The sequence below is a fragment of the Gigantopelta aegis genome, chromosome 4 (genome assembly GCF_016097555.1).
Source record: "Gigantopelta aegis isolate Gae_Host chromosome 4, Gae_host_genome, whole genome shotgun sequence".
Classification (NCBI taxonomy): Eukaryota; Metazoa; Mollusca; class Gastropoda; order Neomphalida; family Peltospiridae; genus Gigantopelta; species Gigantopelta aegis.
In genome coordinates this window covers 94277851-94346556 of record NC_054702.1, presented here as the reverse complement: position 1 = coordinate 94346556, position 68706 = coordinate 94277851, and the positions used below count along the sequence as shown (strand labels likewise).

The following is a 68706-nucleotide window of genomic DNA, read 5'->3' as shown; positions in this document are numbered from 1 at the left end:
AAAGGGTGCGCAGTTTTTGTGAAGGAAATTAGGCACAATTTTGAACGGTCCGCCAAAAAGGAGAATATGGAGCTACGTATAGTTTTGGAAGATTAGTATGCCTTATGTGGACCTTGGTGTTCACATGTCTCCCTAGATTTCCTATAGGAGCGCTTAAAAGGGCCATAAAGAATTACGTGTACATTGTCCTGGACTCAGATATATAGACTGTGCATCGGAAGGCTAGTATTATGCCGCTAGTCGATTTTGTTTTTGGTCGAAAAACAGGCCTCTTTTATGACCATTAACAGACATATACGAAGAATTATATACTTGCAGAAGATAGGAAAAATGGTTAAATTACGTGCTCGAAAGAAAACGCCAGTGTCAGTTTTAATAGTTTATTCCACACTAAAAGTGAAAATTGAGTTCAGATCTCCCGCCATCGATAGAAACGTGTACATTATTATTTTTTTGAGTTGTCGTGATGTAAACATCCTACATTATTGAAATTCAACAACGTTATAGATCATTGTTGCCATGTTGTAAGATAATATAATGTTTGATCACCCATAATAAAGTTCTTTCCGTAATTTTAATTTTTTTTTTTTTTTTTTGTGGAGTATAATACGTTATTATTATGTCTGCTACTAAATTATTTTGTTTACAAACTAATTTCCACAATAGGTACTGAAGAAATGATAATTGTTTATTCAACATTAGTAAGGTTTTCTACTTATATAAACGTGAATATGAATTGAATATGAACAATACAATAGCAAATTTTAATAAATCAATGTGCTCTAGTGATGTCGTTAAACAAAATAAACTTTGAATTTAAACATTAATACGAAACTGAATATGAAAGATAAATACAATATGCCCAATACAAATTATTAGCGATATTTTTTGTTAAGTTTACCTTTCTGGGTATTCTGATGACTAATTAGTAATAATAAATAGGTTTAATGGTTATAAGTATTTTTATGTAAAACTAAAGTTAACAGAAAATGTACAATATAAATGTTTTAGGTCTAGTGTTAGTGTTTGCCAAACGGAGTTACTTCCCTTAATACAAAAATTCAAGTTAGCAGGTTGAAAGTGAAATGTTTTTGTTTGTTTTTGTTTTTGTTTTTGTTTGTGTGTGTGTGTTTCTTAAAAAAATAAATTAAATTGTTATTATTTGAAAGGTGGCTCATCACTACAGATAAATACAGATGATATTATTTTAAATCCTGAAAGTGTGTAATCCCTACTGTGTGCCCAGGACATTCCATTCCAATATTTATTTACATGCTCATATACCACGAAGGTTTCAAGCATGTCTGTCCTGGGCATAATCTCTGGCCTTTGCCAGTGACTAAGTCCAGGACAGAAAAGGGTGGGGGATAAGTTTGAGGTGGGCAGATTTTGGAATAAGAATTTAGTAGTGTCCAGCGACTGCGCGGACCGACTAGTAGACACCGAAAATGGGCCGTGTTCTGACAGGCTAAATTTCGATTCCTTCGGGTCTAACTAGAAAAGCTAAAGTCTACGGAGAATACCTGCTCCTAACATCATGTCCGGACTAAGAATTTAAACCCAAAAATAAGTTAGACTGCTCGGCCGAAAAGGTTTTAAGGTGATTTGAGCAATTGAACGGGCGCCAAAGTAAATTGCGTTGGACTATTTATAAAAAAATAAACATACGAATTTTGAACTCGATCGAAAAGTATTTAAAGTCCATCTAAGCCCAAAAAGGAGGTTACCTGTCCTAGTTAAGGTTGGCGCAGCAGGACTCATGGTGAGTTGATGGGCTGATCAGGTGAGAAGTTGGGGAGTCCTTCCATCAGATACTCGGTGTTACGTTCAAGGGCTCCTGTGTAGATGTCCCGCAATACCAGCTTTAAGATTCGATGAATGGTCGCGTTGGGCATCTCAGGCTGCAGGAGTCCTTGTCTGTACAGCCCGTCCTGCTGCGCTGTCACATAAAGTTGTTTCGAGCGAGGGGACCCCCGGATCTGGTACATCCCTTGTCCAGACGGGAGTTGGCCCCATTGCTTGTTTGACCACGGACCCTTAAGTTGGTGAGGGTCGGTGAAGTCCCCGATGACCGCTTCTTTATACTTCGCTGGGAGCTTGTCACAGACGAGAGTCCAGGCGGTTTGGTCGGACTTCTTCGGTGAGGTGACCGAAGACATCTTCCTCCTTTTGGACTCTCTCTGGATCTCCGCTCCAACAACAGCAACCGGAGGTGGTGGTGGACTGTCCGGTGGGTCGAGAACGACCACGTGTCCCGTGTCCATCAGTGTGGTTCCCTCAACAGGAGGAGCCTCCACTGTCAGTTGAGCTAACAGCTTTGGCCCCCCCTGGATGGTTCCTGGCGAGTGCTTCGGTCGAGTGGGTGTATCCGGTAAAGCAGAATGAACCGCCCCCGGTGGTTGAGCCACCGGGTTTGGATCACCCTGCACCGTTCCGCATCTCGTCCTCCTCTTCGGAACAGGTGGAGCCGCCCCTGGCGGTTGAGCCGCCAAGTTAGGCTCACCCTGTGTAGACTTAGGGCGCCTCCTCCTTCTTCTACTAGTTGCGCGTTTCTTATTCTCGTTTCCGTAGTACAACGTCACGGTCGCCGAGTCCCCGTTGTGCTCAATTCGGTACTTGGACAAAGGCCCAAGCGAACAAAGCACAGCCCCTAGGGTGGGGGGGGGGGGGGAGAGAAATCGCCACGTTCTCCGAACACAACCTCATCGTTCGAGATCAACTGGAGAAAAAAACCCAGGACATGGGTTGTTTTTTAACGACGCACTCAACATATTTTATTTACGGTTATATGGCGCCAGACATATGGTTAAGGACCACACAGATATTGAGAGAGGAAACCCGCTGTCGCCACTACATGGGCTACTCTTTAAGATTAGCAGCAAGGGATATTTTATATGCACCATCCCATAGACAGAATAATACATACCACTGCCTTTGTTACACCAGTTGTGGAGCGCAGACTGGAACAAGAAATAGCCCAATTGGCCCCTGACTGGGATCGATCCTATATCGATCGCGCATCAGGCGAGCGCTGTATCACTGAGCTACGTCCCGCCCTAAGTATGTAATACAGAGGTATAGGTGAAGATGTGCTACACCTTCCTACTGAACAATGGACTAAGAGTGGTAACCAAGAAGCGAACCAAGAACCTATCAACCTCATAGCCACTGATTTAACCTCAAAACATTAAGGCCCGATTTCTCGTTGCCGGTTTAAACCTCATTTGCGGTTTAAACTCGGTTCAAACTCGGCTCATTTAAACGTCTCATTTCTCGTTGCAAATCAAATTTGAATCTTGAATCAAAATCTTCTTAAACCATGTTCAAAGTAAACCTCCAAATCGGGCGTTTAAGGTCTTGATCCATGGAAATATGTCCGACTTAGATATCGACGATCTTGAAATATTGCAATAAAATCGCCATATCGTGAGACGTACCGCGTGTTGTTAATGTACAGTCTGGCCCATTTTACGCATACAGTGAATATGAATTCCTGCAACGATTCCATTTATCAAATTATGTTCCGCAATAAATTATAACTTATAAACAGTGGCCATAACATTACAATCATGCAGCAAATACTATTGACATTGAGGTTTCTTGCAACACGTTCATTTCAAATAGTCCGTACAGTTTGACTATTGCAGCATCACATACATGTAGATAATACGTATAATTTCCATCTGGTGATCAGGTAGATCGTACCAAACAAGATATTTTCACATATAGTGAATTCACAGGGGTTGTAGCTGCAATACAATACACACGCACCATTTTCATTCGGTGTGACATCATCATCAAAGTTATTGGGTAGAGGATATATACATTTTTCCATCAGGCCTTTAATTGTTTGGGATGGCGGGACGCAGCCCTTTGGAAAAACGTCCTCGTGGTGTTCGGTCGTTCTAGGATAGATCCCCATCGGTGAGCCATTTGGACTATTTATTGTTCTAGCCAGTGCACCACAACTGGTATATCAAAGGCCGTGGTACGGGCTATCGTGTCTGTGGGGTGGTGCATAAAAAATATAACTACATGTGTACTGATGGAAAAATGTAGCGGGTTTCCTCTCTAAGACTACATGTTAAAATTACCAAATATTCGACTTCCAATATATTACCAGTATTTTTACAGACTCACTTTCATGTCTCTAAGCTATACAAAATATGAAGCTGGAACATTCCTTAATTGAGATGTTGATACGAAGGTGCGTTTTTAAAAATTTATTACACTGATCTTAAACATAATATTAACCAACATATTTTTTCAACTTGGCAAGATGATTGGAACGTTGCGGTTGCAAACACGCTTAATTCTGTCAACCCAGTCCTGAGAGTGGCTGTCCTCCTGTAGACGGTGGAGAAAGAATGAAATAATCTTGTGACACATTCACTGACCATTTTTTGGTCGAGTGTAATCATGTTTAACAGATGCGAAAAGATGTATTTGGGAGACACAGTGTGATGGAATCATTTCGATTTAACTCACAACTTATTTTGAAATTTTTTACATATTGACTTTTATTTAAAATTTCATATATTTATGTCATATTCATATACACCACATTTTAACATATTTGTGATATTTATACTCTGCATAGCTCTTTACACTGTTTTAAATTTTATATTGTTGTTGATCATCAATTCATACTTTTTTTATTACAATTGTTTGACACCCAATAGCCGATGTTTTTTGTGCCGTATCATTCATCCATTCCAAAAGCTCTAGTGATCTAGTGGTGTCGTGAAACAAAACGCACTTTAACTTTCATTGTTTAGTTGTTCGGTTGTGGGTGTTGTTTGTGAGCGTTATATTTATTGATTATTGACGACCAGACATTTTCTTAATTCTTTTTGCTTCTGTCATCTGTTTTCTGTTTATCCTCGACTATATCCCGATGTTCATTAATTAAAGCAATCAGTATTTCCCGTTCATAAGAACTGTAATTGTTACAATGTTTTGCCATAACCTGATAGAAAGAAAAAACAATAAAGGGGTACATGAAATGTACGCAACATGGATAATGAATTCGCACGTGAAATGGGATCTTTAATGATCGGTGGTTTATATTGAACTAGGTTTGAGTGATCGTGAGCGTGGGTTTAAACCTTGCATATTTGAGCGGTCGACGAGAAATCGGCCCTAAGTCATATATACAGTATTTAAACCATGGAACTTTGTGATAAAACTATCAAGGGGGGTAATACAAGTGTAAAAATATACCTATCACGAATAGAGTTGCTGAACTTTTCCAGTATTTCATCAAAGTCATGTTGTTGTTGGTATGGAGTGGGGGGTTGTGGGTGTTTTTTTAAACAAATTTTAAAGTGTGAGACATTTTGAGAACTTTTTTTCCAGTTACACATGCATATATAATTTTGTATCACTCCTATAACGTTTAAAATAATAAAACCAAAACAAACAATTAAAAAAATTATAATAAAAACCAAAAGGAAGCCAAAACAAATTTTTTTAAATACATAATGAGGGGGAAAATCTGCAATGAAATTAAAAGAAAAAACCGCACCCATATGAACAAACACTCACCAAAGAATTACAATAGGCCTATAACGTAGTCCACTCCATTTGTACAAAGAAGATATAACCAAATCTTATTAAAAATCCTCCATATCTGTTCTTGTTGCATTAAAATGTATCTAGTTAGTGCACCACGACTGGTATATCAAAGGCCGTGGTATGTACTATCCTGTCTGTGGAATGGTACATATAAAAGATCTATTGCTACTAATGGGAAAAATGTAGTGGGTTTTATCTCTAAGACTATATGTCAAAATGACCAAATGTTTGACACCGAATAGCCGATGTTTAATAAATCAATGTGCTCTAGTGGTGTCTTAAAAACACCAATCCCTCCTACACACACACACACACACACGCGCGCGCGCGCGCGCACGCACGCACACACACTAAAATATAATATATGTATGTACAGTAGTGTTTGTACAATGTGCCCCTATTAGCAATAGCTTGTACGTGTAATAGGTTCCTATCATCTGTAGCCCAGTTAGTATAATGCTGGACTTTCATGCTATTTTTCGTTCCAACCAGTGCACTACGATGGTGTATCAAAGGCCGTAGTATGTGCTATCCTGTCTGTGGGATGGTGTATATAAAAGAGTCATTGCTATAAATGGAAAAATGTAGCGGGTTTCCTCTCTAAGACTGTATGTCAAAATTACCAATTTTTTACATCCAATAGCCGATCATTAATAAATCAATCTGCTCTAGCGGTGTCGTTAAACAAAAAACTAACTTTTGTTGTTGTTTTTGTACAGTACTTGCATATAATAATAATAATACTAATAATAGTAAAACTATTTGACCTGTTTTTTTGTTTGGTCATCTTTTATTAGGTTTTTTTTCTCTTTTTTTTCTCTTTTTTCAAAGGGAACCTTGATAGAGTGTGATTAGTTCATACCTTGACATGAATGACAACAGACGCTGAGTGACAAAGGTGACAGTAATGAAGTACATAGCCTGAAAACATTGTTGTTATTCTGTAAACACTGTGTTTCGATATACCAGAACACAAGTTTTTTTATTACCTGTTTATAGCCTTCCAGTGTTTGCTGTCTACATGGTACACTATCTATGAGAGATTAAAAGAACATTTTTAAACAAGAAATCTTACTAACAAAGAACAATAGAACGATATATTTTCATATACTTGCAAGTTCACGTAATTTACTTTTTGTTTTGTCTGTTAAACAATATTTTAAAATTACACCTCACCCAATATTTAATAGTTTTTTCAGTGCACCAGAGAAAGAGAGAGAGAAACAGAGACAGAGAGACAGGCACAGACAGAGAGGCAGAGAGAGAGAGAGAGAGAGGGGGGGGGGCAGAGAGAGACACACAGAGGCAGAGAGAGACACACAGAGGCAGACAGAGAGGCAGAGGCAGAGAGAGACACACACAGGCAGATAGATAAATAGAGAGAGACAGAGACAGAGAGACAGACACAGAGGCAGAGAGAGAGGGAGAGAGAGAGGCAGATGCAGAGAGAGACACACAGAGGCAGACAGAGAGAAAGAGAGAGAGAGAGAGAGAGAGAGAGAGAGAGAGAGAGAGAGAGACACACACACACACAGGCAGATAGATAGATAGAGAGCGAGAGAGGCACAGGCACAGAGAGAGAGGCAGAGGCAGAGAGAGACACATAGAGGCAGAGAGAGACACACAGGCAGATAGAGAGAGAGACACACACACAGAGAGACAGGCACAGAGGCAGAGAGAGACACACAGGCAGACAGAGAGAGAGAGAGAGAGAGAGAGAGAGAGAGAGAGAGAGAGAGAGAGAGAGGCAGAGTGAGACAGAGAGAGACACACACACAGAGAGAGAGAGAGAGAGAGAGAGAGAGAGAGAGGCGAGAGAGAGAGAGAGAGAGAGAGAGAGAGAGAGAGAGAGAGAGAAATAAATCTTGCGTTAATTTTTTGGATTTTTCTAGCGTGATTTAGCGTTATATTTCTAGCGTGATTTATATATAAATATATATATATATAAATTCAACATAGCTGCCAAAGTAAGAAAATTATAATCTGGAGAAGTGTTTGGTAAAACGTAGTGGGGACTTTAGTTTTAACCTTTTTGACAAAAATGTATAACTGTAAGATCGCTTAATCAGATTCTGCTTCCCGTCTATTCTTAGTGGATAGACAGGTAACCTGCTTCATTTCTGTCAAAACATATCGAGATCACAGAATTATGTTATTGATTTATGATTTAAAAGATTGAATGTGTTATGAAATAATGAATGAATGAATGAATGTTTAACGACACCCCAGCACGAGAAAATACATCGGCTATTGGGTGTCAAACTATGGTAATGCAAATAAATAAAGTGATGATCAACATCAATATAAAAATTCAAGATTTAAACAAAAACAGTGTAAAGAACTGTGCAAAGACACAAATATCACATATAGATACTGAATTTTACTCAAAACTTCAATTTTGTGCTATATTGGCCATTCTCAAAGAAAATGTTACACCCCTGCAGCACGGTGAGGTTACAGCACGCGCAGGGGCGTGTTATGAAATAAGCCTAAACTTGATGAGCGTTTCGATATTTTTTGTCAGTGATAGCAACGCGCAGGCGTTTTGTTAACATATGTCAGTCGTGAATATTATTATCATTACCCAAATTCAACACTCTTATAGTTTCCCAGAGAACAAGACATCTACTACCTGACATCATGCAGGTACATGTGTTGCTGTCACATTTCGTTCACCGGGTCAGCATCTTAGGCGTTAACCGAATAGCACCACAAAATAACACGCAGGGTTACAATAAATTACTTCAGTGCTTTTTTTTGGACCAAAAGAGTTTTGTCCGAGCTTTTTTTTATCTCTTTTGATTTCGGCGATGTAAGGAAGCGTAGAATGGACGACTGGCTATCTACAGTACAACAATAGCACTGACCTAGAAAACAGAAACTAGAAAGTTTATAGAAATGTATTCGGAAAAGAGAAGAGTCGACACAAAGTCATTTATTTATTACCCACGACACGGACAGTTGGACATCTCTGAACATTGTGTGTTAAACCATGACTATGGGACGAATGAATGAGTGAACGAATGACTTATTGAATTAGTCAAGCAAAAACAGCAACCGTGTGCGTGCGTGTATGTGTGACACAATCAATCTATCTTCATAAGTCTAATACTCTATCTTTCCTTTCATTTTACAAACATTTAGTTTGTGCTCCACTGATGACGCACGCAAGTTGTGTCCCCTCAGGTAGGAAGAAAAACAAGGTGTTATTCAAGAATCTTCAATCGTATTGACCACTCCCAATTGCATTTCTGTTTTAATAGGTGATCGTGCTTACATCGACTTAGAAACACTTCCTCCCTGGTATCTAGTATCTGGTTAATTGGTTGTGTTTGGTGTGAAAGAAATCATTGCTGTCTTTGCCTGTCCGTAGTACAACAGCATAATGTAACAAATTAAAACATTAATAGATGAATTATTGTAATATTAAAATAGAACAAGAAAAATATATATTACCTTCAAGCCATATTTGTCTCTATTAGTATTTACTTCAAAACACTTAGAACAGACACAGATTTGGATTTTTTTTTTGGTTTTATTTTGGTAAATTTTAAAATTGAAAGCTTGCAATGAACTTGACATAATTACGATTTAGTATTCGCTGCGCGAAGAAAAACAAATACTGACTTTGTTTGGAATTATATTTATTATTTTGTGATCTAGCAGTTCTCTGGGGTCAAGTTAAATTCAAAGCCATTAACACGAAACTTCTTATTTCGGGCAGGAACTGGTCTACTTTAGAATGTAACACCACTAACGATAAGTCATATCTTTAATAGAAATCTTACGACGCACCTGTTATTGGTCTGCTAGAAATACTCCATACTATATAGGTCAGTATGACACGATTTCGTCTTACAGGTAGACCGATTTCTTCTAAATTGTCACTTGCAACATTTATTTATTTATTTATTTTATTTATTTATTTATTTTGTTGTTTATCAGTTGTTTTTATAATGAGATTTAAGATGTTTGTTCGACTTATTTCCTAAAGCCACACAAAACAGAAGGCAATAACAACTGTTTTAAAATTAAACGTCGTGTCATGGCAGCCTGGTTTACACCACACACACATACACGCACGCACGTCAGTAAATTGACATTATGTGTCAACGTAACTTGGTTTTAGTGAACCCATTAGAACATGCCAGCACGGTTGGTAGAGTCCCACGTACACAATACATGCAGTTCCTATGAACATTATGTGTCAACGTAAGTTGGTTTTAGCGAACCCATTAGAACATGCCAGCACGGTTGGTAGAGTTCCATGTACACAATACATGCAGTTCCTATGAACATTATGTGTCAACGTAAGTTGGTTTTAGTGAACCCATTAGAACATGCCAGCACGGTTGGTAGAGTTCCATGTACAAAATACATGCAGTTCCTATGAACATTATGTGTCAACGTAACTTGGTTTTAGTGAACCGATTAGAACATGCCAGCACGGTTGGTAGAGTCCCATGTACACAATACATACAGTTCCTATGAACATTATGTGTCAACGTAAGTTGGTTTTAGTGAACCCATTAGAACATGTCAGCACGGTTGGTAGAGTCCATGTACACAATACACGCAGTTCCTATGAACATTATGTGTCAACGTAAGTTGGTTTTAGTGAACCCATTAGAACATGTCAGCACGGTTGGTAGAGTTCCATGTACACAATACATGCAGTTCCTATGAACATTATGTGTCAACGTAAGTTGGTTTTAGTGAACCCATTAGAACCTGTCAGCACGGTTGGTAGAGTTCCATGTACACAATACATGCAGTTCCTATGAACATTATGTGTCAACGTAAGTTGGTTTTAGTGAACCCATTAGAACATGTCAGCACGGTTGGTAGAGTCCCACGTACACAATACATGCAGTTACTATGAACATTTGACGTGTTAGGTTGTAGATTCTCGTGGAGCTCAAAAGCCAGATCTGTCTAATGCAGACATAGAGTTATGAATACGGTGATGGCTTTTCCAAGCATTTGGTGTTTATGAAGCTTGATTAACGCATCGCATGTTATAACAGTACTGAAACAATTGTTGCACTCCATATATTAAGTCCCAAACGCCAACGATACAGTGCGATAAATGATTATTATAATGCAATAACTTAAAGCGGAAAAGATGTAGACTGGAATGTGCAAAATGAATGTCTAGTACATGTCGGTTAAGTGCTCGCGTGAAGTGCTTGCGTCGTAGGATCGAATGCCGTCTGTGGATCCATTCAACTGAATGAATGAATGCATGTTTAACGACCCCCCCCCCCCCCCCCCAGCACGAAACATACATCGGCTATTGGGTGTCAAACTATGGTAAATCAAACAAATAAAGTGATGCTCAAAATCAATAGAAAAATTCAAGATTTAAATAAAAACACAGTGTAAAGAATTGTGCAAAAATACAAATATCACAGATAGATACTGACTTTCACTCAAAACTTCATTTCTGTGATGTATTGGCCATTCGCAAAGAGAATGTTACACCCCTGCAGGTTACAGCACGCGCAGGGGCCATTCAACTGATTGTTTCTCTCATTCCAATCAGCGCACCACAACTGGTAAAAAGCCGTGTCATTTGCTTTCCTGTCGGCGGGAAATTCACATAAAAGATCCCTTTCTGCATTAGGAAAAATGTAACGGGTTTCCGCTGATGACTACATGTCAGAATTACCAAATGTTTGACATGCAATAGGCGACGATTACTAAATCAATGTTCCTAGTGGTTTCGTCAAACAAACAAACGTTATTTTTTATGTCTAACATATGTTAATATATTGAAAACATGTTTTAATATACGTTATTGGACGAACTCCTGAAACTGTTCAGACAATAGTGATATCCTGTTGTTTGTGGTTAGATGTCTGATGTATTAAAACTGTCCTTTAAGGATGGACCAAGATGCAATCTATACACACATGTTTTTGCTTTAATACACATTCTTGTCATATATTATAACATACAACTGGAACAGTTTAAAGGGACATTTCCGAGTTTGCTGCATTGTAAGATGTTTCCGACTAATAAAATATTTCTACGATTAAACTTACATATTAAATATATTTTCTTGTTTAGAATATCAGTGTCTGTATATTCAATGTGTTTCTGGTCGTTTTAATATTTGTAAGAAGCTCAAACTGGATTTTGCCTTCAAATAATTTCGTACGTACGAAAACATTATATTTGTTAAAATAAAATGAAATTTAACCTAGTACAAAGACCGATCAAAATCACGTTTAATATAAAGCCACTAATATTTTATGCAGAAAAATATACTTGATATGTAATTACAATCGTTAAGAAGTCTTTGTTAGTCGATAACATCTTAAAAATTGCAACTGAGGAATGTCCCTGGCAAAAATGCATGTAGCACTTTTGTTACTGATTATCGGTCCAGCATCGGTAAGTTATCAAATGCGCCTCTGGCTATAAAATTAAATAACATTGGTGTTATAATTGGAAAAATTTAGCTTTATTATTAACCAATATTTCACATTATATGTACGATTAGAAGAGAAAATGAAAGTCTCTTAAATATTGTTAGCTGAATGATGACGATCATGATGATTATAGAAATAATGATGATGATTATATGATGATTATGACAATGAAGATGATGATGATGATGTTGATGATGATGATGATGATCAGACCTTCGTTTTTGACGGGCGCGAGCGCTATCACGCCCGTGAACACCCGTCAACTCAATCTGATGGGCGCGAAATAACGCGCCCCTAAATTGAACAAATCACGCTTGTGTTGTTTGTTTTTTAACTCCGCCATTTTAATTGTTTATTGAATCCAATCCACAACGCCACAAATCTTTCTTTCCATTCTGTTCACAATTAACTTCCTAGAATACTTTTTACATATTGAAACACGATTGGTTAGTTATCTTTACACTGAGCCAATCAGCTAGGAGTTCACTTCTTATTAAGATCTCGTCGGTTTTGTTTGTTTAATTTCATACAATGCAGGTAATGATCGCGAAATGTATTTATACTGTCGTCGTTTTGATCACGTACAGGAAAAATAATAGGTGCGTTGTCCAATATATATAATGTTTAATGTATATGTTTATACATGTTGATATCATAGTAAACGCGTACACAAACAAAAACGTAATTTAGTAAAGCAGGTTTTGTTTTCGTTAATAACATAGCGATGTACTCGTAGACATTTCTACTTTCTGTTTCACGATACTGCCACGTGATTTAAAGCAAAGGACATTGCCCTTGGTAGAAAAGTTTGTTTTATTTAACGACGCCGCTAGAGCACATTGATTTTTTATCTTATCATCGGCTATTGGACGTCAAACATATGGTCATTCTGACACTGTTTTTAGAGGAAACCCGCTGTCGCCACATAGGCTACTCTTTTTACGACAGGCAGCAAGGGATCTTTTATTTGCGCTTCCCACAGGCAGGATAGCACAAACCATGGCCTTTGTTGAACCAGTTATGGATCACTGGTCGGTGCAAGTGGTTTACACCTACCCATTGAGCCTTGCGGAGCACTCACTCAGGGTTTGGAGTCGGTATCTCGATTAAAAATCCCATGCCTCGACTGGGATCCGAACCCAGTACCTACCAGCCTGTAGACCGATGGCCTGCCACGACGCCACAGAGGCCGGTTTGCCCTTGGTAGAGTCAGATTTCTAGTACATGTGATCGGTTGACGGGACCCTGAAACAAACATACACCGATTTAATTTCAAGTCAGTAGTTCGAATTTACCGATTGTAAAGCATGTATATTTTAAAATTAAATTTACATTAGGGTGGTTATGTTTGGGATTTTTTTGTTTGTTTTTGTTTTTGTTTTTTTATGGGTTGCTATGATTCGAGTTAGTAGTATAATAAATGACATGTTAACTACAGTACACCGATAATTAAAGTTAATCCTGTTTGTAAAAATATATATTTATAAAAATTGTAGTAAGATATATTTGGGTAGAAAACAATAGATGTTGACATTATCTCTGTTATGACATTATTATTATTATCATTTTTAAGTAGAGAATTTGAAGGTACATGACGTATATTATGATATCATGATAAATGTGATAACCCTGTGCCATGTGGTTGTTACACTTTTAATTTCTTTTTAGTTTAAATGATTTACAAATAGGCCTACTGACATTATTTTTGTGAGTGTTTTATTAGATATTTTACAGTTAGAATTCTTAATAACAATATCATAGTTGTTACAATGCCAATTCACATTCAGTTCACAGGTTTGTGTCCATGGAAAAATCATATCATTCTGCGATGAAGATTAAAATTATTGTACTTGTTTTAAATAAAACAGAATAAACACAAACAAATCAGTTTCAATTCTTTATTCATAAATAGTCAACAGATTATCATGATTCAGAATTTTAATGCAACATAATATGTATATAATATATAAAAGATCGATAAATGTTGTGTTCATGGTGGGGGTTTTTCTTGAGAACAACTATCATATTAGTTAAATTAAGATATTTATTTTGAAAACACAAAACATTAACTCATATGATATTTAACTTAGAAATCATTACTCCTAAAACTTAATCATGTTGATTGGTGCAATTCCTCTCGGTCTCTTACCTCTTATTCTGATTATTTTGAGGAGTGCGATTTTCCTCTCCTCTGCATTTTGAGGAGTGTCATTTCTACTCCCCTCGTAAGCATTTTGAGGAGTGCAATTTTTAGCACTCCTGGGTTTTTCAAAAACGAAGGTCTGGATGATGATGATGATGATGATGATATAATGTATGTACGTGTTTACCTCAATGTTCTGCCCAGGACAAATATTAATGGTATGTGACAAGATTGCACCTCTACATGGACTACACCTAACGAGAAGAAGCAAGAGATATCAAAGATACCAACAGGATAGACATTCGTGAAAAGGAACGAGGTCAAGAACATTAATATATAGGGTTTTTTTTTTAATAACTGGAAACGTTCTGTCTTGTCACGTGTTGAACTGATTCATACGTGTGCGGGTTTTTTTTATACAGGTTCTTGGGCTTTTCTGGAACTTCTGGAGAGGACCTTTCTGTAAATCCCAGAGCGACTGTTCGAGGGATCAGTGCTGTGTGAAGACAATTTCCTGGTTGAGATATGGACTCTATCAGAAAAGAAAGAAGGTATCAGCAAGTATGGCATCCTTTTACATCATTTTGTTAGGGAAAGATTGTTTTTGTTTTGGGTTTTTTTGGATGTCGCAGGCTATGTTCACGTTTCGCTAACAAATGACAATTTTATTGTTTTGACAGGGATTCATAAGTGTATGCCATCGCAACTGTGAAAATATCCACTTTGGTCTGTCTTGTGAAAATACAAATGGTTTTCTCGTTGAGATTTGTCAAAGTAGTCGTAGACGTTGCAGTCCTCCTAAAGGCTGTTTGGGTAGTACTTATCGTCATGGAGAGTGACTGCCATATGGCAGTTATTCATGGGTTTCACAGTAACGACCTTGTCAAAACTGAGTCTTGAGAAGAAATATAAGCTTGAATATGCAATGACTGAAACTTTGCAGTTACCTGGACCCTTATTCACGAAACATATGCGTTGTGTGGACACTGCGTGTGATTTGCGTCCGCACTAGGTAAGCGAAGCGTTGGTATTCACTAAACAAGACGCAAACCCACCTCTCATTGCGTGCCCGTTATCGTGTGCGTCACGGGGATTCTCTCTTTCGCAGCTTGTAAGATTGTGTTCATAATGTGGGGAAATGGGACTTGTAATGTAAATATGAATCATTATTTATGTTTTGGACCATTTCCAATACTTCTTCACAGGCGTTAACTATTTCATACTATTGTATGATTTAATGAAGTGCGTTTAGATCATGAGTACATTCAGTATCCAAAACATTTTGAAACACATTTACTTCTCAAACATAGGGCCTACTTAGGAACTCGGAAAAAGCAACATCTGTGATAATTGTTTATATTATTTTAAGTAGACTGTCCTGACTTTGCACCCATTGTAAGATGTTCCCGACTTATAAAGTAACATTTGCAATTAAAATAATATATTAAATATATTCTGTCGTGTGCTGTTTAAAGCTTTCTTTATTATTATTATTATTATTATTATTATTATTATTATTATTATTATTATTATTATTGTTATTATTAATTTTACTTCATAATTATATACGTTTTCGCACATTGGAAAGTAAAATCTAATTTGGGTTACTACAGATAGTATGACAACAAACATTGATATTCTTAGTTGCAATAATGCCGGTTACAACCAAACATATGTATTAAGGTCATTGTAAAGCTACCAACATATAGTGATTTTTAGTTGAGAGGTTGAAAATAAAAGTACATTTGCAAGAATGTTTACCCTAAATACGGGGTATCCTAGATACAACCTATACACAGATACACCATATAAAAGACATATGAAAAAAATAAATTAAATGACTTCATAAACAAGAAAAATTAAAACTAAATTAGTATAAATATGCCCTCATATAGAACACAAATAAATTTGCATATATAAGTATTAGTAAGTCATCAACTGAAGCCTATTTCCTACATAAAACTACACATTTAGTCACAATGTGCTATAAATATAAACCACCATGCTGTTATATATGGCCGCCATCTTGCCTAGGATCTGTGGGTCACTGGGTAACCAAATAAAAAAGCCAACAACACACGATCGGCAATTGCTAGGCTACATTCTGCAATGAAATGTATGTCATGATTGTATTGGCAATAAATACCACAACTGCGATGAAGGAACTAACTGTACGATTACAAATAATTCATTGATGAAGTAGGCTAAAAACTTTGTTTACTTCGATGTTCATCGATGTGACCTTCACCGTATAGTTGTATTCTTACTCCACTTACATAACTGTTGTAAATAGACATCATTTACTGATTAATTCCAATAACCCAATTAAAATACGCTAATAAAAATATAAATATGTACTTTAAACATTACTTTTACTATTTAAACACACACAGTGACCATATGGATGGCTAGATTTAACAAGACCTATATGTTTGCACTACAACTTCCGGTTCCGGTGTTCCTCGGCTGTTTTGGTTAACTATTCATAGAGGGTTTCTTGTAAGTATAAAATAAAGTAGTAAACTGCATTAAAAAATAAAAATTATATTAATATGTATTCTAACAAATGTGCCAAAGATGATGTCCCATTTTGGCGTGCGATCAATAGGCCGATTCTCCTTAATAGTATGTCCAAATAACGAGTTGACATATGCTTAAAATCACGTGTGTTGTCGATGTTCGTTGTCAGGCATGGTTTTTAGATGAGGTTTATAAAGTTAATAACAATTGTTATTTTAATACAACAGTTGAAATGTATAATAGATTTTCACACCTTCACGGATACTAGTACCCATTCAGTCTAAAAACTCCACAATGTATCAGATAAGAAACTGACTGTGGAACGCATTTAATTGCATCTGGCTAAGCTTAACTACGGTAGATTAATCTACTGATTAATACTCTTAATATATTAATACTCCGCAGGGAGTAGTTATTAAATGAATTGAGAAGACAAACTTGTGAGAGAATGACTTCTAAACGGTTAAATTAGTGCTGTTCAGTTACATTTCATTATTTCTAAAGAAGGCGACATGAGGAAAGGTGATTTAATTTTTTTTATGAAAACCTATAGAGCACATATCCATCAATTAGCTACAGACGGTGGTAATAAAAAAAAATATATAATAATAATAAAAATAAATAAATAAAATACAGATTGTAAAAGTTGCACCTGTATTAAGATAACTTATTTTTGCGTATTTTATTTTTTGGATTAAAAATTGAAGTCTCCCTGCTGTTAAAAACTTCGCCCTCTCTAAAGCTTGAGAGAGAAGTGACTTCGCTCTATGATTTTGACCTCGCGTGAGTCCTGGTTTATTATGGTGTTTAAAAAAAGGTTTTACTAACACCTAGTCTAAAAAAAAGTATGTGTTTTAATATCTTACACCATACACTGGTGGTGAAAGTAGTCCCTTAAATAAAATGGCTGATTTTTAACAAAGGGTACCATGTTTTAAATTGGTATTACTAATTTATGGATGGTATTTTAAAGATTTCATTGCTCAGCTGTTGTTGTTGGATCTACAGAGGACACTTGGATCACACTCAATCTTGTGTTTATTGTTCATGGTTACTGCCACCTCCGTATCTTACATTTGCTGGTAATTTTTGTCAATTTAATTCATTTTAATGCAAGTTGTTTTTAACACTTTACAATGACCTTAAGTTTTGCTTTAAAACATAAGAGTAGATACGTTCAGCTATATGCCTATAAAACAATTACAACCAAATAATTCCATTTACTAGTAGGAAAATTTTTGTGTGTTTTTGTTGTGTTGTTGTTGGGTTTTTTTTTTGACTAGTGGGATATTGAGTGTGTCGTAAGTGTCAAAGCAACAAAGACGGCTACCATGCTATTCAGCCACAAATTATTTGGCAAACCCCTCTTGGCATCCAGTACAAGACTCAAACATTATTATTCTTGAGTTAATTATGCAAAGATTATATGCGTGGGATCGATTAATTTATTGTTATTTAATACAAATAAATATGAAAATAACGAAATATTGTAGTTTCGACTTTGACATAGGACCTTAAAGCTACTACATTGTACACGTCAAAAATGCATTTAATATAAAACAATTTTTAATAATACTAAGCATCTAAGCAAGACACTGGAAGTGTATTTATTTCAAGGTTAAAGGCGCAGACTCTAGCTGCAGCTTGCGAAAGTTGACACTAAGTTTAGTTAATCTAAAAATCTGCAATAAATATTTGAATTTGGTTATAACAGTGAGAAGCTAAAGTCTGTGATTTTTAAACAGGGAAATACCGTCTAAAATAACTAGAGTTTGTCTCAATAACCATTACTTCTCAGACGAACGTTCGTTTTTAGAATTATGAAAAATGCATTTTGGGGTATTGCAATAACGCCTGATGACCAGAACCAAAAAGAAAGAAAAAGAAATGTTTTATTTAACGACGCACTCAACACATTGCATTTACGGTTATATGGCGTCAGACATATGGTTAAAGACCATATTGAGAGAGGAAACCCGCTGTCGCCACTTCATGGGCTACTCTTTTCGATTAGCGGCAAGGGATCTTTTATATTCACCATCCCATAGAATGGGTAGTACATACCACAGCCTTTGATATACCAGTCGTGGTGCACTGGCTGGAACGAGAAATAGCCCAATGGGCCCACAGACGGGGATCAATTCCAGACCGACCGCGCATCGAGCGAGCGCTGTACGTCCAGCCCCAACCAGAACCACTTCAGGTGTATGGCAATTAACATTCTAAATAATAGCATGCAAGTATTCCTAATTTAAATGATCAAAATCGGCTTTAATAGTAAAACATACGGCTAGTGTTTAAAAAGGGGTCTGCCACTTTAGAAATTATATATCGCTGTAATTAAAAATTATTTAAATATGATGAATAATGTTTTTCAAGTCCATTCCCACTGACGCATTTAAAAATATTTTCCCATTAATGTCCAGTGAGTACATCAATATCAATACCAATGTCAAATAAAGGTTACTCTTTGTTTATAATTGTGACGGAACATGCTCTTAAATTTGTTTTCGCCTGTGGCGATTTTAATTGTGTTAGAGGGCCGTGTGCAGTTTAATTGCACCTAACCAAGATGGGCAACTTGTTACGTAATACCTCCGCGCGACCGTACACATCCAGCCAGGTGCGGAGGCCATGTGGCGAGTAGTTACGTAATACCTCTGCGAGTGCGGTTTTTACAACCGTGATTGGCGACGATGGCGTCAGTAAGTCTGATGATCAGAGAGAAATAATACCGCTTGGGCGCGGTGGAAATATCAGATGATAGGGGGAGGTACTCCAGTCGATTTCTGATTTTATAATAAATAGCTAGTTTTTAGAGATATGGGGGAGAACGAAAAAGGAAGCTTCCCGGGAACGTAGTCCGTTAGGACTTGGTAAATATCATTTCTGCTCTGTTGTATAACCTTGATGTGATTGATGTGACTGTTAATATTTTAATACTGTATTATACCAATATTCTTTAGACAGTGTCTTCGGTCATCTGACGACGAAGCAAATCGTAGACTTTTGTTCTAACATTATACGAGTATTTGGTAATATAAAGCTTAGCCAGTCATCCTAGAAGACCTAGGTAAACTGTAGGTTATTGTCTTTATTGTGATAGGTACCAGTATTAATTCTGTGTTACAAGGTTACTGAATGAGTAGTTAAGGGTTAATTAAAAATTAACCAGTTAGGAATAGAGTGGTAATTCCTTTATTAATTAAGTTCTGGCAGCGTTTCTCAATTATCACACGTTACTGAACGAGTAGTAAGGGTTAATTAAAAATTAACCAGTTAGGAATAGAGTGGTAATTCCTTTATTAATTAACTTCTCCTAGAAGCGTTTCTCAATTATCACACGTGTGGGTGTTGTGTCACGGTGAAGTGATTCGCATATTGTGTAACCTAGACACCTAGAGATTAACTAATTAAGTGATCAGTTCTAGGTTGTTATTATTGTTGTTATTAATTAACTACTACGGCTGTACATTTGTCAGCGTAGGTTAATACAGATTCCAAAGTGTATTGTGTTTTGTTGTGTTTCTAGTGAACTAAACGTGCTATATTACATATACTTTATACAAGATCGTATCTCTGATCATACCTAGAGACGAGCCATACTAGGGTTTAACAGCCTGTTACAGAGAGATCTAATAGATATACAGATAGGAGAGATATTTTGATAATCGTGTTTTATTCAGTTACTGGAATTATAGAATCCCCGTGACAATAATAAACCCACGACCAAGTCAGTAAGAGGCTTCTAAAAAGGTTTTTTGTCTGTTTTGTTAGAAATGGGCATGCATGTTTAATGATGCTTACACGGTAAAGTGTACGATTACTGTAAGTACCCAAAGGACTTTGACGTCATTTTAAGGGTCATATAATGTCAATTGTGGCAAAATTATGGGTGTTTTTACTTTTGTTTTCCTCGTATTTAGAAGTGCGCAAACATTCCAGTGCTTAACACATGAATAAGATGCATTTATTTGTGTTTTGTATGGGACATATTATTGTATAGCATGTCAGCGATGTCTAACGCGGATTTTAATGTGGATGTTATACAATACTTCCACAAGGTACAAATACATTGTACAATACACGTTTTATAACAGGATTTCTAGTCTACACATACTAAATATTACTATTTCTTTTACTAGTCATCTGAAAGTTTTCAATATACTTTACAAAATTTCGATTTAGTATTGGCTGTGTGGAACAAATACTAATTTGCTTGAAATTATATTTATTAGTATTTGACCTAGCTGTTCTCTAGTCACGTTAAATTCAAAACATTCACGGGAAGCTTCTATTTCTGGCGGAATCTGATCTACTTTAAAATACCACGAACGATAAGCCACATATTTAACGATAATCTTACGATGCATATCTTTAACCGTAATCTTACGACGCACCTACTATTGTTGTGTTCGACATTCTCCATACTAGGTCAACATTTTGTCTTACAAGTATACTGGTTTTGTCTTCACTTTGACTTGTATCATTCATTCATGTATTTATTTATTTATTTATTTATTTATTTATATTCATTAATTCATTAAATATTTTTATCAATTTTTATGTGCAGATTGATGTTGCCTGTCAATTTACTGCCTAAAATCGTCCCCCGAATAGAATGCACTAACACATGTTGTAAACGTCGTGTCATGGTAGCCTGGTGTACACCGCGCGCGTACACACACACGTACACACACGTGCGCGCGCACGCACGCACACAAACACACACGTGCGTCATTCTTCACAATTGTTTTGCTCTATATATTAAGTCACAAACGCCAGCGATACAGTGAGATAAATGATTATTATAATGCCATAACTTAAAGCGGAAAAGATGTAGACTGGAATGTGCAAAATGAAAGTCTTAACACATGCTAATTTATTGCAAACATGACTTAATTTACGTCACTGGACGACCTCTGTTCAGACGGTAGTAATATCCTGTTGTTTGTGGTCAGATTTCTGATTTATTAAAACTGTTTTGAAGGTTTAATGGGATGGGCGAAGATGCTATATATACACACATGTTATTGTTTTAATTCACATTCTTGTTGTGTATTATAACATACAGTTGGGACAGTTTAATAAACATGGCAAAAATACATGTAACACTTTTGCTACTGATTATCGGTCCAGCATCGGTAAGTTATAAAATGCGCCTCTGGCTATAAAATTAAATTGCATTGGTGTTATAAATGGAAGAATTTAGCCTTATTACCAAACGATATTTTACGTTGTATGTACATTTAGTTGAATGTGTTTTGATCTTTGTTATACTTAAAAAACAAAATGTGACAGTATCTTACATATTGCTAGTTGGATGTTGACTTTTCTTTTTTATTTATTGTCCCCAGTAACAAAAGCAATGTCAAGGTTGGGGGCCTCGAATCATTACTGTACAATTGTATGCTGCATACAATTTTTACACCGCCAACCGCACCAAAAATAAATAAATAAATTAATTAATTAAAAAGAAAAAAGAAAGAAAAAAGAGAAACAAGATCATTCTGGGGATCAGAGAGAAGAGAAAGAATAACAAGTGAAGAAAGAAGAGAAGAAGGCAAAGGACGTGTTTGTATTCTCTCACTTTGCAGTGTGATCATAACTAAAACATCCATTTCTAAAATACCTTTACATGATATAAGAATTCTTTTCTTCTTTTTTTTCTATTTAAAAAGATTCAATCATGGTTTCAATTTTTCGGTGAATTCTTTATAATCACATTTGTTTAGCTGGATGATGATGATGATCGTGATGGTATGATGATTACTGTTATTATTATTATATGATGATGATGACGACAATGATTTGGATGAAAATCATATGACGACGATGATGGTTATATGATGATGATATGATGATGATTATTATTATTGTTATTATTATATGATGGTGATGAAGATGATGATGGTTATATGATGATGGATAGTGATGATGATGATGATGATGGTGATGATGGTGATGATATAATATATGTACGTGTTTACCTGCATGTCCTGCCCAGGACAAAGGTTAATGGCATGTGACAAGATTTTCACTCTACTTCCACATGGGCTGTAATTACCGAGAAGAAGCAAGAGATATCAAAGATGTAAATGAACACAGGATAGAAATATTCATAAAAAGGAACGAGATCAATGACATATGGGTGGTTTGTTTTTAAATATCTGGAAGCGTTTTCTTGTCATGTGTTGAACGGTTTCATACCAGTTCCTTTTTGCAGGTTCTTGGCTTTTTCTGGAACTCCTGGAAAGGAAATATCTGTAGATCTCAGAGCGACTGTTCGAGGGATCAGTGCTGTGTGAGCAGACTTTCATGGTTGAAATATGGAATCTGTCAGAAAAGAAAGAGGGTAGAAGCAAGTATGACATCTTTTTTACATTTTATTTTTAGGGAAATAGTTATTTTTATTACCTTTTGATATAGTAGGATATGCTCACGTTTTACTAACAAATGGCATCATCACTGTTTTGACAGGGATTCATAAGTGTATGCCATCACAAGTGTCAACATATCACTTTGATCTGTCATGTGAAATAAGGAGTTTTTTCTGCTTGAGATTTGTCAAAGTAGTCGTATACGTGGCAGTCCTCCTAAAGGCTGTTTGGGTAGTACTTATCGTCATGGAGAGTGACTGCCCTCCTATATACAAACCATATGACAGTTATTCATGGGTTTAAGTCACGACCTTGTCATAACTGAGTCTTGAAAAGAAATACATGAGCTTGAATATCCTAATGATAAATTCATTACTAAAAGGTTTTGGTTACATAGTCCATTATGAAAAAAATACAAAGACATTTAATGTATTAAAACTGTACTGGAAACTTATTATCATCAATTATGTTCTTCTAATGTTAATTATCTTAACACTTGCAAAAGATGTGCTATGCAATATATAGAAAAAACAGAGGGTAACCTTTCTTAACGAATTAACGGGCATCATAGCAGCATTCATTTATATCACTGCAAATCTACTACATTAATATCCACTTTAATACCAATTGTCATTCTATATCAAACTTGTCTTTACTCCAATTGAACAGATATTTAGCAATGATAAACATCACTGCCTAGCAAGGAAAATAGTTTGGATACACGACAAAGTTTTATTTAATGTAAATGTATCTTCATCACTTAAAAACATTTAAAATATACAATATAGTACATAGAAATTAATTTGTATTTTTGTACATTGAAACATTCTTTGATATACAGTGTTAGAGAAATACATTTATGCATATTAATTGTTATTTTTTCTAGTTCAAATGTGACTTTGTTCTTTAACATTTCAATATGTTTAGTTTTGTGGTCTAATGTCTGTTCTCACGGCAATTGTTCTATACATTAACATGCTAATTTTCTACTACAGATCCTGAAAAAAAGGAGAAAAAATTATATATATATATATATATATATATATATATATATATATATATATATATATATATATATGTGTGTGTGTGTGGGGGGGTGTATGTATGTGTGTGTGTAGTGTGTGTGTGTGTGTATACACACAAATACACACACATACACACACACATATATATATATATATATATATATATATATATATATATATATATATATATATATATATATATATATATATATATATATATATATATATGTTATAGGATAAATATATATAACTTTTTTTAAAAAGCTGAAATATATCTACCTGACCATTCGTTAGATGGCCATTTTCAAATAATTATAATTGAACAACCCCTGATACTTGGTTCAAAAGACGAAACAGACCTCTTGAAACTTGAATGAGAAGACTACTGGATTCGTGCATTACAGACAAAACAGCTATTTGGAATCAATGTTGAATCTGGTAAAGCTGTAGAAAGAGATAAAATAATTTTTCCAATAATTTACAGTCGACGTAGCGTTGATTTTGGTAAACTTATGAAGGAGGAGTTTTTAAATCTGCAAACTGTTGTGAAAAGCGCTATTACAGCACGTCCGGTTATTGCATACAGAAAAAATCCAAGTCTCCACGCGACTACCCGCCGCCTAAGCCTGCGTCTAAGCCTCTAAACCAGTCCATTTTTCAGCGGTTGGTTTGTTTGTTATCCCTTTTCCTAACAATCTTCTAAAAACAAATGCATCGTGTTCGGCTGATAAACAAAACATAGTACTAGCCAAATAAATTTAAAACAAGACTGACCGAAAAACAGTTATATTTTGTATATCACAACGGTCAATTTAAAATCAATTTTTTTTTTTTTTAAACTTCCTGAGCCAGTGCGCTCATTCATTCTTTTATATATATATATATATATATATATATATAGATAGATAGATAGATAGATAGATAGATAGATAGATAGATAGATATTTATTTATTGATCTCTTCCATGGAATACTGTAACATGTAATGTCAATGTAAAGGCTTGTCGTGCCAGTGTAAGGCCTCGTTTGTGCAATAAATCGATAGCTTACTTGAATTTGATGCATGAATCAAACTCTAAACCTTTCTAATTGCAAAAGAAACATTTCAGTATATACAATGTTATTGCGCATATTACACTTTGCTATTATCGCTGAAACATATTCATGCACAAAACATAACAATAATGGGAGAAGAATGCCCCTTAAAACAGTTCCAATTCGTGTTTTGTTTTGTTTTGTTTTGTCTTTAGTTTAGTTTAGTTTTTGTCTGTTTCTTCGTTCTCTTTTTTGTCTTGTCTTTTCGTGTTTTTTCTTGTTAGTTGTTTGTCTTGTCCTGTCTTATTTTATTTAGTTTTTGGTTATTTTAAATTAAAAATTAATAACTGATAATAAATCATAACTTCATAGGTTGCCACAACCCACGAAAAACGGGTTTCCACCACGTGTGGTGTCCTGGACCTGCTGGTATAATTCATCCTGACCTCTGTCCGTGTGGGTGTGGAGACTTCTGTGCCATGGGTCCTAATCCAAAACGTGATTCACATGGAGGATATATTGGTAAACGTTTCACATGTTTTTCAAATTGAGGGATGCGACAATTTCACAACAGCATTTATAATGTGATCATTTTATTAAGATTGTTTTATATTAAATGCATTAAATAAAATTAAGCGAAGTCCATTACAGTAACACGGAATGATGTCAATATCATATTCGAGGTCGTCGCAAGCCTGCGGCTATTATAGAAACTCCAGTGACATCAGAAGTGTGCTATAACAGTTTTCAATGCCCAGTATTTAGAGTTAAAGTGGGAAAATACGATATTTATATGACCGTTTATTGTACACTATGTGGGTAATAAATTGGTTTATACCCCTCGCTATCGCTCGAGGAATAATACATTCCCATAAATTCTGTATGGCATTGCCGCTCCTGCAATAATCTATATTCATTACCCACAATAAACGGTTACATAAATGTATTTTTCACTCTATCGTTATGGCATGTGCTATAATAATACATTAAAAACTGTTATAACACATGTCTGACGTCACTACAGTTACTAGTAGATGCAAGATTGCGACGGTCGCGGCTATGATATTGCCATTAGTTGGCGTCACTGCAACCACTGTTTCTATTAGCCGGTGACCAATTAAAGCAGTCAAAAAGGTATACTAGTAGATTATGACGATTGACGCATGTGACGTCACATCCATAGATACATTACAAAATCGCTCATTTGTGTTCTAGGTCATTGTACAATGTAGCTGATATAACAGATATAATAGCTTTACCCTGTTTACCTATTTAACATTTTGTTTGGCAGTCGGAAGGAAAAAAAATCATTTACGTACTAAATTATAGCAGGGAAAAGTCCATATTAAGCTCTTACGTGAATTACGGTGACCAGAAATGCATTTAAAATAAAAGAATACTAAATATCTAAAGAAGACATTAAAGTATAATTATTGCAAGGTTAAATATTATATAAGGCTGTTTTGGGAGACCATGTGTGACAATGCTATACCTCAGGACTTGTTAGTATCAACTAAATTTATATTGTTATATTTATTTTCAGGAACCTGTGCGTTTGGATAAAGACAGAGCAAGGATGCTTGCTGTTTAACGAGAAATCGTCATGCTTGTAAATACATTTTGTAATAGAATGTTTCTTCTGTTTTATCTTTTGTTCGCAGACCAGTATAAGCTAGCCATGACCTTGTTTTGATCTCTGTATATTAGTGTGAGACCTAGTAGTACGCTTGTTCCAAATCAAATTATCTCCTATTGAACTAGTATTCCTGGATCTACATTATATGTTAAAGGGACATTCCTGAGTTTGCTCCATTGTAAGATGTTTCCCACTAATAAAATATTTCTACGAATAAACTTACATATTAAATATATTTTCTTGTTTAGAATATCAGTGTCTGTATATCCAATGTGTTTCTGGTCGTCTTAATATTTCTAAGAAGCCCAAACTGGATTTTATCTTCAAATAATTTCGTACGTACGAAAAAACTATATTTTGGGAAATAAAGGGAAATTTAACCTAGTACAAATATTAGAACGATCAAAAAACGTTTAATATACAGCCACTAATATTTTATGCAGAAAAATATATTTGATATGTAATTACAATCGTTAAAAAGTCTCTCTTAGTCGATAACATCTTTAAAATGGCAGCAAACTCAGGAATGTCCCTTTGAAACGATAAGTAAGTCACCTCTTTTCTATGTAATTTCCATGCAAGGAAATTACTATAGCACTGTTCAATTGTTTAGACCCTAAGTTTTTGGCAAATGTTACGTTTAATTCCTTTTCAATACTTATTTTCTTTACATACGTGTTAAAACAAACCCAAACCCCGACGTATGTAATATACAATTAATCATCTAAAATGCACGAAAAAAGGTTGACTTATTTCCATTTTACAAAATTCTCTGTATGTTTTGATAACATTATTGGGGATAAAAGACTGTAAAGTAACTATACGATAGGTTGATACATTATGACTGTCATGTTGTATGTCCATGAATAATAATATATAATATTTATTATTTACTAACGCACGGGCAAGTGTTCAGGTAAAGGCCACGTTCCCTTTTAGTGAGGGGGGTTGGCCCTCTGCCCAACCCCACACCCGTAGGTGTATTTTATATGGTTTTATATTGACTGTCCTTGTTTTGTAATACATGTTTATATTTGTTCAATTGATAGGTTGTTTGATAGTGACTGATAATGAATGTCATGGGAATAAATTGTTTTTAGTGTTAAAGAGTTAATAAATGCATTAAACATTATATACTTGATGGGTAGAGAGAAGCAACTTAATCACTCAACGAACTCATTTCGTCATCTTCGTGAACGGAGACTATCACAGGTGGTATTTTATTTCTTATAAAAATATTTTACTTTCTGAAATCTTCTTCTATCTTTATTACATGTCAGCGAAGTTTTAGGTGTGACAGAATTCAAACCAAATGGTTATTTTACAATCATTTTGACGAGCAATGTCCCCTTTTACTTGACTCCAAATCAGTTCTATTGGATTCAGTTCCGAATGTCTTGGCAGCAGTCTTAGGTATAAGTGTCCATGGCGTTCGGCAATATCATCAGTAACAAACTGCGTTGCACATTTGTTACTTTTCACAAGATCATAAAGAACTGGTTTTGTCATGTTATTCTCGTTTCTTGGTTCGTAGCCACGACTGTATGTCGTCCTTCTTGGCGTTAAATGTAGGACAGCGTGTTATATCAGTTATTGTGTTATGATAGCTTGTATTATCCATGACGATGAAAGAAGGCTATGGTAAAGAAGGCATAAGTTTTTCTTCAAACCATTTAATAACATTTTTATGATTCATCTCACCATGATAGTATCCGTTTGGGGTTTTTGTGGGGTTTTTTTTAGCTTCAAATACCAAGTCGCAACCATCTATTAGTCCATATTTATCACAGCCAGCATGACAGATAATAATAATTCTCCCTGCCCAGTCATCGAACAGAGTTTAGGAACTCGATGCGTAGCGTCTAATTTAGGCAGGTGATTGGTGGTGCCTGTACCCGGGTGGATATCTGTCCAGTGCTGGGATGTTGTATGGTTAACGTTCACCCACGTCTCATCTTGATATACTATTAAATACCCTGGTTCTCGTAAACTGGATACTTCATGGAGATAGGAGAGTCTCCTGTCTGATATATTGAAGTCCTCAAAAATCACTTTCCCAGTTGTAAAAATATGTTGATATTAAAAATCGAGGTCGTGAAGTGTTCTACGTAATGTTGATATCGATATGTTGATTCCGCATTCCTCCCTCAAAGTCAAATTAATCTTATATAATGTAGGTAATTCGACATCTCTATAAAATTGGTATACACGTCGTCTAATAACATCTTTATCAAACAAATCGATGAGTTTTCGGTCAGGTTCTTTCACAATGCACTCTGTGCTCGGATTGGTAGCGTTTAGGTTTTTATGCTTCTTTTCACTGTTGAAACTGAAACTTTAAGTGCAGCGGCAACTCGTTTGACAATTCGATAAGCGGCATATCTAGGTCTACCACGCTGACATTTGTCTTCAAAATAATCAAAAACGTTCTGAATACAAAATTTTACATCAGGTGAAATGTTTTTCGATTTTCCCATATTTCACTCAAATAACAATAATGTATTGAATGTCCAGTTTCTGTGAACTTATATACCATTCTATATTGTATTTCATGTGGTTTATACAAAGCTACAACAGCTCGTGCCATCATAGATTATACTTCGAAAATAATATGTTATTGACCTTCGACTTGATATGTACAAGCAATGTTATCGTATTTTGGACAATCAGGGCCGTGTCTAGGGGATGAGCAATTGATGGAACCCCCGAAAACGTCTGAACAATAGCGTTTTGGTTTACAAAATTGCTTTGAGCATTACAAAAGTACACCTCCTCACCCCCACCCCCACCCAAGCACCACCATAAATACGATAGATTTGACCACAAGGGATCCCGATTAAAACATAAAAGTGTGCAAAAGGGAGGGCCTACCAGACCTAACACTGTGAACTCTGTAATACCCTGACCTTGTGTAAGCTGATTTTTGTTTGTTACTACACCCCAGTTATGTTAGGTTAGGTATGGTATATAAATATACAATTTATAAAATAATATTCAAATAGATAATGTATTGGCAAAATGTATTCAATATACTGCATGTACATGGAATGTTTACATGTATTTTTACTTATATGTTTAAAGAAAAGGTTAGACAAAGCTGGTACACATTTTACATTCCAAAACATTCATAACCTTGATTCAGTGAAACAAGCTATAATGACCTTCACGTAGCCTCGTATCCTAATCGTTTGTTATACAAATAGCCTTAGTTATTTATATGCGAAAGAACCTGCATTCAAAACAGAAAGAGGTTTTTGTAAAATGGAAATAAGGCAACTTCGTTCATTTTAGATGATAAATTGTATATAAAACTGTCGGAGTTTGGGTTTGTTTTCATGCAAATGTAAAGAAAACAAGGACTGAATAGGAATTAAACGTAACATTTGAAAACAAAAGTCTCAACAATTGAACAGCACTACAGTTCTGTTCGACACTTTCATACCAGTTGAGTTACGAGTACTGCAACATATTTATTTATTTATTTTATATTTATTTTATGTTTATTTATTTATGTATTTATTTTAAATTTAATTATTATTTATTTATTTATTTTATATTTATTTATTTATTTATTTATTTATTTATTATTTGTTATTATTATTTAATTAATCAATTTATTTAGTTAGTTAGTTTACATGTAGAGTAGAGCTTTTTTGTTTAGTTCAAATTCTAAAACTATTATTAAGAAGGAATGCACTAATTCTTTATTATAGCGTCATGTGGTCATTTTGATGTATAAAGCGACAATTCAATCTGTTATGGGTTTGAGTTCCCTGTCAACACACAAAGCATTTGTATGTGTTATTGGACTGTGGTGTAATTGTAAAATTCGTTGTGGCTTGTTCTTTGTTGTTGGCAGCTGGAGATAACTCGTGATGTCATGAAAAAGGGTATTTCTTTGAGATCATCCAATGATATCTAAAAGATGGGCTTTCTCTGCCGCACTCGATGGTTCCAAGGACCATGTGCCCAAACATCCAGTGCTTGGCAAATAAATAAGATGCATTCATTTGTGTTTTGTGAAGTACATATTATTTTTTATTACTGATTTTTTTTATTCGGAGCTTCAAATACATTTTCTGCTAAAACACACAGTTATTAATTAATACAAGACGATATGTATAGGTACATATTATTGTATATCATGTCAGTGGTGTCTAATGTAGACTTTAATGTGGATGTTATATAACGCTTCCATAACGTACAAATACATTGTCAAAATACAAGTTTATTAGTTCTTATTTATTATTTACTTTATTAGCCATCGATCAAAATATCTTATACATCTACCAATATGTTTGTTCATTAATTGCCACACCCGACGTGTTCTGGTATTAAAGCGAAAAAAAATGTATTTACGTTTTTATTAGTACATTTACAGACTATATTTGAAGAAAATTTTATATACAATAGTGTAAAAGACGAAAACCTCTACTCATAACTGGGTAGTTAAGAACTCTACTAACCTGAAGTACATTGGGGATTATTTATTGTTATGGTATGTACCATCCTGTGTAGGTTGGTACATATATCAAAAAAACCTTGTTGCTAATCGAAAATAATAGCCAATGGCTTAGCGTCGGCGTATTTCCCATTTTAATATCTGTATAGTTCTTAGACATATGTGCTAAAAAAGTTCATCGTTAAATAACAGATTTCTTCCATCCTTCCTTCTTAAATTGTTAAACTAACATTCTTTACCATTGTGTCCACATTTGCATATATATTACTTTTTTAGATTGATATTTGCTTGTTTTGAAGGTTATCTGCCTATACTTGGACAACCCAACAGGCAATATCTGTAAGTCTCAAAGCGACTGTTTAAGGGACCAGTGTTGTGTGAACTCTCAGCCAGGGGCGACACGTGGAGTATGTGAGAACAGGAAATGAAATAATAAAAAACACTTTTTAAAGTGACATACCCTAGTTTTTAAATACTATAGCGTATAGTTTTACTGTTAAAGCCGTTTTTGATACTTAAAGGAATGTTTAAGCAAGGCGTTTGGACTGGTATGCATATTCAACGATATATAATGCACATTATTGCTTAATGTCAGCAAGTATAATTTCATATTTAATTAATAAAACGGTAAAATGTGACGGCTATTATATAACGGGCGCAGCCATTTTGTACCACGAGCCGGTGGTTACATAATAATTAACGTGTCAAATCAGGAATTAGTCTTAGAATTGTAGAAACAAGCGTAACTGATTTTTGCGGTTGCATCGCAATCTTCTGTAATAATATCCATCCCAGTAAACCAGCAACAATTGTACAATGTTTTCTCCATGCATTAACCTATATACTGAAACAACCCACGGAGTGTTTTCTTACCCGTGATTCCTGATTGGTAACTAGACGAACCAATTAATTACCGCTGTCTAAACACAAAATAACATACCGGTATTGTGTAATAACCTGTCGCCCCTAAAATGGTAATGGACATGGTTTGTTACGGTAAAGGATCTGTAAAACTATTGATTAAGTAGACTTTCCCATCTAAAATCACAGAACTGACCAATTACGTAGTCCCAAAGAAAAGAAAATTATCACTTGGGTATTGTGGGTTGTCGTTTTTGCTCCAACGTAGCACACTAATAGGTCTAATAGTGTACATTTTTCTTTGGATTATTTAACAGAGAAAAATACTATAACCCCATTTCGCTCCGTTAATGCAAATATATTTAGTTAAATAGTTTATTATATTATCACGTTATTTATTTTGTTTTACAAGTCATGCTGATCAAAGCCCATTGTCGTAAATTACTGCTTTTATTTACACTTTGCATACAGAAGTTGGTCGAAGCTGACGTTACATCACCCCAAGCTAGATTACTAACGGATGCATCGACATGAAAAAGGAACTGGCTGCTGGAATAATCACGTCTTTTTTATTAACTCTAAAATTACGCGTTTTTCATTTGTTAAAGTGTCACTATGTGTTGGTCGTCCGGGTATGCATATTTCCAACACATAAGGCTCATGGCTGAGTTTACTCTCCGTTTAAAAGCAAACATTACTTGCGTTATTTGTTTATATTATCTATTTCCATACATCCGAAGTGTTTCTGGTTACATGTATCCTGGTATTTAAAACAAAATGCACCTATGTCCTAGAAATAAAGGTTATGGAGAAAAGCCTTTTCTATCTTTTAAGCGTATTTCCCCGTTTCATCGACACAGACTGTTGTAACTTTGACCAAATGTGTTACACAGACATATATTAACCAAACTTAATGTCAATTTACAAAGGTTCAAACAAGCCACTTTAATACTCTGAAGCATATCAACGTATGATGGTATATTTCCAGATTGTGATTAAAATCGTTCATCATAAATTTAAAAGAATTCTGTATTTAGTGGCCGAGTGCAACAAGGCAGGCTTTTTGTTTTTCTCTTTTCTCACATTTCAAATATTGTTGTTCATTTGAAAATAATATTATGTTTCTGAATAATCTTAGAGCAACCATATGCTCTAAATATTTATTTTTCTTGATATCATAAAATAAATGATGTTAAAAATCGTATGCATCTAGTATTAACATGAAAGTTTTATTGGGATTTTTTAATGTGGTTTTATAATTAGTGTTATTATTCACCAGGCTGTCACAACCCCAAACGCACTGGATTCCACCACGTGTGGTGTCCTGGACCTGCTGGTATAATTCAACCTGACCTCTGTCCGTGTGGATGTGGAGATTTCTGTGCCATGGGTCCTAATCCAAGACGTGATTCACATGGAGGATATATTAGTAAACGTTTTACATCTGTTTTTCAAATTGAGAAATGCGACAATTTCATAACAGCATTTATAATGTGATCATGTTTATAAGATTGTTTTATACTAAATGCATTTAATAAGGTTAAATTCAGCGAGGTCCATTACAGTAACGCGGAATGATGTCAATATCATAGTCGAGATAGTCGCAAACCTGCAGCTACTATGGTAAATCCAGTGACGTCAGAAGTGTGCTTAACAGTTTTCGATGTATTATCATAGCCCAGTCTTTAAAGATAAAGTGGGGAAATACGATATTTATGTAACCGTTTATTGTAGACCATATGGGAAATAAATTGTTTTATACCCCTCGCTATCGATCGGGTAATAATCAATTCCCATAAATTGTGTACGGCATTCCTGCTCATGCAATACTATATATATATATATATATATATATATATGTATATATATATATATACACGTGTGTGTGTGTGTGAGTGAGCGAGTGAGCGAGTGAGCGAGTGAGTGAGTGTGTGTGTGTGTGTGTGTGTGTGTGTGTGTGTGTGTGTTTATTTATTATTACCCAAATAGTCTACAATAAACGGCTACATAAATGTTGTATTTTTGCCACTCTATCGTTATGGCATGGGCTATAATAATACATCAAAAACTGTTATAATATACTTCTGACGTCATTATAATTACTAGTAGCTGCAATTAAGGCAAAGTCAAAAACGTATACTAGCAGATTATGACTTTTGACGCATGCGACGTCACATCCATAGATGCATTACAAAATCGCTCATTTGTTTTCTAGATCATTGTACAATGTAGCTGATATAACAGACATAATAGCTGTACTCCGTTTACCTATTTAACATTTTGTTTGGCAGTCGGACGAAAATAATAATTTAATAAGTATCTAAAGAAGACATTGGACACATTATAATTATTGCAAAGTTAAATAGTATATAAGTCTGTATTGGGAGACAATGTGTGACAATGCTATACCTCAGGACTTGTCAGTATCAACTAAATTTATATTGTTATAATTATTTACAGGAATCTGTGCGTTTGGTTAAAGACAGAGCAAAGATGTTTGTTGCTTTAGGAGAAATCGTTGTGATTGTATTATATGTGCAAATAAATGTTGTAATAGAATGTTTCTTCATTTTTATCTTTTGTTCGCAGACCGGTATAAGATAATCATTGATCTCTTTATATTAGTGTGAGACCTAGTGGTAATCTGGTTCCAAATCAGATTCTCTCCTATTCGACTACTATTCCTGGATCTACATTATATGTTAAAACGATAAGTACGTCACTTGTTTACAATATAATTTTCAATGCGAGTAAATGACTAGTTCGGTGTGGCATGTTCATACCAATTCAGTTGGGGACATTTTACTATCTACACATATTTATTTATTTATTCCTTTTATTTTTTTATTTTTTTATTTGTTTTATGTTTATTTATTTACAATTCATTTACTATGAACTTAATTATTCATTATTTATTATTTTTCAAATCTATTTCTTTATTTACTATTATTTTACTATCAAATTAATTAATTATTTATTTATTTATCATATAACCTACTGATGATATCCATGTCATAAACTCATGTGATAATTTAGTGTATTATCCCGTGTAATAATGGTATTGAAATTTAAAATTAAATGCAACGTTGCAAGGTCTCTAGGTAATAATTTGTTGATATCAATGGGTCATTTGTTTACAAGCCAACAAGACCTATACACATAAGCGTAATATTTTCATAAGATTTAGTTAAAATGCGTGACGTCAAACTAATTTGAGCTAATCGTGATGACGTCATATTACCGACTGAGGTGACTTTAGTACTGTGATTAACTAAATATCGTATTAAAATGTTATTTTGGAAGTGTTATAGCATAACTGGAATTCGCTACTCGTCGAGTCAATCGGTATTCGTCTCGGCAGAGCCTCAACATATACCGATTAACATAGACTCGGTTGGTACTGTCCATATTAAAAACACTTGTGATGAATCCTCTATTTGTCTGTCTGCCCCCCCCCCCCCTCTCTCTCTCTCTCTCTCTCTCTCTCTCTCTCTCTCTCTCTCTCTCTCTCTCTCTCTCTCTCTCTCTCTCTCTTCAAAAAAGTAGGGGAACTCTAATAAGAATTTACAATTGCCCAAATTGTAAGGTATATTAGCTGTGGGGAATGGTTATATGATAATAATGAATTAATTGGGCAAACATTACAACCAGTAGTTCAGTAACATTTCAGTTACCTGAAATACATAAAACTGTTAATAAAGATCTCCCTCTTGGACATCCAGGACAGGACGCCGAATCATATCCGAATGTAATTCACCTACAGAGCGTAACTCATGTCATTCTGAAGTCACGCGTGGATAAATTAAGACTCATATGTGCGTGACACATCGGATTTTCTTACAAAATTGCATAATATACCAAACATATCCAAAGAAATATTCCTTGTAACTATGGACGTGTCATCTTTATACACAAACATTCCTCACAACGAAGAAATTGAAGCAATAGAAAGAACATGTACTGGTGATAATTACAACTCCAATATACCCATTAAAACAATTAGTAAACTAGTTGCAACAATATTAGAATCAAATATAATTTTCAATTTAATGGTGAAAATGTCATCAAAATACAAGGCTCTGCAATGGGTAGAAGAATGGCCCCTAGTTATGCTAATTTATTTATGGGTTGTTTTGAAGAAGTCTTACTAAGCAAATGTGTTAAATCGCCGCTATTTGTCCTGGCTATATAGATGACATATTTATTATTTGGGACCATTCTGAGTAAGAGCTATTGATTGTACACACACATATTCCAGGAATAAAGCGACATTTTAGATGTTGATGTTATTAAAACAGACAGTGGGTCCTTTTCAACAATTGTTCATACAAAAGCAACAAACACACGCCAATATACACATTTTAAATCAGCTCACCCAAAAGCATGTAAAAAAGAATTCCATTCAATCAAGCTAAAAGGTACACCCGAATCATTTCAAACTGAATCAAAAGGTTTAAAAAAAACCCACTTCTTAAATTGACTTTACCCTCCTCCCATTGTAGATAACATTATAGGAAAAACTTTAATTGGACTCAAAGAAAAGCATCTAGAATCACCTGCATCTACGTCTGAAAAAAAAAAACCCGATAATACCTTTCGTCGTAACATACAACCCATTCCTATCAAATATTGGTCACATATTACACAGGTATTGGGGAATTCTCGAACAGTTAAGTAACTCAAAGTACTAGCGCAAAGCAAATCAATTGTTGTTTTTAAAAGACTCCTCGATCTTAAAGACATGCCTGTCCATTCTAAACTCCAATCCAATGATGTTAGTAAAAATCACTCTGCATTTAATAATCTTGTCTTCGCAACTCGCGGTTTTTTTATATGTAAAATGTCAAGCTCGTCGAGTCAATCGGTATTAACATAGACTCGGTTGATATTTTCAATATAAAAAAACACTCGTGATGAATCGTCTGTCTGTTTGTCTGTCTGACTGACTCTCTCTGTCTCCCTCTGTCTCTCTCTCTGTCTCTCTCTCTCTCTCTCTCTCTCTCTGTCTCTGTGTGTGTGTGTGTGTGTGTGTATATATATATATATATATATATATATATATATATATATATATATATATATATATATATATACAGTCAAACTTCCTTAACTCGAAGTTGAAGGGGACGACGAAATAGTTCGAGTTTTAGGGAGTTCGAGTGTTCGAAATTCGTACAGCAGACCTCAAAGTGAAACTGCATTGCAGTATTATCATTTCGTTGATATCGGATGTTAGCACATTTCTTCTGTGTATATGATAAAACTAAGTAAATATTAACAGAAACGAGATAAATCCGATCAATTTGACGTACATCTCTATGTACTTTTAATTGACAGTAAAGTAAAAAAAAAGAGAAAAGAAAACTGAAAGCACGTACTTAAATATAACCGTAAGTAAGCGATAAATTAAAGTTGATATATTTTTCAAATTTCAAAACAAGGCGGAACGTAACGTTGTAATAAATTAAAAACTGAATGTCGTTTAGCACTAAGTACGTTTGTTTACCAAATAAAAAATACACAATATAAATAGCAAAATTATTGTAAATCACAAAAATCATTTTAAAAACCCTCACTAACATAGCGAGACATAACATAACAAATCAAAACGCTGTATGCCAAATAGCACTAGGTTATGTACTTTTTTGCACTCGTTTAAGAGAAAAAACAAACAGCGTTAATTGTTATTACAACAGTTTTTTGAAGATTACAAGACTATCCGTACTTTGTGTAATGAGGCCCGCTGCCGTGTACAAACACCGACAACCCAATGCAGGCATGTAGGATCATTTCGTTCCGCATAGTCGGCGATCTATTATTCTGTAATTACCGCGTGTATCATCGATAGCCGAGACCAGTCGGGGCACTCACGCTTGGCTTGGGTGACAATTCATTTTTCTTTAAAGTATTACCGGTACAGTTAAAAGGCTCAGTCACTCCACAAACTTCGAGTTTTGGAAGTGCAATATCCCTTATTTTTTTATGGTGGGACCACAAAATTACTTTGAGAGATAGAGTTTTTCGAATGTTCGAAGTTTGAGTGTTCGAAGTCTGTTATTACTAGTTTGTATAGCAGTTCGGCCAGGACCGCCGTTTCACTTCGAGAGATCGACGTTTACGAAAGATCGAAGTTTGAGTTATCGAAGGTCGACTGTATATATATATTGTGTATCAAATCAGTGTTATATACAAGTTCCACAAGTACAAATACATTGTAGAACACAAGTTTTATAAGAGGGTTTCTTGTCTACAAATACTAGATATTACTATTTCTTAAATATTTAGCAATATGTATGTTCATTAATTGCTAGATCCGACATGTTCTTGTATTAAAGCATAACTGAAACACAACGCTAAATACGAAACTGGTGTTTTTCCAATAGCTGGTGATTTTTGTCCTCTAACATCCCCAAGGATGGGTAAATATCGTATATACACACGTGTGCTGATTGTGCTACTTGAGTCATCTGGTCTGTTTACCCGGATTCCCACCATATATTACAATGTCTCTGTAGACACAGGCACACTTTAATCAACATGGCAGGAACACAGGTGGCGCTTCTGTTGCTGGTTATAGGTCCACTCTCGGTGAGCTTCTGACTATGGAAATTAAATAAGACTGGTGTTAAAGAATCGTTTGCAGGTTTCAGCCTGATCAGTATACCAGATTTATCATACTATCCAACAATAATATATATGACATAATTAAATTAAATAAGTTGAATAGATATCTATAGTTGTGCATTTCGTTGCTGTTTTTCAGTATGTAAAAAGCGAGAAGAATTTATTTAGGCTTTTATTAGTTCATATTCCGGCGGTTTTTTAATAAAATCTAATATAGCTTATAACGATATTGTAAAGACGAAACGCTAGTTAAGAACTAACCTATACCTCATATGATTTTTTGTTTGTTCCGGTGAGTGTTTCACAAAGACCATGGTATGTACTATCATGTCTGTGGGTTGGTGCATATAGAAAATCCTTGGTTGTTTCTTTTATAAATAGTTTATTGCCCCAGAAATATGTTGTGATAGTGTCAGGGTTGGTTGTACATAGTAAACAATAATTTCAAAATGTTAATCTACAAAATTAATGTACATACTAATATACATAAAGGAGCAGTGACAAAAGTGAAAATAAAAAAAGGATATACTTATATATATCATACTTATGTTATATAGTGGACTGTCCAGAGATTCAGGTGATCCATTTAAAATAAAGGCTATATCATCTGCATATTGAGATATAATACAACTTTCCCCATCTATGTTTATACCTTTAACGTCTTTAGAGATTCCAATTTGTATGGCTAATATTTCGGAGCATAATATTAAGATATAAGTGGATAGCAGGTCACCTTGTATACATCAAGAATCGCTTCAAGATTGTTCCGTTCCAAATCTGGCATATGCTTACAGATTATATTTTCTTTTACATACATACACCACCGCCTCTGGTCAACCTATCTTTACGATAGCTAGGAAGTAGAATGTCATTATTAGAAATCCCTTGATGCAACCATGTCTCAGAAATACAAATTATATCATAATTGTTTAGGTCAGCGTGAATGAGGTCCATTTTCTCTCGGATACTGCAAACGTTTAAATGTACAATAGAAAGTTCACTGTCATCTGGTCCCGGATGCGGGTGTACATCACCACAATAGAAAAGTAGTAACACTATTTGAAAGCCAAATAAGCCACGATTATAAGTCAAAATTATCAGTAGTTTATCGTATCTACTCATGCAACATTTATCACCCACGCGCTAGGCCCCAACAAACTGCCCTATTATCTGCCTGTACAGACTCAAATCAACTGCCATTGTTACAATATGGCCACATATAAAAAGAAGTATGCACAGGCAGAGAAGGGGATATAACACATGAAAACCTCAAGCGCAAATCTGCCAGCAATGTGTAGCACATGTCAAAATTTTTAATCAAGATATTGAAGTAAATATAGTACATGAAATATATGTGCATATTTGTACAAGTTTTCCCAATAAAATAAATGTAATTCCTGATTGTAATGCAAAGAAGTTGGGTCAAAACATTGTTCAAATATCTGTAAAAAGAAATTCTATCAAAGCAATCTTAAATGGAGTACAACCGAAGACAACTGCATATATGTTTTACCTGTAGCAATTTAAGGGGAGTGAAAGAAGATATATGACAATAGGTGAAACAACGTGAAAAAAAACTATGAATATGGATAGAACAAAACGTATAACCGCGGTCATGAGATGGTTTGGTTTGTAGTATTAATTTTTAACATAATATTAAATATCAGGTCTAACATAAACATGCACGCCTGTACACACATCACCTAAATACAATGCATGTCACAACGCGTTCCAGCGTATTTAATTTTAAATACTAGTGTAATAAGAACTGAATTCTGTCCTATATAACTTTAAAATACACACAGATCTACATAACTTACGTTCTGTAAATGATGGAAATGTCCTTACATCTTATAAAACATTGCTACCTTAATATACACTCTCTGTAATTAATATAATATTTCTCCGGCTTTAAGAGAGAAATTAAACGTGACCTGACATGTTGCTAGTCAGGGAGGCAATCAACAAAACCTTGTTGCTAATTGAAAAGACGCATTTTCCATCTTAATATTTGTATAGTCCTGAGACATATTTGCGAAAAAATAAATTGTGTTGAGTGCATCGTTAAATAAAACATTTCTTCCATCCTTCCTTCTTAAATTGGTAAAATAAAATTCTCTACCAATGTGTCCACATTTGCATACTTTTAATTCCATTTAGATTGATATTTGCTTGTTTTAAAGTGTGTCTGTCTGTACTGGGACAACCCGACAGGCACCATCTGCAAGTCTCAAAGCGACTGTTTAAGGAACCAGTGTTGTGTGAACTCTCAGCAAGGGGCGACAAGTGGAGTATGTGAGAACAGAAAAAGAACCGGAGCAAGTACGAGGAGTTTTCCTATTACGTTATGTTACTAGGTGGAGGAGCCGGTTTTCAAATCATGAAAATCCACTTTTTAAAGTGACATAATGTAGTTTTTAAATACTATGGGGTATTTTTTACTGTTAGAGCCGTTTTTTGATAATTAACTTGCTTAGGTAGTTTTGTTTATATTATCCATTTCCATATATCCGAAGTGTTTCTGGTTATCCTGGTATTTTAAAGCCGCACGCCCTAGTTCGATCCAGCGAAAATAAATTATAATTTGGTTAATCTACAAACCTGTAACACACTTAGATCACGTTTTTATCAATTGGAGTGAAAAAGCAGGTTTTATATCGATAAATACCATGGGAATCCCCATGTCCCAATTGCTTGAAATAATTTTGAAAGTTAGTATTCTGATGTCACCGGTAGATGTCGCTCGAAGCACAACAATGCCTACGTCACGACAAATTTCACAGAGTGCGTAGGACTTGCGGTGCGTTCTTTTCACCTCTCCTGGAGATGTTCCAACTGTTCTGTCCTGGTTGTATCCCCTCTCCAGATATCGTAAGACTTTTGTATTGAGACACTTACTTGTCTGAACTTTTGTTACTGAAAACGTTCACGAACTGTGAAGAAAAATCTCACAAATGAACAACAAGCAAACGAAAACAAATCGGATGTTGATTGCGCGAACCGTGCACGAGAAAACAAACCGAACCAAAATTATAACGGCCACGTGGTATACCAACGTCTGTGACGTTTACACAGGAAGATTGGCTCTAAAAATAGATTTGACCTCGCTTGCTTAACGTTTTTTTCTCGAGAGCACGCGGCTTGTTAAGAAATACAAAAAAAAATGCTTTTCGTGGTTTTACAAACATCAGGATTACCAGGATTACCAAAAAGCACTTCAGGTGAATGGAAATGTGTATTCTAAATAATAAAATGTAAGTAAAGTGCAAATTTATTTGTGAAAAAAATGGGTTTAATAGCGAAAAACAGCGCCGTAATGGTTAACAACTAGCTGTAACTAGGGCGTGTCCCTTTAAAAACCACGAAATGCATTTTTTATATATTAAAAAATGCACCTATGTCCTAGAAATAAGGGTTATGGAGACAAGCCTTTGCTACCTTTTAAGCGTATTCCCCCGTTTCATCGACACAGACTCTGTTGTAACTTTGACCAAATGTGTTACACAAACATATGTTAAAAATATGTTACATTGAAACCCTGAAGCATATCAACGTATGATGGTATACTAGTATGTCCAGATTGTGATTAAAATCGTTCATTATAAATTTATAAGGACTTCGTATTTAGAGTCCGAGTACAGTGAGGCAGGGTTCGTTTCCTCGTTCCTCGTATTTCAAAGTTGCAGTTCATTTCAAAATAATATTATGTTTCTTAAAGGGATAGTCCTGAGTTTACAACCATTGTAAACTGTTTCCGGCCACTACAGCATTTTCGATGATGTAACATACAAATTAAATACATTTTCTAATTTAAAATATCAGCGTCTGTTTGTTGTTGTTCTAATGCTGTAGTAGCCCAAACCGGATTTCACCTCCCAATACTTTCGTACGTACGAAAAAAATATACATAACGAATTAAAGTAAAAAGTGAGTGCTACAAACAGTAGTATACGACCGCAAACGCATTTGATATACGGACACGGGTATTCTAAACAAGACAGTGTATTTAGTATGAAATAGTAGTCGCCAACAAGGCTCTGTTATCGCAAACATCTTACAATGGCTGCGTATCTATGACAGTCCCTTTGATAATTTTAGAGCAACCATATGATCTAAATATTTATTTTTCTTGCTCTCATAAAATAAATTATGTTAAAAAGCGTATCATCTACTATTAATATGAACGTTTTATTTATTTTTATGTGGTTTTAAAATTAGTGTTATTATTCACCAGGCTGCCACAACCCCAGATCGACCGGATTCCATCACGTGTGGTGTCCTGGACCTGCTGGTATAATTCATCCTGACCTCATTCCATGTGGATGTGGAGAATTCTGTGCCATGGGTCCTAATCCAAGACAGAATTCTCAAGGGGGATATATTGGTAAATTTATTTTTCAATCGAAGAATGTTATCGTTATATATTTTTTCTGAATATTACAAATGTATCTTTCTTAAAGATGGAAACGCTAATAGTTCGGTGGTCCATTCTGCAACCTGCAAGACCTGATGATGATGTTCTAGTACTATAGTCCCAATCAAATGATTAGACCCTAAGTGGGTTTTTTGTTGTTCTTTTTTTGCAGATGTTACGTTTAATTCCTATTCAATACTTGTTTTCTTACCAAACCCAAAGCCAGACATATTTCATACACAATTCGTCATCAAATGCACAAAGTTGACTTATTTCCATTTTACAAATATCTCTGTATGTTTGGAATTTAGGTTCTTTCTCCTATAAATAACTAAGGCTATTTGCATAATCAAAGCATCACTCTATATTGTGTTTCAAATTAATATTCATTTCCACCTTCCTAGCGGAATATATTGTAGTATGACCTATATATAAGAAACAATTTGAAAACGTTAGTCATTAAACAATTCAGGCGCGGGTTCAGGCGGGGAGTCCAGATGACACGCCCGCCCTCTAGTTTTGTCAAACAATATATATTACAGAATACATAAACAATGAAAACTTATCCCATCCACCTGTACAAAAGCAACAACGGGTTTTGGGCTCCCGCTATTAAAAAACTTCTGGATCCGTGCCTGCTATTTCATTAATACAAAAATAGATAAGTTTGGGTGCTATTGGGGATAAAACACCATAAACACTCATCCTTCATGGGGTATACATTAAATCAGGTTGCACTGTAGGAACACAATTTTCTATTATGTTGTCACATCATATCAGAACACAGAAATTCCTGATAGTCATAAAAACACCAGAATTCCTGTCGCGGGAAACATGCTCAAATGACGTCATCAAAATGGCGACCGAATTTTTTATATTTTTCAAGCAGCCCAGTAAAATGATGTAGACTTTCCAGATAAAAGCATCAAATCTCGTCAACAAGTTGCTCATTGCCACAATTTTCAATTTTTAATATGAACCACTTGCCTAAATTACATAATGGTGGTTAAATTGGATTTTCAAATGGGAGCCAGCGTACACCTTTTTTAAAAACGAAAAATGTCGATCAACATTATTCATTTGGGGATGTACACTTTTAGGAGGGGGGGGGAGGGGGGGGATGGTCAAAAGTGTACCATGGGCGTACATAGGATTTTGAAAAGGGGGGTTCCAATACATAGGATTTTGAAAAGGGGGGTTCCAAAATAGATTGCAGAGATATTGTGCATATATTTCTATGTTGAGTAAATATAATAATGTCAGATATATTAAATTATAAAAAAAAAAGCGATTTCGGGGGGGGGGGGGGTTCGGTCGAACCCATCGAAACCCCCCCCCCCCCCCCCTATGTACGCCCATGTGTACTTTTTGTACACTTGTGAACATTTTGAAAATTATGGACGGCCCCTTAGAACGTCGCTTCACACAATTACATCATTCGTTGTGCACGTGAAATCATTATATAACACGTGGGTCATGCTGGTTATATTTCCTTGAATATTTTCAACTATGTGGATAATAAAAACGAATATGTTACAGTGAAAAGACCAAAGATAATGACAATAACATGTCATGGTAAATATTTTTAGCTTGGGTGTATGTGGTCAATGAGGTTTAAAATTATACTATGTTAAATGTTATTAACATTAAGGTATTTTTATTTACGGTGGGTGACGACTAACGACAGATGACCCGACAATTTGGGACTGACAATTTGGGGTAAGCATGTTGTCAGAGTAACTTGTCATCCAATGAAAATAGTTTTTTGAAGCTAATGCCTATATGTACGATCTAGCGCATGTAATTAAATAATTAACATGACACCTGATTTGTTTTACTTGTATTGATGCAGTACACGTCTTAATCATTACATATCAATTTCGTATTCGATAACTTCCAAATCAGTGTCAGTACAAACACTATCTGTAACGTGCTATTTATTATCACGGGCATGTCAAAAGTCGGCTGTGCAATCCCATGATTTAGGCCTAATTTGCCAAATTATACTATACCACTTTCTTCAGGGTAGATAAGAGGGTCAGATAATGTCATTAGGGTGTATGTATATGTAGAAAAACAGACTGAGCACACATAATAATGTACATGCTCAGTAAACGATCGATCGATCGAGAGAGAGAGAGAGAGAGAGAGAGAGAGAGAGAGAGAGAGAGAGAGAGAGAGAGAGAGAGAGAGAGAGAGAGAAATTTTATCATGTAGCGTTTCCAAGGAGAGATGAAACCTGTATATATACAGTCGTGTGCTGATTATGCTACTTGAGTCATCTGGTTTCTTTACTCAGATTCCCACCATATATTACAATGTCTCTGTAGATATACTCACACTTTAATCAACATGGCAGGAACACAGGTGGCGATTCCGTTGCTGGTTATCGGTCCTATGTCGGTGAATTACGAAATGAGCTTCTGAACGTGAAAACTAAATAAGATTGATGTTATACAGAAATTTGCTGTCACTGTAACAAGTTTGCCACTGCTCGGGCCTGTGTAATGACCAAAACTACATATTGAATGTCAGCGTCAGTGTCCGCGAATGTAATATATTTTCAGTAGTCCTAATGTTTGTTGTAGCCCAAAATGGATTTTATCTCGCGATACTCTAGGACGCACGAAGAAAATGAAACGAAGTATGAAACAAAACAAGCTTGTGTTAGTGCAATATACAGACACCGATTTTTCCAAATTACCAAAGACGTTTTATGTCATTTTAGTAATAGAAACGGCTTTATTATTCGTCAACATTTCTCTTGAAGAAATCATGTATATTTTAAATTAAATTAGTTGCATTGCTTTCAATAACTAAAAGAAAGAGAAAGAAAGCACACTTAGAGCTGGACTCATGCTTATAAAGCTTCAAGGAAGGAAGGAAATGTTTTATTTAACGACGCACTCGACACATTTTATTTACGGTTATATGGCGTCGGACTTATGGTTAAGGACCACACAGATATTGAGAGAGGAAACCCGCTGTCGCACTTAATGGGCTACTCTTTTTGATTAGCAGCAAGGGATCTTTTATATACACCATCCCACAGACAGGATAACACATACCACGGCCTTTGATATACCAGTCGTGGTGCACTGGCTGGATTGAGAAATAGCCCAATGGGCCCACCGACGGGGAAATAAAGCTTTAAGAGTCTAGATTCAATCTCAAAAGGTAAAACGCTCGCCTGATGCGCGGTCGGTCTACGATCGATCCCCATCGGTGAGCCCATTAGGCTATTTTACGTTGTAAATAGTGCACCACAACTGGTTTATCAAAGACCGTTGTATCTGCTATCGTGTTTGTAGGATGGTGCATATGAAAAATCCATTTCTCCTGATGGAACAATGTAGCGTTTTTCTTCTCTAAGACTAAATGTCAAAATTATCAAATGTTTGACATCCAAAAGCCGATGAGCAATAAATCAATGTGCTCTAGTGGTGGCGTTAAAAAAAAAAAAAAATTTTTACTTTTATTACCATTCAGTTTATATACGTGATTTAAAAAACAAAAAACAAGCAATAAAATGAACATTCATAAATGAAACTATAAACCAACTTCTTGTTTTTTGAGTTGATCACAAAAACTCAGTAATGCTTGGCACATACCTACCAATTAACACCGACTCGACTGTCGGGTCGGCAATAGTCGGAAAATGTGCATCTATATATACCTACCGATTAAAGCCGACGCAACTGCCGTCGGAATAGAATTACAGTAGCTATATCTCGCCTTTTGATTTCACCAATGAAAGACAATAAAAGCTTTTCGCCTTGGAAATCGTATGAAAGAGACGGCGTCAAAAAGTGTATGCAATATAAAAGTTTGATGTTGTTTTGTGAGATTTTACAAATTAATGTTAACAAAACCGATTATTCAACAGACTGCCACACTCAAGATCAACGGTTTTCCCATCACGTGAGGTGTCCTGGACATTCTGGTATAATTCATCCTGATCTCTGTCCATGTGGGTTTGGAGACTTCTGTCCCATGGGTTCTAATCCAAAACCGTGATTCTCACTGGTCGACTTTTAGAAAGCCTGTTTGTGTAACCCCCCCCCCCAAAAAAAAAAAAACACAAAAAAAAACACGCATGCAACCATTTACATTTACAATGCTAAAATAAAGGAAAACATGTTTTGTAAATTCGGGCCTTTGCATTTTTTTTTAGAAACAATTGAAGAATGTACTCATTTTATCTATTTTTCTGAACCTATGTTTTCAGAGAACTATGTGTAGTATTAGTGCGAGATCGAGAACAGGTACATTCTAGCAATTCTAAAAGTATCATTGTCGAATTTATTCGGTTTTTCACTTTTACACAAAATGTTAATATTACTACACAGTTATTGTTAATAGACGGTGAATCTGAATTTATTCGGTTTTTCACTTTTACACAAAATGTTAATATTACTACACAGTTATTGTTAATAGACGGTGAATCTGAATTTATTCGGTTTTTCACTTTTACACAAAATGTTAATATTACTACACAGTTATTGTTAATAGACGGTGAATCTGAATTTATTCGGTTTTTTACTTTTACACAAAATGTTAATATTACTACACAGTTATTGTTAATAGACGGTGAATCTGAATTTATTCGGTTTTTCACTTTTACACAAAATGTTAATATTACTACACAGTTATTGCTAATAGACGGTGAATCTGAATTTATTCGGTTTTTTACTTTTACACAAAATGTTAATATTACTACACAGTTATTGTTAATAGACGGTGAATCTGAATTTATTCGGTTTTTCACTTTTACACAAAATGTTAATATTACTACACAGTTATTGCTAATAGACGGTGAATCTGAATTTCGTCGCACATACTGTTTTAACGTCAACTGCATTTTGTGATGGAATACTAATATATCTGTAGTAGGTGTTCGATTAGCAGCAATGACAAATTTAATATAGCTTTCTAAAGGACATCACATACCATAACATTTGTCATGGAAAGCAATTTTCAACGGTCTGAAACGATGAACGGTCAATTCGTCAATCTGTAGGTAGTACTAAACCAAATAATTTCTGGCTGGGTCAAAGTTCGAGGTGCACCCAAATTTTGACAGAGCAGTTAATACCACAAGTCCTATGGTTGGTGGTAAATGTGAGTGTGTTGGGAGTAAACAAAAATAGTTTCATCTGGGCAAAAAATGTATAACTTAGATAGTTATTCCATATAAGTACGCTTTGTTAATGCATCATAGATCAATATATTTAGTCTATATCTCTTTCCAATTAGTACGCGTTTTAGAGTAATTTTTAGGTCAATACAATTTATATGTTCTTACCGTTTAGACCATGATCTAATTGCTTATGTTCGTAAATCATGTGTTTCTCTTCGTTTGCAGCAGAATAGTTTGTGTTCCGCGTATTGCCCTTTTCAAAACATTATTACTGATTACATTTACATTTTGTTTATTTTCAGGAACCTGTTCCTTTGGTTAATGAGCTTGAACGGAAACTTGCTTCTCATGGAAGCATCATTGTATTTATACTCGTATTTTATTTTAAAATAAATATCTTTGTTGAATCTTTTGTGTTTTGTAAATTTCAGCCGAAATAGGTCAATGTCTTTATGTTATTAGGTTCAATCTATAAGTAGTTTACGTTCAATGTGTCTACACTTACTTTGCATACAACTAAAGCTAACGCGTCTACTTAAAATGAAACAAGCCAAATCAATCCACTATCTTGCGACTTGAATTAAATAGTTAGCATGACACTTGCTTTGTTTTATTTGTAATATCCAGCAAACTGCTTAACCGGTTTTTACTGGGTTTCCTAAACACGAAATGTTAGTACATCGTATTCAGCATTGTTTGTGTTAACACGATCTCCGAGAGGAAAAGATACACTACTGTCTTCACTTACACTGAACATCACGAACATGTCAAAGGTTGGCTGTGCAATTCTATGATTATGTGGCGGGACGCTGCCAAGTGGTAAAGCGCCCGCTGTTATGCGCAGTCGGTCTGGGATTAATACCCGGCCATTTCATCTTCCAGCTAATGCACCACGACTGATATATCAAAAACAGTGGTATGTGCATTCTTGTCTGTGTGCATATAAAAGATCCCTTGCTACTAATTGAAAAATGTAGCGGGTTTCCTCTCTAAGATTGTCAAAATTGCCACGTGTTTGACATCCAATATCAGATAATTAAGAAATCAATGCGCCAGTTTCTCGTGCCGGGTTTATCAGAGGGTTATGGAAACCCCAGGTTAACCACAGGTTAACCATGGGTTATTTAGATTGCACATTTCACGTGCCCGGGTTTCAATACCACCAGACTAACACCAGGTTACAATTGCACTGCGCGATAATCCTGCTATCGAGCTGGTTTTTTCCCTCGGTTGTCTGCTTGAGATGGAACAATTTTGCCACGGTAATCGTTTTTTACGCCAATATCAGCGGGCTGTGCGGCGTGAACGTATTTTCAGGGACCGTTTGGAACCACTAGAGATGTATGATGATGTTGAATGTCTAAAACGGTATCGGCTAACGCGACCAACGGGTTTACATTTAATCGATCTCGTAAGTGCAGGGCCGTAGCTAGGATTTTTTGTTTGGGGGAGGGGGGGGGGGGGGGCAACTGAGTATTTAATAGTCTAAAACTCTTCAAACAGTTAAGAGAATTTTCTTTAACTTTCTATAATGCTCCCCCCCCCCTAGTTACGGCCCTGAAGTGGACATCTGAAATAATACGATACGATATTAATTAATATTTATTATAATAATTTAACATATGGTAAATTTGCAGACTAATCTGTATGTAGGGCGCTGTCATCATCAAATGGATTAACCATTTCCACAAATTCACTAGGAATCATGCCTTGAATTGTATAGCTCATGTAGTCAATGTCAGCCATAGGTGATCCACCGCCAGTCTCTTTCTGATGTTTCTTCAGCTGGGATACATCTTTTTTGGCTTTGCACTTCAAACGTTTCTAAAGTTCTTTCAGTTGTCCCAGGTCTCGTTTTAAGGAAGACTGACTATTGAATTGTTTAACTATTTCATGCCATACATTTTGTTTCACTAAATGTGTTTTCATATCACTTTTTTTACTTTCAATTATTTTAATATTTGCATTAATCAGATCTATCAATAGACGTTTGTCATCTTCACTGACGTTTTTTTTTTCGTTTTTTTTTCACCTCTAGTTTCAGCCATTGTGAAGATGTAACATGCATGTAGTGGATACGATGGTTTATATACCTTCCAACCGGCCTCGGTGGCGTCGTGGCAGGCCATCGGTCTACAGGCTGGTAGGTACTGGGTTCGGATCCCAGTCGAGGCATGGGATTTTTAATCCAGATACCGACTTCAAACCCTGAGTGAGTGCTCCGCAAGGCTCAATGGGTAGGTGTAAACCACTTGCACCGACCAGTGATCCATAACTGGTTCAACAAAGTTTGTGCTATCCTGCCTGTGGGAAGCGCAAATAAAAGATCCCTTGCTGCTAATCGAAAGAGTAGCCCATGTAGTGGCGACAGCGGGTTTCCTCTCAAAATCTGTGTGGTTCTTAACCATATGTCTGACGCCATATAACCGTAAATAAAATGTGTTGAGTGCGTCGTTAAATCAAACATTTCTTTCTTTTTTATATACCTTCCAAGCGAAGAAAACCAGGGCCCACAACATAGTGGAGCCGCGGGGGCCATTCCTTTCCATGGTTCTTGTATTAGGAAGGTTGGAAATGTCGCATTTGGACACCTGAACATTAAAAATAATTTCGGCCCTTTGGAGAAATATAATATTCACCGCCACCCCGGGCAATTGCACTGACAGTGACCCCCACTTTCAAATCCACTCCGCGAACTCTTCAGATAACCCATGCAAAACCCGTGGTTTTCGCAACACGTCTATAACTCAAGCATGTGAAAAGCCGCCAGTCCACGGCTAAAGGCCAAGGTTTTCGGCGTGTTAAGTAGCCCCGGGTTAACCTAAGGTTATACGATAACCTGGTGTTACTTAGCACAAGCACGAGAAACTGGCCCAATGTGTTCAAGTCCTGTCGTTAAACAAAACACATTTTTTACTTAAGACTAACTTGGAAATATGTAACACCACTATTTTTTCTAAATAATTTTGTAAGCAGAGAAGTGCGCTTGAATATGTGTATGTGTGATGAGTGTACGTGTCTGGAGAGAGAGAGAGAGAGATAGAGAGAGAGAGAGAGAGAGAGAGAGAGAGAGAGAGAGAGAGAGAGAGAGAGAGAGAGAGACACACACACACACACACACACACATACAGAGACAGACAGACAGTCATATAGAGAGAGAAAGAGACCGACAGAAACAGATTAACAGAAACACGACAGAGACTAAAACAGAGACAGACTTTGCTTTGTTTAACGACACCACTAGAGCACGTTAATTGATTAATCACAAGCTATTGAATGTCAAACATTTCGCGGTCTTTGCGTCTTTTATAAACACTTTCCCACATATAGAACAGCACATATCTCCCTCCCCCCCCCCCCCCCCCCCCCCCCGCCATGGAATCGTGGGCTGACCATGTCAGAACCCGAATCCATGGTTGGCGTGCCTGAACCGTAAGGATGTGGGCACGTTAATACAGTTCCCTTCCTTTCCCATATCTCGTCATTTGACATACCAGTTGTAGGGCATAAGTTGGGACGGGAAAAACCCATCAGATAATGAGCTCTCCAATGGGGATCGATTCTGGTGGATTACGTATTTTGTGAATTCGTTGCCCTCTGTTTGTTCGGGGCTGATGTCGGGTGAGGTGGATGTAAAGTTTATTACCGATTCATTCACATCAAGCTGTGACGGTTTTGACAGGCGCGAGGCAAAGTGTCAGCGGTTCACTGGGCTGGGTTGACCGAGATTGGATATCAAATAAATTGACGACGTAAATTATGGAAGTGAGCAAGTGTTTTGTCACCGATCTTCCCCCTGTCTTGGACGGAAGAGCTGGTGCACGTCAGCCGTGTGCTAAAACAGCTTAGTCTGACTATGCACGTTAAATTAACTGACCTTGACCCTGCCACCGACTAACGGCCTCGGTGGTGTAGTGGTTAAGCTGGTACGGTGAGGGACGTAGGCCAGTAGTAAAGCGTTCACCTGATTCGTGGTCGGTCTAGAATTGATCCTCGTCGTTGAGCCCATTGGACTATTTTTTTGTTCCAGCCAGCACCACGTCTGGTATATCAAAGGCCGTGGTATGTGCTATCATGTCTTTGGAAAGATGTAGCGGGTTTCCTCTCTAAGACTATATGGTCAAAATCACTAAATGTCCGATGATTAATAAATCAATTGCTATCGTAGTGTCGTTAAAAAAATAAAAAATAAATTAAAAAAACCCCACCCTTTTTAATGCTGGTAGGTTCTGGGTTCCGTGCTCGTATCGGCTCTTAACCAAAGCGAGTTTTATAGCTCAACGGGGTAAGACCACCGTGCAGACGAATTAGCCACTAACCTACTATCCTGTTCAGACAGCCCAGATAGATGAGGTGTGTAACCAGTACAAAGTGTCTGTTCATTCCATAGATTTAGAAACCAAAATGAAATTAATGAATACTACATGTACCTGTTAAGCCATCGTCTTCAAGGCGAGTAGTTTCTAGGATCGCTTCCCAGTTTAGGATCCCATACAGAGTGACCTTAAAGTTTCAACCCGTAAAAATTGACACTAAGTTTGGTTAATATATAAACCTGCAACACATTTGGATGAAATTACCATAGAGTAAAACAAGACTCTTTCATGTTAAAACGTGAAAATACCCTTAAAATGTAGACTAGAGCTCGTCTCCATAACCGTTACTTCTCAGAGGTATGTGCGGTTCTTTTAAAATATGAAAACAAAAAGCATTTCATGGCACTAGAAACACCAGAATGACCAGAAACTCTTCGGCTTGACGGAAATGGATAATCTAAACAATAAAATCTTAAGTAATGTCTCATTTTAATTTAAAAAAGGGACTTAATACTGAAAAACACGCCGTATTTAAAAAAAACTAGCATCTGCCACTTTAACGATAGAATCTTGCTTCTACGATCTGTTTTCTGAAGGCTCGGCCTGGAGGCAAAGATTTTGAGTGACTATAAACTCTGAAGATGAGTATTATTTTATACGTACACCAGTAAATGTTTTTAAACAATTCACTCTCCACCCACGTGACCTACCTTGAGAACGTTAGTGTGTGTACACCACACATATTACATTCGTGTCATATGTTTTTACATAACAAAATACAGCCGAATGGTAATTATAATTCATTTACGAGCCCCAGGCTATAACCCAGGCGATATCCGTTATGAATGTACAGTACATTCATAAACAAAACGCGATTGTAAATAAACAATAATAATAATTTTAAAATATGTTTTTAAATAACAATAATAACAAAACAGCACATCATTAAATGTCGTTATACCATATTTTGAGATACACGAGTTGCTAGTTTGTGATTTTTAACTTACCACGTGTTTCTGGTCTCAGGTGCATTATTAATTGAATGTTTTTGGTACAGTTTATATGTTACACCGGCACCCGAGGTGAAGGCCAAGCTTACTTAGTAAATCTAAAGAATTGAGCAGGCAAGCAACCACTGACATAACCAGGATTTTATATTGGGGATGGGGGGGGGGGGGGGGGGGGCTCATATTGGGGTGTGGGGCAACCCACACTATGTATGTATGTATGTATGTGTGTATGTATGATCTTATAACATTGAACACATTAAAAAAAAAAAAAAAGGAAAAGTTTCGATTGGTAAAGGCATGGACCCAGTGGGCCCACTTCGCTACGCCACTGTACGCAATGAGCCTGGAATGTCTACCGCTATATTGGATGAAGAGCCAACGGGTAAAAGCGGAATTAAAAGAGTAAAGTGCATTATTTAACGATTCATTGCTGCTGACCATACGGCATAATATATGCGTTGTCGGCACTATTTTTCTAACAATTTTAGATCAACGTTTATATATAACATATGATATGGCAGATATAAAACAGCTGCTTTTAAAGTAGCAATGCAAATATTACTAATTGGTGCTATGAACAGGCCCTGTTACCCAGTCTATTATTTTTTGGACGATTTATACTTCCTTACACATGTGCATACTACAGCTTAGTATGGCATGGAAATAAAGTGTAGTACATTCGGATGAAATTGAAGTTTGTGAGCTTTATAATATATTTTTGTAAGACAGCGGAGTAGACATAAAACAACAATAATAATATAACATTAATTATAATGGAAATAAAAACGTGTGCTCGCAGTTCATAAAAGTATTATTATATGTGGAATTATTGAGAAAAAAAAAGTATAATAATTAAATTACAAATTATCAAACATGTTTAGAGTTGTGGCCCCTTTCTTGCTTATTATTAATTTAAAGTCCCATTCTTAAATTATTGGTGAACAGTAACCACTCAATTTATATATGATATTTGATGTCATGATAAATCATTATAGAAGTAGAAGTTGTTTTTTAAAGAATTAATCCTGAGGTGGAGAAAAATACTTGTGCTTTCTACTTCCGAATTTGTTTTTTGTTTTTTTTTCTACTTGTTCTCACGTGCAAGTAGTTTCTGGACGCGCGCGCGCGCACACACACACACACACACACACACACATACACACACACGACACAAATCTTAGATCTCGTAAACCCATAATGTAACGTACACACGGACACGCAAGCGCACATACACACCCACGTCCATACCCATTATGTATTTGTAGTGAATCGGTTTAATTTGCAGATGACATTTAGTGCAAAACAATTTAAATGCGAACCTGATATGTTAACTGCGTCATAGCTTTCTCAGATTATGTTGTTGCCCAGAGCAAATCGCATTAACAGGGATGCATAATGTACGCGTTGAAGTTACTGTCTGGACACGTTTATGGAGTTTATTGCATTAATTATTACAAAACACATAAATAGCAAAGCATAAATGCAGTTCAATAATGAGATGACTGTAGAACGAAACATAACAAGTGGACATATTGAAGACTATAGATGTTGCAATGATGGAGTGAAAAGTTGTAAGGATTTTATTGCATTTTGTAGAACTGTTTCACACACACACACACACACACACACACACACACACACACACGCACGAACCCACGTACACACACACAGATATTTATAATACAAAGTGCAAGGCCTTTTTAACACTTTCCAATCGTTCTGATCGCTTCTCTTCTTTTCGTCTGCACTGCCGACTGCCTTCGTTGTACATACCAGATGCCGCATTGCGCAAGGATCTTTCTGCGCTCATGTCCAGTCGCCTACCGTCGAGCTAAATATTGCGTACAAAAATGATTTTTTCACAAATACAACGGTAATGGAGACGGCTATTTATGTTACATAACACAGAAGTAGCTATATACAAGGCCGGGGATAGATTATCCTCATAGTTGGGCCCATCGGCCTATTTCTCGTTCTAGCCAGTGCACCACGACTAGTATATCAAAGGCTGTGGTATGTACTATCATGTCTGTCGGATGGCGCATATAAAAGATCCCTTGATACTAATGGGAAAATGTAGCGGATTTCCTTTCTAAGACTGTATGTCAACATTACCAACTGTTTCACATCCAATAGCCGATTAATGATTGATAAATCGATGTGCTCTAGTGATGTCGTTAAACAAAACAAGCTTTAACTATTTAGTACAGTTTGAACATTCATTTGATCGATGTTGTATTTATCTTGTAAACCAGTATGTGCGGTCTTGTCTGTGACAAAATACATATGAAAATATCGGGTTTTTTCTAATGAAAAACAAAATATATCCTGTCTGTGGGATGGTGCATATAAAAGATCCCTTGCTACTAATGGAAACATGTAGCGGCCTTGTTCTAAGGTTATATGTCCAAATTATCAAATGGTTGACATTCAATAGCTATGAATAATAAAACAATGTGCTCTAGTGGTGTCGTTAAACAAAACAAACTTTTAACATCTCCCAGTGATTTGTCTCCAATGGTACGGGAGTAACTCAGCGAAACAGCGCTTTTCCGAGTTACAGATCTACAAACTGCAATAAAATCCATCTCAACAATGGAACTGCTGGGATAGTTTCCTGTAGGTTGCACTATACCAATTAATTTCCGGCTGGGTCGAAGTTCGAGGTGTACCGAACTTTTGATAGAGAAGTTAACACCACAAGTCCTGTGATTGGTTATAAATGTGAGTGTGTTGGTTGTAAAAAAAATTAGTTTCATCTGGGCTAAAAATGTATGCAATTTTATTTGATGTAGTACCACCGTGTCAAGTAGCCTTGTGCTTGGAACATGTATGGGGTACCTGTAAAAAAAAGTACTAAAATTTTGTGCGAAACTAGGGGTGTTGCAGAAACATCTGGTTATACCGAAAATGAGCCATGAAAGGTACCATTTTCTGCAGTTAATACTTTGAGGTAGGGGTTGTAGTACTGATATTTATGGGTCACAGTTTGGTTGATATATTGCATATAGTGTTTTTAAACACAAACGTTAACATGGTCGCCTATGGGATTTGAATTGGTATAGTCCAACCTGTACCAACCAGTGGTATAAGGAAGGAAGGATTTTATTTAACGAAGCATTCAACACATTTTATTTACGGTTATATGGCGTCAGACATATGGTTAAGGACCATACATATATTGAGCGACGAAACCCGATGTTGCCACTTCATGGGCTACTCTTTTCGATTAGCAGCAAGAGATATTTTATATGCACCATCACACAGACATGATAGTACATACCCCGGCCTTTGTTACACCAGCTGTGGAGCACTGGCTGGAACGACAACCAGTGGTATACGACTATATATCAAATAGCATGATGTTCAGTTGAGGCCATAGGGTTTAACATGCACATTCAGAGCAAGCTGCTGTAGCGCACGCCTGTCATGGGCGTTGGTGTCGGTCTAGGCCTGCTCCTCCGTCCAGGACAGGAAAAGGGTTTGGGGGTGGGTGGGAGGAGGGACCGCCCGCGCTGGAATGTTGCGGGCGGGGGATCAAATAGCATGGCATGAGCTATCGTTTTTATGATAAAATGTACAAAAGATCCCTTGTGGCTATTCGACAGGGGTAGTTAATGTGGCTGAAGGCAGGTTTCTTCTTTCATTATCTTTCTTCGTCCATTGTCTTAACCCTTGCCGCTATTCAAACGGGGAGATTTATGTGAAGGCTGAATGTTTCCTCTTCCAATACTATATCCCTTACTGCTATTCAGAAGAGGAAAAAGTTTGTTTTGTTTAACGACATCACTAGAGCACATTGATTAATTAATCATCGGCTATTGAATGTCAAACATTTGGTAATTTTGACTCGTAGTCAACAGAGGGAACCCGCTACATTTTTTCCTAATGCAGCGAGGATCTTTTATATGCACTTTCCCACAGACCATACCACGGCTTTTGTCCAGTTGTGGTGCACTAGATGGAACGAGAGAAAAAATAATCAGCTGAATGAATCCACCTAGGTGGTTCGATCCTGCGACGTAAGCACCTCAAGCGAGCACTCAACCGACTGAGTTAAATCCCGCCCCCTAAGAAGAGGAGTTTAAGTGGACGCAGCAGGTTTCCTTTTTCATTATCTTGTCCCTTGCTTCATTAAGAAGGGGAGGTTTATGAGGCGGTAGCACGTTTCCTCTTTCACTATTTTGACCAGTCGTATGTTAGACACTGTGTAATGTATGCCTAGGATAAACATTCCTTTTCTTTACAAGAGGCGGAGCCATGCCTGTCACCCAAAATTTGATTGATAACAATAACCGTACGCCGGCAACTTAAATAGTATTCCAAGCGTGTGGTCGCGCTGTCTCGCTCTCTATCACCCACGGCACAGGTAACACCATGAAGTATTTCTTGACCTACATCCCCGTGCTTATTGCCTTTGTTGTCTATACAGGTAAGAGATATCACTGTAGAACGGAAATAACTTTTGATGTTTATATTTGTATATGTCAGTATAACGTTCATGTTTTCTGTGTTACGGGGAAAAAAGAGAAGAAAAAAAGAAAGAAATTACACGGCGACGTTAAATAGATGTAAAATGGTTGGAAATGTTAACCTTTAAGAGACCATTTTATGAACTGTTTTGTTTATATCTGATTAAGATTGAATCACGTTTTCCTGGGAACACATCTCGGATGTTCGCCCTCATATCACCCAGAGCAGTAGGTTAGGAGTAATGGAGAATGTACGATGTGGTACAGATTCGTGGGAAATAATTTATTATTTTTTATGAATCTACACTTCATTTTTATTAATCTTTATGAGCGTCTATCTGCTACTTTTGAAGAGGACTATTAGTTAAAATGGCAATGGATATTTACGAAAGTAAATAACCCAAGACGGTTCCGCCAGTAAACCCACAGCAGTGGATGGCTGGCATTAAGCGTGGTGCATGTGCTAAACATGTAATCTCTGATTTCCTATTTAGTAGACGACAATCTTCGCTGTATTTTAAGTTAAAAGTATGTTTTGTTTATCAACACCACTAGAGCCCATTGGTTTATTAACCATCGGCTATTGGATGTGAGACACATGGTAATTTTGACAAGTAGTCTTAGGGCCACATTTCCCCCCATTAGTAGCAAGATATTTTTATATGCTCCATCCCAGAAACAGGAAAACATATACCACGGTTTTTCATATACCAGTCGTTGTGCACTGGCTGGAACGAGAAATAGCCCAATGGGTCAATGATGGAGATCGATCCCAGACCTATACAAAGCGCACGCTTTATCACTGGGCTACGTCTCGCCCTACTCGCTGTATTGCGTCGAAATACATTAATTACCATAACCAGTATCAGGTTTATAAGGCTCAAATTACATGTTTATTCTACAATGTAGATGTTTGGCCTCGGGGGCTAATAAAGCATTGTACTTGTTTACAATGTACACGTTCTGTCAGTAGTGGGTTCGAATCCTTGGCCTGAATGCACAAAATGTTCAAATTATATTGTTTCACTAGGGTTGATTCTTGAAAAATAATTTGTAACTAGAACAATATTTGTGATGTCACAGATATGGAGTAATGGTTATTCAGAGACGACATTTTCGTGGTAGCCGTGCATCTGTAGTACTAGACGTACACTACCCCACTGAGCGGTAAAAATCCGACCAGGTGAGAGAGGGTACCTGGATGCGAACTTAGTACTACCAGCTTATGTCCGATAGCTCGGACATGGCTCTTTCGTTCGTTCTTGCTAAGAGTAAGCTGTGATATTTTATGTTTGGCGGACGAGACAACGTTTAATTAAACAGTCGACGATTTGGTATTCATGTTTGTCCACCAAGCTGAAAATCAGGGTCCATTTGTTAGTCTAATATTTTCCTTTTAATTATTTTTGCACAAATACAAAATAGACTTTAGATTTGGTTATATATGGATATCTATGGTTGTTGTAACTCCATTTTCAACATTACGTTTAAAAAAAAATTATTATTCATTTTGATTTTACACAATTCCTTTAACCACTGATTAAGCTGACATCACGTTTGAAGAAATGGACCCTGACGAGCAATACTCTTTGTATAATACCTTTCAGTGCATGTAAACGACCACGAGAGGGAATGTCACCGAGTCTTCCTAGCGGGAGATCGGACGCTTTGATGCATCGTTGAAGTAACTTCGAGGAATTAAAGTGACAGACCCTAGTATTAAACACTACGACTTAGTTTTCAGTATTAAAGCTGTTTTTGATAATTTAAATCAAAAGTACTTACATTTAGTTATTTAGAATATTCATTTTCGTACACGTGAAGTAGTTCTGGTCATCCAGGTTTTTTAATACCCCAAAATACATTTTTCATAATTCTAAAAACGCACGTTCGTCTGAGAAATAATAGTTATCGAGACAAGCTCAAGTTATTGTTAGAACGGTGTTTCCCCGTTTAAATATCACAGGTTTCAGCTTCTCTCTGTTATAACTTTATCGAAATGTGTTGCAGGTTTGTAGATTAACTAAACTTCGTGTCCATTTTCACGTGCTGAAACTAGGGTCTGCGCCTTTAACCGAGTACACATACCGAAAGCATAACAACGCCTCTGATCGGACCGTTAAAGCTGTGAACTCGCCAAAGGGAATACTTATTAAGCTAGCATATTATCTGTAACACACAATTTATTACGCTCAGGTTGCTAGGAAGGTTTCGTAAAGGTTAACTGAAAACCAAATTAACTTTTATGACAGTCACATTTTTGTGAACTCTGCTGATTTGCTGATTATATTGACCGCTTTTACAACCGTTGAGTTGGTTTTAAGTAACCTGCCAGCGAAAAGCGCATGCGACTTTGTATAGAATGCATTTGTTCTCGATACACCGAACAAGGTACTCCAATGACGCTGCTGTCATTTTCTAGGTTCGTCGGCTTTGTGAAGCCATTGCGTTGTAAACATTGACCGATTGTGTCAGAGTGTTTTCAATAATAGATATATTTAAAACTGACAATGTAACCGTGACAGTGAATGAATTTATAAGGAGTATCATTTCCAAGACATTTTTTTTTATATTGTTAAAACATCCTTTTAACTACCATGTACATAGATACGATTTTGAAAAGGTTACTGACAGTGTTCAGATTTTTGTTTTGTGTGTGCGAATTGATACATTTTATTTTGCCAAACATATATATTTTGTAGGCATACATACATATTTATAAACAAAATAATATAATGTTAAAGCGATAACACACTAGTAGGACATTCAGAGTCGACGAAGAGATGAATTGCTTTGAAAACATAGATGTAACCATTTTGCGGACGGCAGATTGCACGTGTTCTCGGTGTTTCAGAGGTTTTGAATTACACGAAAACACGTTTACATCTAGTTCGTGACCATGGATCACGCTCCAATTCAGGGACATAATACTAGTTGTATGGATTCTTTTAAAGATTTTTACACGTAGACCCTATTCATTTTCATCTATGGTGCCCTGCATACCGAAGAAAAGAAAACCATATCGGTGTTATCAGGTCATGGTTAGGGGATTCCTCAGTTTGCGTACTGAATGCATTTAACTTATATGTATATCAGTTTCTATTTATGAACACCGAAAGGTTGTATTGACACAAATATATCATATAAATATACCAAACAATAGACATTGCAAACATAAAAATGTGATTGTACTGACAGCTGAATGTAGATATTCTGACCGAGACACGTGGTTTTGAGATTAACAACCTTCTCCTACCGGCAATAGCGTGAATAGATATTTTAAGAACTCTGATTAACACAGCGCTGTTGTGTCGTTGAACTCGATTATTTTCGATTCTTTTTAAATAAAGTTAACACTTGGAGAGTGGTAGTCTCCCTACAACCATTGCAGACATAAGCATAAGGGCTCCCATTTTTGTTGAGGGGTGGGATGATTTTTGCCCGAATAAAATAAAAATTCCCGAATCTGGATAACGACATTTGTTCATATTAGCATTACTATCAAACAGCTATATAGGGTTTCAAACGAATACGTTTGTTTGTTTGTTTTGTTTAACGACACCACTGGAGCACACTGATTATCATCGGCTATTGGATGTCAAACATTTGGTAATTCTGACACATAGTCATCAGAGGAAACTCGCTACATTTTTCCTAATGCAGCAAGGAATCTTTTATATGCATTTTCCCACTGACAGGAAAGCACATACTACGGCCTTTGTCCAATTGTGGTGCACTGGTTGGAACAAGAAAACCCCCAAATCAACTGAATGAATCCACCGAGGTGGTTCGATCCTGTGACGCAAGCACCTCAAGCGAGCACTCAAATCGACTGAGCTAAATCCCGCCCCCTCAAAGGAATAACACATTTTCATATGGATTACAATTAATATTAGGGATAGAATGATGAAATACATGCCGAAAAGGTTTCAGGCCAGCTATTTTGACCGAATATTTCTATCGATTTTGCCCGAATTTGAGGATTTGCTTCAGAATTAAGGGACATTTTGCCCACTTCCCTCTTCCTCCGTCTCAAATGCTTATGATTCCAAGATAGTATGGAGTAGTTTTTGTTCACGCTCGCACAGGTTGTGTGTGTGTGTGTGTGCAACGAACTCCACTCTATTCATCCGACGCCATATAACCGCTCAATGGGTATGTGTAAACCACTTGCACCGACCAGTGATCCATAACTAGTTCAACAAAGGCCATGGTTTGTGCTATCCTGCCTGTGGGAAGCGCAAATAAAAGATACCTTGCTGCTAATCGGAAAGAGTAGCCCATGTAGTGGCGACAGCGGGTTTCCTCTCAAAATCTGTGTTGTCCTTAATCATATGTCTGACGCCATATAACCGTAAATAAAATGTGTTGAGAGCGTCGTTAAATAAAACATTTCCCCTCTATCCTGGGGGGGGGGGGGGGGGGCTGTCAGTGCACACTGACGGTGTCACATTTTGGTGTAGTGAAATTATCTGATAAAAGCACAAACTTACATATTTGGAACGAGTAATTAGTGAGAGACCCTCGTTTTCACTATTAGATTCATTTTTCATAACCGATATAGATTGTACTAGAATAGGCATTTCTGTACATTCGAAGTGTTCATGGTTATTCTGGTGTTTGTAATGCCACGAAATGCATTTTTCCTAAATCTGAAAACGAACGTACCTCTAAAAAGTAACAGTTACGGAGACGGGCTCGTCTATTTTTAGAGGGTATTTCCCCCTTTTAACGCCATAATCTCTGTTTCGTTCTATTGTAGCCCTATCCAGATGTGTTACAGGTTTGTAGATACTTATGTAAATCAACCATTATCTTATACATACCTTTGTTAAACAATTGCCGATGTATTAGCTAAGAATGGGAGTCACTGTAGGACTTAACAATATTAAATTTATAATTAGGAAAAGTGAATCTCCCAATTGTAACAGTTGTAAACCATTATTTATTTAATTGTAAAAAATTTGACAAAAATAGGGAAAAAATGATGAGATTTTTTGATGATAATAATATGAATTTTAATATTAAAAATTTATTAAATCCAGATAGAAATATTAAAAATAAAATTGATAGAGTGCTGGTCTCCTATGTTGTGGAGACAGGAGTTCATATATAGGCCCCTTAGCTTCAAAGACTTAAAATATTGGGATTAGGCATAGCTGTCTGTTTCCTCTGGCTACTTGGCGTCGACCATAGTGGTCCTTTGTTTTTTTTCTTTTTTTAAAAGTTGGGCGCCACGCCCTTGCTGGTTTAACTCTAGTACTACTATTTATGACATGCAGGAACGTTTTTTTTTTTTTTTTTTTTTGTGGGGGGTGGGGGGGGTGTGTGTGTTGTTGTTTTTGTTTGTTTGGTTGTTGTTGTTTTGTTTTTTTTTTTTTTTTTTCGGGGGGGGGGGGTTGTGTTTTTGTTTTTGTTTTTTGTTTTTTTAGTTTTTAGTGTTTGCCGTTGTTGTATATAGTTATTTTAATGTGTAGTTTGTTGGTGGTGGATGTATGATGTATGTTTGTGTGGCTCGGTGGTGGTTAGTGTCATCTGGCAGTGACACTTTCCTGCTCCCCGTTTTACTACCTCTTATAACCTTAGTTTTTAATGTGTGTATATCATTTTTTTTTAAAAGCAACTTTTGTTGTAAATGTGTTTTATTATTAATTATTGTGTGTTGTATGTTTTTAAATATAATTTGAAGCTCGGGCTATATATAACATGTCTTTTAACCTAGGGTTTTTTTTTTTTTCTCTCTCTTTTTAATATACTTTAATAATAAATTGTGTATAGGGGTGGATGTTTTTAATTAAATAAATGTCCTCGGGTGTTTTTATTCAGTCCACCCATGGTTGGGGCGGGGTAGGTCCGGGGCGTCTCCTTTTTGGGGTCGGTTTGGTGTGGGGTTCTTCTCTTGGGGCGGGTTCTTCACTTTGGTTTTGGCCCGAAGGCATAGTTTTGGATGAGTCTAGGGTATATAATCTTTTTCAATCTTAGTCTTAGGCATATAAATTGTGTAATTTTTCATTTTTCATTTACCTATTTGGAAATGCCCAGTCAAAAACAAGCGTCACACTAAAGTAATTAAAATTAATTTTTATTTAAATACCATAGGTTATTTCAACGACGCATCAAAATCCGCCCTATGCCTTTTATAAATAATTCAAAATTGCCCCATTAAAAAGTAAATTATCTGTCCCACATTCGACCACTGGCCATGCCAGAGACTGGGTGTGGGAGAGACGTGCCTGAACCTTAATTGGATAGAGGCACGTTAATAGAGTTTACGCTACGCTACGATGTATTAGGCCCTATTCGTGCTCTGTTGTCGTTTGGGGCGGTATTTAGCTCAGTTGGTTGAGTGCTCGCTTGAGGTGCTTGCGTCGCAGGATCGAATCACCACAGTGGATCAATTCAACAGATTGTTTTTTGTTCTGGTTTTCAACCAGTGCACCACAAGTGTCCAAAGGCCGTGGTATGTACTTTCCTGTCTGTGGGAAAGTTCATATAAAATATACCTTGCTGCATTAGGAAAAAACGTATCAGGTTTTCTTTGATGACTTCCTGTCAGAATTACCAAATGTTTGACATCCACTAGCCAATGGTTAATAAATCAACGTAATCTACTAGTGTCGTTAAACAAAATAAACTTCTTTTTTTTTCGTTTTAAAATCTATCCGTTCGTGTGCATGTATGTAATGTTTCTCTCTATTCTGTTCCAGACGGTTCTTCCGAATGTCCATCCAGTGGACTACAACTACACTGTGGTTCACAGTTTATGTCTTTGTATCTGTCCACTTGTCAAAGAGACGATCAGTGCACTCAAGGTAAGCCCTTTAAAACTAACCGCAGTACACTAGACATAGGAGTACTTGGACTTGGAACTCTATTTGAGTACCCATATACACCAATGGGTTCAGGCACGTCCATTTTCATTTCATTTCAACTGGCCATTTGACCTAATGAAATAAAGAATATATATTTTATTTCAACATATTTTCGTGCTTATATCCAATTAAGATTCAAGCACGCTGTCCTGGGCATACACTTCAGCTATCTGGGCTGTCTGTCCAGGACAGTGGGTTAGTTGTTAGTTGGTTAGTGAGAGAGAAGAGGGTGTAGTGGCCTTACATCTACCCATTGAGCCCTTAAGAACTCGCTCTGGGTTGGAGCCGGTACTGGGTTGCGAACCTGAACCTACCAGCCTGTAGTCCGATGGGTTAACCACTGTGTCACCGAGGCCGGTAGGCACATCAACTGGCATGACCAGAGAACTGACCTGGGACGGATCATAGGGAGTACGGGCTGCTTTTTGCCCGAATTAAACGAATATGCCCGAATCTGAATAACATCATTTACACATATTATCATTTCTACCAAACAGTTCTATAAGGTTGCAACGAAACACTATGCATTTTTACATGGATTACAACTAATATTGTGGGAAGGATATAGGTAACACATGGTGGAAAAAGGTTTCAGGGCATCTCATTTTACTCGAATATCTCTCGTTCTTGCCCAAATTTGAGGATTATTTTTACTTGAATGACAGGAACGAAATATAATACAGTTCGAAAAGAGTAGCACATGGACTAGCGGCAGCGCGTTTCCTCTCTAATTAGCTTTGTAGTTTTTAACCATGTCTGACGCCATAATAAAAATGTGCTGTGTCGTTAAATATATTATTTCTTCCTTCCTTTCTTCCATCTCCTCCTCATGAAGGCCCCTCCTCTGTGTGAACATTGTTAGTGTACACTGACTGTACGCGACATTTTGGTGGACTGTAATCATCTAAAGCCGACGAGAAATGATATATTTGGCAACAGAAATGTTTTGGAATCTTTTTAAATTCCACCCTGAATTAATTTAAAAAAAATTAAAACACAGATTTCGATACCAAATTTTAAAATATACTTTCCTTGATATTTGTATTGTATTGTATTTTCCACACAGCGCTTTACACTGTGTTTTTACATAATTGTATAAATAATATTTTCATATACTTAACCATTTGTGACACCCAATAGCCGATGTATATTTTTGTGCTGAGGTGTCGTTAAACATTCATTCATTCATTCATTCATTCATTCACTCCTTGTAATTGTTTCTAGAACGGCTTTAAGTATGGACATTGACTGAAACCAGATGGATGGTACCAATGATAACATTGTAATATTTTGTTTTTGGGTCCATTTTAGGTTCTAAGTGCTGTACAATAATTTGGTGTATAAAGCGGTGTACAAGACTAAGCATGGTAAGTATGAATAATAAAAGCAATATAGATATAATTATATAATATTTTAATAACTATGAACGAAGGTCGATTTTAAACGATTATACGTTGGTAGAGCGCTCACCAGAGCTCCTTGTGCCGCAGGATCGAACCACTTCAGTGGACCTATGCTCTTATTGGATGTTTCACTTCCCAACCAGGGGTCTTATTTTACAAAACATCGTAAGTTTACGTCTGCCACTAGCAGTTATACCAGCCATACGTTTACACGTGTTTGGCATCTATTTCACGCAAAAAATCACATCATTACAGAAGATGGAGTATTTTAAGGACAAAAGAAAATGACATACGTGTAGTTTTAGCTATATTTGTTGTACTATCATGGTAATAAAAATTGTGGTTTAGTCGTAGATTTACGTTTACGTGCAAAACTAGGCTTAAGATGTTTTGTGAAACTGGGCCCAGTGCCCTACGAATTGTACATCAAATACCGTGTTATGTGCTGTCCTGTCTGTGGAGAAGTGCATATAATAGATCCCCTGTTGATGGAAAAATTAGCGGATTTCCTCTAAATGCTCATTGTCACGGGGATCCTATAATACCCGTAACTGAATGAAACACACGATTATCCAAATCTCTCTCCTAACTGTATATCTATTAGATTTCTCTGTAACGGGCAGTTATACCCGCGTGGCTCGTCTAGTTATGATCAGAGATAAGATCTTATATAAAGTATATATAATATAGCCCGTTAGTTCACTAGAAAACACAACAAAAACACAATACACTTTGGAATCTGTATTAATCTACGCTGACAAATGTACTGCCGCAGTAGTTCATTAACACAACAAATAGTAACAACCCAGAACTGATCACTTAATTAGTTAATCTCTAGGTGTCTAGTTTACATAATATTCTAATCACTACACCGTGACACAACACCCACACGTGTTATAATTGAGAAACGCTTCCAGGGGAACTTAATTAGTAAAGGAATTACAACTCTATTCCTAACTGGTTAATTTTTAATTAACCCTTAACTACTCATTCAGTAACCTTGTAATACAGACTTAATACTGGTACCTATCACAATAAAGACAATAACCTACAGTTTACCTAGGTACTCTAGGATGACTGGTTAAGCTTTATATATATTAGAACAGTGACCCTACAGTTTACTGCGTCAGATTACCGGCAGCACCGTCTAAATAATATTGGTATAATACAGTATTAAAATATTTAAAGTCACATCAATCACATCAAGGTTATACACAGAGCAGAAATAAAATATTTACCAGTCCGGACGGACAACGATCCCCTGGAGCCTTCCATTTGTTTCTCCCCCATATCACTAAAACCCTAGCTATTTATCATAAAAACCGAATATCGTCAGGGGGTACATCGCGGCACCGAATACCTACAAGTGATATTTCCACAGCGACCAAGACGACAATTTTCCTTAGATGGCCAGACTTGCTGACGCCTAGTCGCCAAAAATATACGTAACTACTGGCCACATGGCCTCCGCACCTGGGCTTGGTGTGTATTAGGCACAGCTCGACCACGGTCGCGCGGAGGTATTACGTAACAAAGTGCCCACCTGGGCTTAAGTGCATATTGAGACTGCACACGGCCCTCTAAAACAATTAATATCGCCAGAGGCGAAAAGAAATAAGAGCATGTACCGTCACACTCATATAGACAAGATGTGGCGAGTGCGTGTGGTCAGACTGTTACGTCTCCGGCTTGAATTGTGGGCATACATACCACAAGTATTTCATTGCTGCTGGCCGCATGTGTTTTTAGACGCACGCATCGCATCCGTCCAGTCTAGACACTCATTGAAATATTTAGCCGGACCGCACGCACGCGCTGCATCCAAATCCATATAAGCCTTTTGACTACGTGTCAAAACTGTCCATATGTTTGACATCCAATACCCGGTGATATAAACCAATGTGCTCTAGTGGTGTCGTTAAACAAAATAAACTTTAGATAAGTGATCTATGGAATACATAGACTTGTGCATTCTAATACACAATTGATAACGTACTATACAGTAGAGATTTACGTATACGGATTAGATGTACACACATGTACATCACAAGCATGCAAGTAGCTCGATTGTGTTAGCTTCGAATCTTGTCTATAGCGAATGTGCTGCTGATCGAAGTAATAGTTTCTCCACCTAGGCACATTTTTGTGAGTATCACTGTTGCCTTCAGTTAAATGTTTAGACACCTAGTTTAATGCATTAACGATTTCATTATAAATGTATACATATCAGTTTCTAATAACTTATGAGTTAAGTAAAACGTTTAATATTCTAGCAAGTCAGTAAGCAAATATTTAATATTCTAGAAAGAAGTTAATAATATGTTCATTAAATAATTTAACAATAAGTTAAATAAAATATTTAATATTCTTGGAAAAAACT

At 36.2% G+C, this 68706-nt stretch overlaps 2 protein-coding genes across 7 annotated transcripts in view; both read left to right on the top strand.

The window, feature by feature from the left end:
- The first annotated feature begins 14596 nt into the window (after nt 1–14596).
- Nucleotides 14597–34634, top strand: LOC121371461. Of its 5 annotated transcripts, none has more exons than XM_041497366.1 (5): nt 21690–21821; nt 22904–23042; nt 25489–25638; nt 26660–26725; nt 33355–34634. In XM_041497366.1, the coding sequence occupies exons 1-4, from the start codon at nt 21771–21773 to the stop codon at nt 26677–26679; spliced, it is 360 nt and encodes a 119-aa protein (XP_041353300.1). In that variant the 5' UTR covers nt 21690–21770; the 3' UTR covers nt 26680–26725; nt 33355–34634. The 5 variants fall into 5 exon arrangements, with proteins under 5 accessions (XP_041353305.1, XP_041353300.1, XP_041353301.1 ...); XM_041497367.1 differs by lacking the exon at nt 33355–34634 and adding an exon at nt 31514–31669; XM_041497370.1 differs by lacking the exon at nt 33355–34634 and adding an exon at nt 30612–31484.
- Nucleotides 34635–57862: 23228 nt separating this feature from the next.
- The window catches only part of LOC121371460, a 57209-nt gene continuing 46365 nt past the window's right edge, over nt 57863–68706 (top strand). Inside the window, exons 1-3 of one of the 2 annotated variants that reach the window (XM_041497362.1) lie at nt 57863–58011; nt 64759–64863; nt 66235–66290. In XM_041497362.1, coding sequence (XP_041353296.1) covers nt 57957–58011; nt 64759–64863; nt 66235–66290 — 216 coding nt within the window. In that variant the 5' untranslated portion in view covers nt 57863–57956. The remainder of the gene's footprint in view (nt 58012–64758; nt 64864–66234; nt 66291–68706) is intronic. The other variant, XM_041497364.1, reaches the window with a different exon arrangement.

Coding starts and splice junctions, on each gene's coding strand:
- LOC121371461 (XM_041497366.1), top strand. CDS start 21,771: ATGGCAAAAATACATGTAACACTTTTGCTACTGATTATCGGTCCAGCA. Junction 21,822..22,903: donor TGATTATCGGTCCAGCATCG/GTAAGTTATAAA, acceptor TCCTTTTTGCAG/GTTCTTGGCTTTTTCTGGAA. Junction 25,639..26,659: donor TTCACATGGAGGATATATTG/GTAAACGTTTCA, acceptor ATTTATTTTCAG/GAACCTGTGCGTTTGGATAA.